The 58,977-nt window shown below is 47.8% G+C and overlaps 2 long non-coding RNA genes across 3 annotated transcripts; one reads left to right on the forward strand and one right to left on the reverse strand.

Moving 5' to 3' along the window:
* Positions 1–4,784: 4,784 nt before the first annotated feature.
* On the forward strand, positions 4,785–35,672 carry LOC104853566. Of its 2 annotated transcripts, none has more exons than XR_777821.2 (3): positions 4,785–10,133; positions 21,636–23,990; positions 33,032–35,672. It is a non-coding gene; the product is annotated as an uncharacterized LOC104853566 (long non-coding RNA). The 2 variants fall into 2 exon arrangements; XR_004517938.1 differs by lacking the exon at positions 33,032–35,672 and having other exon boundaries at positions 4,785–8,327; positions 10,023–10,133; positions 21,636–24,787.
* On the reverse strand, positions 10,410–13,682 carry LOC104853565. The gene is made up of 3 exons (XR_777820.3): positions 12,988–13,682; positions 12,343–12,458; positions 10,410–10,443 (listed from the first exon to the last, which is right to left on the reverse strand). It is a non-coding gene; the product is annotated as an uncharacterized LOC104853565 (long non-coding RNA).
* Positions 35,673–58,977: the final 23,305 nt, after the last annotated feature.

Below are 58,977 nucleotides of genomic sequence, written 5' to 3' on the forward strand. Positions count from 1 at the left end.
GGTTTTTTGAGACAGGGTTTCACTATGTAGTTGAGACTGACCTGGAACTCACTGTGAAGCCCAGGCTGGTCTCGAACTCACAGCGATCCTCCTGCCTCAGCCTCCTGAGTGCTGGAATTACAGGCATGCACCACCACGCCCAGCCACAATCTCTCTTTTCTTTCTCTCTGGAAATTTTGTTCCCTTGTTTCTGGTAGTTTTTCTTCATCTTCAGCATCATGATGTATCTGGTTATAGGTTGTTTCTCATCCACTCTACTTGACAGAAGTTCACACTATTTAATTTTTTTGTCTTCTTTTCTAATTTCTGACAAATTTTCTTAGACTGCTTCTTTGTTATTTTCCTTTTCTCTATTCTATCAACCATGTCCTCTGAAACTCCTTAAAGGAGTTTAGGTGGATGCTAAAATATATGGGTATTTTCTCCGTATCTCAACATTTTTCTTTCCATGTTTCCATCTCGTGATCCCTTTAGATCACATACTCAAAGAAAATTCCTATTTTGTCTTCCAGCTCACCAATTTGTTCCTCGGTTGCATCCTCTCTGTTAGCCCAGCCCATCTGTTGGTTTTAAATTTTTGCTGTGAACAACTTAGTTTCCAAGGTCTCTTTGTGGGTCTGATAACTATTATTTCAAAGTCCTATTTCAGTTGCATTCTTATTTCCTTTGGTATAAAATTTGTTTACTGAAATTAATATTCTTTCTCAATGTTGGTTCTCCATATATTTTTGGCACCTCATAGATGAATTCTTGTGTTTGCATTGGGAAATCTCTGCTAACCTGGCAATGGGGTGAAGGGGATAAAAAGAATGGGACGAATTCCAGTTGTTACTTCAGTCTGCTCAGCATAAACAACAACAAAAAAAATGGTGCCTGCTGTTGGTAGAGGAGACCAGTAGGGACTCTGGAAGAGAAACTCCTTCTTTTGGATTGTATTTGTTGCCTGAGCAGTGCTCTGCTCCTGTGACCCAAGCATCCAAACGTCTCTATTGCCCACTACGGTAGCTACCCCAAGAGGGTCAAAAGCATAGCATAGAGGAAGCCTCCTGCCTGCATCTCCTTCCTAGTGACCCCATCACTTGCCTGGTCATGCACTCTGGCCTCCCTGCTGTCACCTGTTGGCCTAGAACACCTTTCTCAGGAGTTCTTCTACAGGAGCATTTGAGGCAGTACTTCTCTGCCAATCTGGTTTCGCCAATTTTCCAGGTCTTAGGGATTTTTCGTGGTTCTGATACATCACAAACAACCTTTGTTTTCTTTTATCTATCATTATTTATATTTTAAGATAGATATATATATATATATATATATATCTTAAAGATTTAGGATGGAAGGTTGAGATTGCCAATTTTGCTTAGACCCTCATCTTGAGCCAAAAGATACATGTTCTCAATAAATATTTGTTGGATGAATGGATGGGTTCAATGTCTTTGTAACTTTTACTTTAAAATTTTTCACATTTGAAAAGTAGCTACTGACTGAGCTACTGACTTAGTGACTAAGTTCAAGATGCCTCCTCCACTATTTCAGGAGGATACAGCCCTTGGTGGGGTTTTAAGTGCTTAGCAGGCGAGTTTTCCTTGCTCCCCTCTGTTGTTCCAGATTTCCCCCGGATTGGTAACAAGAGAAAAGATCCCAGTATTTTTCACTTAAATGACCACATCAGCTAGCCCCTGTTAATGTCTCCTGATTTCAAATCCAATTTTGTAAATGTTCCAAAGTACTAGGAGAGTTCAGACTCTAAGGTGTGAAGTGGGCCTGTGCCAGCCCATGAAGGAGATGAAGCCAGTCTTTGTCCTTGCCTTTGAAGGACATGTAGAAGTGCAGTAATCTTGTGTCATCTGAATGAAAGCCAAGGTGCAGGTTTCTTTTCTGTCATTCCCTCTCTGTCACCATTCCCTCCTGGCCAGGAAGCAATCAGGGCAGCAGGTACATTATGGCTTCCTACAGAATGCTGAGAGGCCCAAGCCCAGGTTCTATAGAATGAAACCCTGAACGGGCTGGCAGGACAGATGATATGTTATTACATTTAACCCCACCGAGCACACGGGTACTCATACACACCCTCTCACGGAGATGCCATCTGCTTCTACTGGACAGTCCTCTCTCAATAGTGCGGCTGTTCTTCTCTCAGCCCACCAGGGACGCTCCTGTCCCCGAGGCCCAGTGAAGTTTTATTTCATGAAATCTTTTCTAGGTCCTCCCAGCCATGGGGACACTTTCTCTTCTTTAAACTCTCACAGCGTTAGACAGAGGTGTTCACTTTACCACCTCATTTTATAATTACATTCAACAACACAGAGTATGAGAAGGGGGAAACACTCTCAGGAAGGTAAGGAGACTCACATTACCCAGGTAACACCCAAACTTCAAACCACAGCTTATTAACCTGAAGTTAGGTATAAAGTTAAAAATGTCATTAAACAAAAGCAGTTCTCTGTTCCCTCAAGTTGATCCTGAGTTCTTAATGGCTGTACTCAGAGTACAGGAGCAATGTGAACGTTACACAATGAGAAATGACAGCCTGTGCTTTGGAAGAAGAAAGCACAAGCCACTAGAAAAAGTTGAGAAGAAGCCAAGGAAGGGTTGAGTTAGCACCACACCATAAGGAGAGAGGAAATTGTGTCCTGCAAGTTCTATTTTCTAGGGCAGAGGACAGCATCATTTGAAGGTCTTTGCTACAAGTACCAAATGAAATGTCTCAGAACTCGCAGGCTGGAAATCCAGGGCATCTCATGTGCAAATCAAGATAAATAAAGAGAAGTCAAATTACTTCCTTGCATGAGGACACAGCCATGTTTTCTACATCCTTTCTCTCTTGGTGCCTGGCCAAAGTGGTAAGGCCCTCTAGAAGGCATGTGCACAAGCAGTACCTACCTACACATATGTGCACACATGAATGGATGAACATGTCTCAATCTCTATTGCTTATCTTACCTTTGTAAGCCTGCTGCCTTTCTTTATTTAGAGAAATCTTGAGCTAGGAAGCACTGTAAACAAACCAGTTTTAAGAGCATCAATCTGAGGATACCACAGCCCTCACCACAGTCACAATCATCCCTGTGTGTAAGGGAATTCATTTTCACCGGGGTCAATCACATCCCAGGTACTTCCTGAACAAAACCACTCAGGGCAGTGATCTCTCATGCTGCTCGCTGTCTCCACCTGAGCCTTGGGGCTCTTGCCTGCCTTTCTCCCTCTATCACACACCCAGCAGATGGACTCCTGCTGATGCCTGGATGCTTCTGTCCAGACGCTTTGTGGGGCAGACTGGAGAAGGGGCTCCAGCCTCCCAGGAATGCAATCTTGGGAGAGGTTCTGCTGGAGAAGATGATGGTTTTTCGAGGACTCATCCAGTCTTCCTTGTCTTGTGATCTCCTTGCACAGCCCTGAACTAAACTCCTACCCCCAAGAGAGACAGCAAAGGGAGAGAGTGTCTGTGTGCTCATGGGGCAGGGAGAGAGAAGGTGCTTGTCCAAGGACCCTCGTGCATCTTCAACTTAAGTGAGGACAGTACACGGCACTTCCCTGATTCACTGTTTATGATCCTGCCAATAGCAAAGCAAATTCTAGCAGAAAATCAGCCTCCTTGATAGAAATGGTCTGGCTAAGATCAGTTGGCTCAGGCCCCCATCTCATGCAGGCCCAGACCTCCAGAGGGAAGGGCCCAGCCTTTCTTATTCCAAGTACCCCAACTCCCCTGCAAGAAATGCCAACATGTGCCTAACCTAGGATCATGCCCAGCAATAGCAAAGCCCTTTCCAGTGGCCTGGCTCCCTCTGGGGCTCGAAAATGTTTGAGTCTCTGCCCTGGACATTCAGCAGTGTTGGGACAGACAATAAAGCAATTTGTTTAAAGCCAGTCTTCCGACCAGTTACCCAAATGAGGTCTTCCCTCGAGATCCTAAGTGCTGCTGAGCATGCAGCCTGACCCCATTTCTTAGCAAATTGTAAGCAAGAACTTTAAAAGCTCTGACATGGAAAAGGATATCTAGAAAGGGAACATGGGACACAGAATTCATGACTTTTCTGCCCCTCACCCTGCATGAACCTCATATACCCACAGGATATGGGAGACAGAGAACAGAGCAAATGTTCCAGGGACACTTGGCCGGTGGCCTGCTGGCAGCCTCCCGGACAGCAGCCTTGCCTCACCATGCAGCTAAAGCTGCCCAGGCTCTTGCAGGACAACACACAGGGAAGACTGCCATCATCTTTGCTTCCCTTGAGACCCCCAGGGCAGAGGCTCGTGAGGAAGCTATGCACAGGAACCTCTCCACCAGCTCACACACAGGCTCGCTCATGCGCTGGTGGGTAAGGACACTCAGAGGCTCTGAAAACTGACTTAAAAACAAAATCTAAGCCCAGCCCTTGCCTGACAGTCCAGGGATAAATGTTCACAATCCTTCCAGTCAGCCCAAATACAAACTGTGTAGGCATCCTCCCTGCCCAATCTCCTCTGCTTCCTACCCTTAGTCCTTCTCCCTCCCGAGACCTGGACCCTCAGGCCCACAACCCCAGGACAGCTACAGACCCTTCACAGCCACTGGGTGGACCAGGAGCAAAGTCAGCTGTGGACTATGCTCTGTGTTAATTTGGCAGTCAGTGATAAAATATGAGTCCCAGCTCCACAGGGCATGCAGCTGCCAGGGGCCTTGGCAACCGGACGATTCTGGCCCCTGGAAGGAGCAAAGCAGGAAAGACGCATCATCAGAAATAATCTGAATGCCAGCTGGAGAGAATGCCTCGCTTGTGCTGGCTCACGCAGCACGTGTCTATCTGAGGTGCCATGCTAGGCTCTAAAGGCATAAACAAGTCATGACCCTTCCCCCAGAGTCCTTGCAAGGAAAAGAACACCAAGGGATTACAGGGCTGTGAAAGATGGCCGTGGACCATGTAGAAGCAGCAACCAGCCTTGTAGTGCTTAGGAGAAAGCTCCAGCCTGTGATTCCTAAAGATATTCTACTGCGCACAGGGAAAGCGGGTGCGGGTCTTCATTCTTAGATTTTCCCTCTGGCGGCTGTCCCGGGAGCGGGTGAGCCCAGGTAGAAGGAGCTGGTGGCCAGGTGGGGCAGGTGCAGAGCAAAACAGCAGAACGTGGAGAGAGGGCACAGGAGGCTGAAGAGGATCCAGTCCTGCAGACAGGAGGAAGTTGCCAGCGTGGCAATTGGGTGGGGCTGCAGACCGTGAGGGCTGATGCGGGTCAAAGTGCACCTGCTCCTGGGGAGGACCTGCCCCTGAGAGAGGCCCGATGGTGCACAGCAGGCAGCCAGGGAGGCAGGCATGTCGTCCTCATCATGCACATGAGAACACAGAGATGTGGGGGGGTGAGCGGCTGCTGCAGGCACTGCACTCCTCATGTGGGAGCCCCGGGTGATAGGAAGGACCACAGCCATCCCGCCAAGGAGCTGGTGCTTTCTTCTGAAGGCATCTGCGGAGCCCTAAGGTTGTGCAGCAAAGAAGGAGCAGACCTGTGTTCTTAGACTCACGATCTGACAGCTACCCAGGCAGCAGACAAGCTGATGCGAGAGAGGCAGAGCTCCACAGACAGCAAGAAGGGGACATTAGAGGGACCGGTGACAGGCTGGAGATGGGCACACAGGAGAAGCAGCCACCCAAGAAGGGAGGAGGAGCCAGAAACACCCAGCCAAGTCAACCAAGTGTTGGGTTCTCTGTATCAGTCGATTTGGCCAATGAGGTGGGTACAAGACAGAAAATAAAGAAGACAGATTTGGAGGTCAGGGGAGGGGTTCTGCTGTGGGGTGGCTGAGGCTGGCTCCCCAGGTGCCATGAACAGACCTGGCTCTCAAGATCACCACCTGGGCCTCCAGATTCCATTGAAGCTTGGAAGGGAGCCAGCTCCCCGGTCCCCATCCAAGGAGAAGGTGGGGCTTGGGATGGCAGAATGAGTCCCCCAAGGCCAGAAAGCTCCAGCCTGCAGTGGGGTGGACAGAGAGAGGGGGCGCTGGGAAGGAGTACACTGGGCCAGGCCTGCCAGAGGGGCACCAGGGAACCCAGGGCAGCACTGCCAGGGGAGTTGTGCCAGGAAATTGCCTCGAGGGTTGAGCAGGCAATGGGGCTCCCCAGAGAAGCCTTCCGGGTGCTGTGAGGTCTGAGAAGTAGGGTCCGTGGGTCAGATCCCAAGGGCAGCATGGTTAGGCCCTGCTCGTTTAAAGAGCAATCCTGAGGGAAGAAGGGAAGTGAAAAGAGGGGCATCACAGAGATAGGAAGACATTCAGGCACTCTTACTGCAAAGAGAAGCAATGACTGGCCACAGTTTCATAGGGACTGAGTGGGAGACAGAAATTTCTGGTGAGAGAGATGTCAAGAGGAAAGAGCTGGCAGTGAGATGAATATTTCAGATATGAATGGACAAGGCAGGGGCCCGGGCTCCCGGGGAGGGCGGGCTTTCTTCCCTATAGCCCACATGGGAGAAGAGGCCAGGAGGACCAGGTGAGCAAGCGAGAGAGCTCTGCCCCTGGGGGCTCGGCTTTGAGCGGAGGGAGAGGTTGCTGGGAGCTGCAGCTGGGGACGTGGTAGGAAGTAGGCTGAGGAGACCGTGGGTGTTGCCATCAGTACGAGAGGGAGGAGGATGTGGAGCTGGCCGGGCACTAAAGAAAGACTTTCAGGCAACCCTGGGGATGAAGAACGGTCAGCAGCCTCCTGAGCAGAGGCGGCACAGGACTAGGTTGGGTGCCCAGGTGCTGCCAACACAGCTCAGAGGAAGAGGAGTCAGGAGTCCTGTGTGGCCGTGGGAAGGGATACCCTACACCACAGACCAACCTCAAGGTGACTAAGCAGAGCACATAGGACAGGCAACAGGGACAGAAGAGGCTCAGCACAGCATTCCTCAGGAAAGAGGGCGACTGCCCCAGAGCTGGGGAGTCCTGGGACCACAGCCTGCAGCATGAGACAGTGACATTAGACAGGAGCCATGCAGGAGCTACTCTGGGCACCCTTGGCCTTACTACTCCCAGATCCCCTGCCAACAGCTTCGCTGACTCAGTGCGGAGCCTACTTGGCTGCAGGCTGCACGCTGTGGTCTCCAGAGCTGCATCTTAAAGACAGATGTGGTCAGGGCCACCAGGGTATAGTCACCCCCGGCCCCTCGCCTTGGCTTCTTTCTCCAGCGGCTCTGCAGTGGCCCCTTCTCACTCCCACTTCTTGCTCTTGGATCCTGCTAGCTCTTGGCTCCCCTGACCCATCCCGGCCTGACTGTCCAGTTTCACCCCAGTTGTACTCAGTGCTTCAATCTGAACATTGAGCCCCTGATGTCCCTGGGCTGTGATGAACAGACAGGCAGTTGTGGGGAGGAAGCCTGTCCTTTCCTTCCCTCTCTACAGCCACAGTGCAGTGTTGCCTGTCCTCTGCCCGTGCACCCACTTCCACAGGTAGGGCATGAGCAGTTCCTGCCCTCATGTACCCCCCCAGCTGACTCAGCGATGACAGCTATCACTGTGCCGGGCCCCAGGGAGGGAAATTCAGAGTCAATTGCAGGTGCCAACAAAATGTGAAGCGGGCATTATTTTCACCTTAGTCTCAGAAAGGAGGCTCAGAGAAGTCGAGCAACCTTTCTCTGTGTCACATAGCTTGCAAGTAGCAGGGCCGAGACTCAAGCCAGCCCTCTCTACTACCAAAGCCAAGCATCATGGCCTCTCGGGCTCCACCTAACTTGAAGGACTGAGGGTGTACTCACAATGCCATCCATCCACCATGGAAGCATTTACTAGACTCCCCATGCTGCTTCGAGCTGTAGAATGACTATATTTAGCATAAACAGGAAAAGGTTCAGATGAGCTGAGGCATTAGGCAGATGGGTTGCAATGGGACTCATTCTTATGCAATCTTCAGATTGCCTTCTACAGCTGGAAGGACCCCACGAACTTTGCCTATCTCCTTCTCTTGTTCTCCTTTATAGAAGCACAGAAAGGGTGGGGTACAACCCTTTTCTCATCTACCTACTGGCTGTGACCTAAAGAACAGTCCTAGGGGCTCCCTGTACTCAGCACCCTGCAGAGGCCTTCTGGACCTTTTCAAAGCATCTCCAAGAATGTTCTACTTCTTTCATTGCTGGGATAAAGATTCAGGTGGGCTGCATCTTGGGACACTTGCTGTGCCTTTGTTCTGCCTCAACGCCCACTGACCTTTATCACCATTGCCAGCCAGTCCCACCCACACAGGCGGCTGCCGGATTCCATCATGCTCTTGAACTGGTGGACACTGAGCCAGGGATAGAGGACCAGCAGGCAAACGACCACTGACATGGCCATGGTGTCATGAATCTCATTGAATCCTCTCGAGAAGTTTGTGTGAGAGCAAAGGCTGCTGGTGAGTATGAGTGGAAGGCAGCATGAGCAGAGGTGCCAAAGCTACCAAAAAAACTGAAGTGCAGGTCCTGGAGTGCTATTGCCCTGGTCACTAGAGCCTGGCTGGGTGATGGAGGGATGGGCTCCACCTTGCTGGCAGCCATGGGGAGGCCAGAACACTCTCAGCAGCTGCACAGCCAGGTCCTCCTCGGGCTCTGGAGGCCAATCTGCCCTCAGGATCTACAGTTTGGGGGCCCCTGTCCATACAATACATCTTCTCAGAGCGCTCTGGCCCCTCCATGGCTGCCAGCAAGGTGGAGGAAGTACAATGAGGCAGGGCCCTTTCACGGGTCAGGGCCTTCAGGGGGAGGGTGACAGGGACCCCAACTCACTACACCCCTAGCACTCTGGGATCTGCCCTTCTCTTTGCTGCCCAGCTGGGCAGGCCCCAGGCAAAGGCTGTCCACCAGTCCCTCGAAGCGTAATGGGGACAGCAGACCCCTACTCCGCCATGCTTTTCCATGGAGACACAGTCAGCCCTTCTGCTTCCCTGACTCCCACTCATTGTGACTGATCTCCCTTCACCATTTCTTCACTGGACCTGCCAAGTGGAAGCCCAGACTGGGAGTGGTCCCTCCAGGCTTGTCTTTACATGGCAAGGTTGGGGTGAAAATGGTCAAGATGGGGATTCCATCATGGTGGGCCACAGGAAGAGCATTCTTGTGAGCTCCAAGGCATTCACCCAGGTTAACAGTTGTAACAGATCAGGGAAAAGACTCTAGAGTCAGGAGAGCCCCACCATAGCTGGAAGCGGGATGGCCAGCAACTGGAGAGCCAGAAGCTGGGGAAGAGCACAGTTGGTGTGGTAACAGTTCCCTGGCAGTGAAAGGGCTAAAAGGCCCCTGTGAAAGCCAGCCTGGCCAGCAGGTGCTGAGTAGTCACAAGACAGCACAGTGAGCCAGAGAAAATATAAAGAGAGACCTTTCTCCCGGTGAGAAGGGGGCCTTCCATGAGGCCTAAGTAAATAACCTGGTCAAGCTTGCATCTTTGATTTAGGTACAAGGCAGGTGTTCCCAGAAGATTAACCAGGAACTGAGTTTTCAAGAAAGTGCATTCCTGAGTTATCTACACTGACAGAGACCCTTTCCCCTGTCTTCAATCCTTGTAAAAGCCCCCACCTTTTCTTATTCTAACATTAGTAATTCTTCCAACCATGCTAAGAACTCACTCTGTATGTTCAGGGTAATTGTCAGAGACCCTCAGATGCTTCTGATTATTTCCCCTCTGCCGGATGGAGCGTCCCCCAAAAGAAGATTCGGACACCTCCAGAAAAGGCAACTCAGAGTACTGTACTTGGGGGACTCCTTCATGCTTAATCTGAAAGCTATGATTTCCACACAGGCATTAACACAGGTGAAAAACGTAGCCCAGCTAACAGCATAAATAACACAACCGCTGTCGGAGGGACCCAGCAAATCAGTTTCCACTTTATTAGCCAGTCGGCCAATCATGGATGACCACACAGGGCATGATTTCTCCTCATCCTTAAACATAAAATTCTGTTACAGCAAGCATTTCTTGCTGTCTGCTTGTCAGTATCACAGGGCACATGTGTGAATCAATAAAAGCAAAAGCCACCTGGCCCTCCGAAGCAGATCCAGGTGGGCTCTGAGAGATGTTTTCATCCAAGTTTGATAATCTGGGTCTCTTGTTACAGGGACCAGAGAGCCTTTCCTCCCTTCAATTCTGATAATTGCCTGTGTTGCAGCTGGTTGATAGAAGCCTTCTGAGGTCTTAAAAGACCACGGCACAGCCATTCTCATGCCAGGTAAGTTAACATCTCCCCTGCCACAAGAGAGCCATGGAAGCTCCACACGGTGTGGCCCAGCTCCACACCAAATACTTCTGATCAGCACAGTTGTAGCAGTGGCCATGGGTAGACCACCAAAGAGCCATGTCCCAACTTTGACTCCCTTGGCCAAAAGCAGGGCTTCTGGCTGGAGGGGATTGACACATTCACGTGTTGTTTATTTTTTTATAAAAGGAAACGGAGGCTCAGAGTGTGACTTGCTCTAATTCTATCTGGTAGTCCACAGCAGGGCCAGGCCGGAATTTGGGTGGCAGATCTGGTCAAGGCTCTGAGCAAAAGAGAAGTGTGATATATTGTCTCTCTCACTGTCAGAGAAGGGAGGAGGAATGGGGAACACAGACCAGCCCTGATAGAGCATCTAGCAATCTCACTCAGGCCTGGAAGTCATATCTGGAGGCACCTGTAGACACCAGCCAACGTAACTCCTCAGTTTATAGATAAGGAGACTCCAGCTCACAGAAGAAAAATGAATTGTTCAAGTCATACAGCAAACTTGGGCTACAATTGCCAAAGCTTGGTGCAGCCCAACAACCCACCCATCCCTGACAGCAGATGTTCATCCTTGGTACAAGAGCATATTGTAGTTTTCTGTTTCAACATCCTTCCTTTGGCCTGGACAATGTAAGATTTCTTTCTGGGCATCTTAGTTACAAGGATCCAAATTTCTCAAGGGTCTGAGCCTCCTCTCGGGTGCATAGCTGTTCATGCTAAATGGAGTGAGTGCAGGGAGCAACACACATCACCAGGAGGGCAAGCCAAAACTGCCATTTCTGTTTGGAATCCTTGAGGCATCCTTAAATCCACTTGTTGAGTTTTCTTCCAAGTTCATTCTCAACTATGAGATGCCAAATTGCAGGATCTGTCAATAGCCCCTCACACTATTCTCCACCCAAAAGCTTTCTGCCCCTGTACTTCAGAATAGAATCACAGGTCCTTAGCCCATCATGGAGGCCACCTGTGATGTGGTGTTACTGCCCCTCTACTAGCACTGCCCATTATTTCCTTTGCAAGCATCCAACTAAGCCCAGAAGAGCAGATTTCCTAGAATAACTGGTCTTCTTTCTGGCCCCCAAAGCTGTTATCTCCCTCTTGACAAATCCCTGCCTACCCAAATACACACTAGGGTGTATGCCTTCTCTGCCCTTAAAGACAGAGTCTCTTTGGTTTATTTTTGTTGTCCCCACCTAGAAGAGCTCAGCACATGGTATCTCTGAATAAATAATGAGCAAATGAACAAATGTATGCATGGAAAAATTACACTCACCCTATCCTATTCCATGCCAGGGAAAAAAATCAACTACTACAGAAAAGAGAATAAATGGTATCTTGGGATGTTCTCAGCTGAGCACAAATGAGACAGCAAGTTGATGAAGGTGTGACACTGCTTTTGGGATTTTCCTTAAACACATTAAAGAACAAGAAACACATCACATTAAGAAAGAAAGGCATCAAGTATATCCTCATGGTTTATGTGCATTTTGTAACCAGGATTTTTGGCTGGGTAGATAAACAAACAAACAAACAACCTTCTTTGCTTATATAATTTTGTTCCTTTCAGTTAATGCTTTAAATAAGTGAGATGTGCTGTACATCTTTCCCTGCTAATGCTATTTGCTTTGTGTTCCTGCACAAAAATAACTCTCCGTTCATACTGCTCCCCAAAGTTGTGACAGATCCCTTCTCCCTTATTCATTCCAGTCATTCATAACTGAGAATTTTGGGGCTGCTCAGAGAGGCCTCCTCAGCCCCACAGGTCTAGCTATGTTAAGATCAGGCTGGTCAATCCCCAGTAACCTCTAGGAGAACCCCAGAAATGGAAGGATTATTTTGTGCCTACAATTTCTCTACACAAGAATGTGCAAAACTGGTCATCCTGGGGATAAAAAAAAAAATCATCACCATTACGAGGTGACAGCAGCTCTTTGCAATGTGCATATCTTGTTCCTGGCTGGTTTTCCTGTAACCACTAGGATGAGTCCTATGATACAGGTGCTGAAAGGTTAAGTGGCTTGTCCCAGAACACACCACCTGGCAGAGCAGAGGGACATTAAAGACCTGTGTTTTCCTTCAGTGCTGCAGGAACCCTCCACCAGAATGCTATGGACTTCTAACTTCTTGGCACTGTGGAGAAAAGGCTACTATAATCTTCCTTGATATTTTAATCTACCTGATCATCCATGGCCAGAGAAAATCTTCCAAAAGCCCAGGACAAATGGGTTCACAAGCTCATGTATATGTGCAGGCATTCCCCAGCACTCATACTCTTCAGCCTAGAGCCAGCAACTAGAAAGAAATTCTTGGGGTAGCGTCATTGTTGCAGACATGAATTCTCCCTTCCAGAGCTGCCCAGGATTTGGATTTATGGCTTTATTCTCCTAAATGGTTCTTATCCTAGGGCTTTTCTTCTGCTAATCTCACTATTTCTGTACACATTTCCCCAGACTTGCACCCTTCACTATCTTCCAAAATGGACACAAGGTCCCTAAGCCTGTGCAGTGAGTAATGCCTTCCATACCCTCTCCATCTGCCTGCAGATGGGAGGACAGGACTAGCAGGTCTGCCTAATAAACACATTTACTCCATTTAAACCTGCTTCTGCCACTTCCAGCCCAAAGTCACAGCACCCATCAGGATGCTGCTAACCTTCCAAAATACTATAATTTCCTTGCCCACCCTCTTGGCTTCTGCCTGCTCCTGACAGCTGGTCTTCAAAGAGTCAGTTCAGACACCTGGGTTGAAAAGCAGAGGCTTCCTGATGGGAATGTATAAACAGCCCGGGCTTCTACTCTGATGGATGCTTGGACTTCCTTACCCCAAGGTAGCAGGGAGGCTACTTCAGAAGAAAGGGCAGCATGTGTCTGTTAATGATTATTCTCTGTCCCGGGAGGTTAGAAGGGGCTGTTGGTAGCTTCTGTTAATTCCGTTGGGGCAGGCAAGCAGCACCTGGCAGTTGGTTCTGAGGTTAAGCCGAGGGCCCTGGGATGGACTTTTAAGTGGACGGTTGGCCCTTACATTATAAGTTAGTCACTTCCTTGTCACTGGAGCAAAATACCTGATACCCACAGTTTAATGAAGAAAGCCTTATTGTAGCTAACAGCTTTCAGAGATTTAGTCCATGGCTGGTTGGCTCCAAGGCAGAATGGCCTAGTGGAGGAACACTGCTCACCCCAAGGCAGCCAGGAAGCACAGAGAAGAGGGAGGAGCTGTGGACAAGAACGCAGCTCTCCAGGCCGCACCCAAGTGACTGCCTCCAGCAAGACCTCGTCTCCCAACAGCACATTGAGCTGCAAACACCCCCACGGCCTATCACCTTCCCATACAGTGCCTGAGCCTCTGGGGATATTTTAGATCTAAACCATAGCACATCACGAGCCTAAGTTAGTACCAAGGAAGTGGAATACTAAGGAGAAGAGATATTTGCAAAGAGAGCCAGGTCTGTTGTTAGTCTTTGGCTTCCATACACTTCACAAAAAATTAGCACAAATTCTAAGCAGCACAACTTTTTCCATCTCCTCCTCATTTCTACATCATAGTTCCCTGTTGGTAAAGTAATATATCTCAGAAGCAAGAAGGGAAAAGGATCACAGAAAGTGCCCTAGATCACCTACAGAAGCCTTTGTTGGAATTAGGTGGCGGATCTCTGAATCGAGCTGTGCTCACTGGGTCCCACTCTCGAGCTCCATCACTGACAGAGGCGTCTCTGCATGTTAGACGGACAAACACCTAAGTGCATCTGAGCTTGAAATCCTTTCGTCAGCACAAAAACAAAGCACCAGCAACTTCGGGCCATACCTGTTAGGAGAACCCCAGTCTCCAAACTGCAGTTAAAAATGGGCAAATAGCCCAAGTGCTGACCAAGACTGGGAATGTCCCTCCCCCGTTCCTCACGTTCTCTTCCACTGGGGTGCTGAAAACCCCAACAAGGCCAGTTGTGCAAACATTACCATAGAAGAGACTCTACCATATAGAAACTTCCTGGGAGCCTGGCTTTTTCCCATGCCTTTTCCTTGTGAGCCTGGAAGAGACAAACAGGCTGAAATCCAGAAGCCCCAAGTTTGAATCCTGAATCTTCTTATTAGTTGTAAGACTTTGGACAAATTACTTAACCTCTCTCTAAACCTCAATCTACCTAATCTATAAAATGGGGATAATAATGGGTAAAGTTCACAGCACAAATCCAGAATATACTTAGAGCTCAATATGTTTACCTCATTTGCCCCCATGCCCCATTCTGTCATTCTCTTCCTTCCTATAACCCTAACTGCAGCATTTCCTATCAAAAGCCAAAGGGTAGAGTGATTACAAAACCTAGGCAGGCAGTGCTGGACAGCCGAGTTTGTTTACCAGTCTAACCTACATAATTTCTCAGAAATGACAGGAGAGTTGGGGCATAGTTGCAGAGTGACTCTTGACCTATTTTGCTCCCTGGAGATCTCAAATGGGACCTGGACTGCAGGAGGTCTGCTGCCACCGACCCACTCTGCCAGAGAGGTGGCCTTGCCGACTGAGGCTCTGGTCTGCCAGCTGGACTGAGCGTTTCGCGGCATCTGGGCCACCTCATGGGTGGACTGAAGGCATCGAATGAATGGCCGCTTTTAAGACTAAGTCTGAGTGGTTCCCGATGGTCAAAGAGGGTCACGGAACAGTAAACTCACAATTAGCCTCACCGAGGGGTAATTAAAATGTTTAATCTGAAGTTCACCATAAAGTGGTGTGATCTTGTGTAAAGGTAATGGCAGGGGTAGTCAGAGGGACTGGGGAACTTCTCAAACTCACCCTCCGTACCTAGTGAGGCATCTGCGTGGTTCAGCTTGACCCTCATTCCAGCTCTGATGCTCTCTCCACAGTGTGGGAGGGACAGGGACCCCCACCCTCTCTCCCCTCTCTGACTACTTCCAAGCTGGACAGAGGGCAGAAGGAAGACCTGCTGGCCATCGCTCGCTACCACAGGCTCCACTAACCCTGCCCTTCTGTGCATCCTCTGCCTCAGCGTTCTCTGGTACCCACAGCTCTCTCCTGCTTACTGTCAGGAGCCTTGCGTTTCCTTTGCCAACTTCCCTCACAAATGTGTGTGTATTGTTTGCTTCAGTTTGCAAGTACAGTTCAAGAGGCCCAGACCCGATTGCAAAACAATCACAGTGACCGCATCTGCCCTTGGAGTGGCTTTCTGAGGCCTCATGGGGCTGGCCACGGTGTGCAGGGGCAGGGGCAGGAGCATGCTAGGCTGGATTGGCATCAGGAAGCCCCAGCCATTCCCTGCAGCCTTAGAAACATCTCTAATACACAGGCAAAGCCTTTCTGTCAGGGTAGAGTGAGGAAGTGGGGAGTGCAGGGTCCTCTCATCCATGCCTGAGGCAGATGGAACAGACTAACCCACATTTGGGGCTCTTCTGTCACTTTACCCGGAGTTCTTATTCTCCTAGTTAGTCTAAAACAAGGCTGAACCCAGAAAAGGTATCTGGCTGGAGGATAGAGTCAGCTCTCCAGCCACACTAACAGAAATAAACTACTGTGTCCATTGACTATGAATGCACTATTCAGGGGGAAGAAAAACTCCCAACTAGAAAAGCAAGTGTACTGGTTTTCATATTATCCTTTGTATACTGATGCTTCATAGTCTCGAAACTTTCGACGTGAGGCTATGACAGCATATGCTTTTACACATTTTCCTGATGCAGCAAAGATGAGAGAAGATCAGGGCGGCCACAGAGCCTGTGGTGTGAAGTCAGGATACTCTCCCAGCGGCAGAGCGGAGACCTGGAGGCCCCGTGCCAACCAGGTCCAGGGCTCCTTCGAGGGCACCTGCAACTGCCCCTGCTCTCCCCAGCTCCAGGCAGTTCATGGTGCTCGGGGACCCCAGGCTTGCCCCACAAAGTGCCCCAGGTCCTAGAGAACCGTTTCATCATCCAGGCCATCTCTGCAGAGAAAAGCACAGGGCCTCCATACTCCAGCACAGCCCCTCAGGCTTGGCTTGCTGAGGCAGGCGGGGTCAGCGAAGTCCAGCAGGAGCTTGCCACACTCACGACATGGAAACAGACTGTGATAGCAGACCCCACAGTTTCTGTTTCCATGTTCGTGCGTGTCCCTGCCACAGGGTTTTCTTTGTGTCTGAGAACCTCTGTTTTCTCCTCCATGGATGTGTAGTCAAGGAAGGAAGGAGAACGTGGTACTTCAGCCCCTTTTCGGCTGCTGCTTGCTGCCCCCCTGCAGCATCCCTCAGTGGTGGATCCAGAAGGTCACCCCTACCGTCTCAGCAGGGAGATGGGCTGTGGGTAGAAACAGCACAGCTCTGCACACCACTCCCAAGGCTTCCGTGTCCTGACGTCGCCTCTGCTAAAGGACTTCTGTGTGTGATTCAGTTTCTGGGTCTCCTGAAATTCTACAGAGAATGGGATGGTGGCAAATAACAGGGGTATTGACTTTCTCCGTGGGAAGCGGATGTCTGGCTTTTGTGAGATTCTCAGAGCCATCTGGGATCCAGAGCATTTCATCAAGTGGCTCTGTCTCCTGAGGCATCACTGCAGGACCTGTAGTCGGAGCTGCGGAGAACAGGGAGGTTAGAGGAAAGGCTACAGAGGCAAGTTGCTTTTCCCCTGGTGCTTCGTGCCATGGTGGCATTAACATTTGTGAGAGGGTCGGAGGGAAATGTGGCAATAAGGAAAGGCAGCTGTTCTGCTGAGCCCAGCTCATGCCAAGCACTGGGCTAAATGGCTCATGCACTTTCTCTGGCTTTGTCTTCACAGTTCCCTGTGCAATGGGTCTCATTGTCCCCAACTTACAGGGAGCAAACAGGCTCAGAGCAGCTGAGGTGCTGCTGGATGACACTTGGACAGCAAGAGACAGACCTGGGCTTAGGACCTTGTAGCCCTGCCTGGGTCTAATGTCACTGATGTGGGACAGTGGGACCTGTCACCTACCCTCCTGCAGATTTAAATTCTAGCACCTTCAAAGAGCAAACGCTGTGTGCTTTTTCCCCTCTACCTGTCTGGCGATTTGTCAGAGTAGGAATAGACAGGAGGACACAGGCCATCTTCAGATGAGTAGGCCCCATTCCACATCTTCCCAAGACCCTGTGGGGAGAGGGACTGGGTGTGTACTCAGATCAGAGCTGGGGGACAGGCAGCGTCATTTCCCCTGTGGAGCAGTGTAGAGGGTGGAAAAGGGTGGGCACAGCACAGGAGGAAAGCAGGACTCCCACCAAACAGCCCTCTCACAGCCAGGAGCTGGGCGGAGTGGTAAGGCAGAGGAGCAAGTCCGTGTGCCTGGGAGGAGGGGAGGCTGGAGAGGGCAGCGAGACCCCTGGGACCGGCTCTCAGGCTCTGCTCCTGTATCTGCCTGAGGCTACTCCAGGAGAAGGAGCCTTTCTCCTCACTCCCACTGCTCACATGCCAGCCTCCAGGCAAGTTCAAGGACCCCTGCTTTGGTACCAGACTATGGACAGAGCCCGAGCCCGGCCAGAGGCACCAGGGTTTCTGGGTTGCTGTCAGTGAAAGCAAGACTTTCTGTATGTAGAGATGATTGCATCAGCAGCAGCTTGGCACTAACTAGTTGTAGAACAACCCAGAGCTTTCCTCTGATGGAAAACACGGAAGCCCCGACAAGCTCATGATCTTATTTCTAGTGAGAGTCAAGTGACAGAATCTGTATTATTTTTTAAAACCGTGCAATGACATTTTGAGATGTATTGATTCAAATATTGTACTTTTGAAGCTTCAGTTCAAAGCTCCCTGTATTTTCATGCATCCTTTTAATGACTGTCAGAACTAAAGAACTTTCAAAGCCACAGTAGGTTCACCTCACAGACTATGTTGTTAACAAGAAGAAGTGCATATGTATTTATTTGCTTGTTTAATTTATTTGCAGTACTGGGGATTGAACCCAGGACCTTCCAACTGAGCTACATCCCCAACCCTATTTTATTTTCTATTTTGGGACAGGATCTCACTAAATTGCTAAGGTGCCCAAGTGGGCTAGAACTTGTGATCCTCCTGCCTCAGCCTTCAGGAATGCTTGAATTACAAACGTGAAACCTCATGCCAAGTTTGCCTTGCTGTTTTCTCATCCTTCATAATTGCTACTATCTTTAGCCCATACACTTCTTTGCAGGAAACTTTTAAGCCACGCCTCCATTTTTGAAGGCTCATTTGGTTCAAACAGATGTGACATTTTGCTGGAGCACAGCTGAACTGCAAACTTTTGCAATGTGCTGAAACCTAGTGAACTGGTCAGGAGCCACTGTCAGCACTTGTGCTAACAAAAGTGACTGCCTGACACTGTGCAGATCAATTCTTTCAAAGGTAAAATATCTACAAAAGGTCTAATACCCTGGCATCTATGTGCGCCCCACTGTATAGAGACCAACCTGTTTGTTGGCCACATGCAGAAGGATGAGGCCGGAGAAGAGGCAACTTACTCCAGGCCACACAAGCAGACATGCCGGCCAGGGACTGAACCTGCAGGGCCACACGCCCAGGGCTCTCTCACTTCAAGGACCCTCTGCCCATGTATTCTGATATTCATGGTATACTCAGGTCCCTGTCCTAACTGCCCACTGCTTGTCTGTCTCAGGCTCAGGGGAGCCTAGACACTCTGCTCTGTACCCACACTCCCCACTTCTGGCTCTGCCCCGGATTCTAGGGAGAAATGCGGGTGTTTCTAAGCAAGGGGAACAGTCTCACGTGACAGAGTGATCAGGTGGATGAAAGCAGATTTATCCAGCGACAAAGCAAAAGGGGAAGCCACTGTGCTTCGGGTCACTGCCAGGCAGTCACCCCATCTGAGTCCACAGGAGCCACTTCGAGTCAAGTGGCGACAGTGGTCTCTGCGATTGAAGCTTTAACACTGCGTTAGTGGCCATTGCGAAGTGAAAATTTTAATAGCAACTGTTGAGTATGAACATTAAAACCATGAGCTAACAATGGAATTTTATGCTAATGAGTGAACTGGAAAAGGGGACCAGGGATGGGAGGAGACCGGAAGGAGGGGAGGAGAAGAGAAAGGTCAGGATGCAATATGTATGTGTACCGATTACCCACGAAGAGCATTTTTATTATGTGTCACAAACACGCTAATTCTTTAAAAGGGAAGAAAGATGCTGGCATGTAAATTGTGAGAGAGCCAATCTAAGGTTCTAGAGAGACGAGAATGCTATTAGAAGATACATTAGCTTGGTTTGTTTTTAATGGATCACACAGCTGGGTGTGTCAGCAACAACCTTGAGTTTCCACAGGGTTTTCCACCAGTGAGACGTGTGCTAAAACCCCCATACCGAGGGGGAAGAGGGAAATGCTTCACCCAAGTGGTGCTAAGCACACATTTGAACTGCACAGAAAATAAGACTTTAAACATTTGGGGCTCCACCTAGGGCTGCTTCCTTCTAATCTGTCCAAGTAAGGACATAAAGATATGCAGGGAAGGAGATCCAACAAAGTTAAAGCTTCCTAAGGGTTAAGTGAAAACAAATCATACAAATTCTAGATAAGATTTAGAGTGCTGTTAGATTTATTTTTACTGCTTCTATTATGTAAAGAACCAAAAGAGAGTGCAAACAATGGAAAGTACATCAAAAAGCACACACGATTAAGTGTTATGTATGATATTTTTGCAAATATTTTCCTTAGGGGTTAATGTTTTTCAAATATAAAAATATCTTGCAAGTCAATATGAAAAGCATTAACATCTAGTGGAAATATGCACAGAGTTCTTGAGCCCAAAAAAATCACAGAAATTAACTTTAAAATATCAATAAAAATTAAATGCTTCCATTTGTAAAAGAAACCACCAACATTTTTAAAGGACACTTTAATGCCAAAAAGTAATCTCTGCATGTCTAAAGGTAAAGAAAAGCCCCATAAATTGAATGTGCTTAACTTTATGAAAACTAATCACCCTGTTCATATTTTCTCATTCCACCACGAACAAGCCCCTGAAACCAGTCTCTGGCCCACTATTTGGGTCACTTATTCAAAACATTCTGAGCACACGGATTAGCCTGTGCACATGGTTGCTGGGGTCTAATCTGCACAAGCACCCAGAAATGGTTGGACCAACAGAGGAGGCCTCCAAGGGGACACTTCTCCCATGGCCCCAGGCCTCCTGGGAGAAAAAGTGAGACTGTGGGAAAACCCACCATGCCCCCCGAACTTGGGGTGAAGATGCTGTACCAGATTACCATGGCGAGGCCTCGGCAGTGGGCAAAGGTGGCCCACGCAAGCGGGAGTGGTAAAAAGAATGCCCTGCTGGAGAGCAGCAGCTGGCAGGGGGCTGACAGCCAGACTCTGTGCTCTGCTCTCCTCAGCAGAGAGGGCTGACAGAGCAAGGCCGGGTCTCTGGTGCTTGAGAGTTGCCAAGAATCAAGGCAGCCGAGGTAGATGACAACAGCAGCCCCTACGAGAACTGCCAGAGGCTCTGGTACTCACACCAGCCATGTGATAAGCATGCCCGAGTCTGAAACCATGGCTAAGCAAGGTGTGCTCCTTGCATGGAGACCCACATAAGACCCCTCCCCGAAGCAGTCTCACTCCACTTCTCTGAACAGTGTTCCCTCCACAACAGGCAGGACCCCTCAGAGCGGGCTCCTCACAGACTGCCAAGTGGCTGGACACCGACCTGCCTAGGGCTGCATAGAACTCCCCAGCTCCGCCCTCCCAAGGAGCTGTGCCTGTGTCTGCAGGTACTGTAGACATGGGTCAGTGAGGCCTGCGTTTCTCAGATGGCTTCCTCCAAAGAGCCCCAGGTCCTGGAGGGGCAGCAGTGAGGATTCCGGCAAGCTGGAGGACAACTTGCAAACGCCAAGTCACTCTGTCTTAGGCATCTGGTGTACATCACTCCTTCAGTCCTCACTGTATCGCTGCCAGCCTGTGGCTATCCTTGTTTTACAGCCAAAGGCAGACACGAGAGGAGCTTAGAGAAGGTCTGTAAGGTGAAATTCAACTCCAGTTCTGTGTACTTCCAAAACCCATATTACAAGCTTACTCTCCTAGAAAGAGTAGCCGAGGCAGAAAAAATATCACCTAGAAATAACTTCGATGAACACCAGAAGTGTATTATGTATATTATATTGACAATATGTAATTAAATGCAGATATTAAAAAGGAAATGAGCCTGGTTTATAGGTTATGAACCTAGAAAAAAATTTTTTTAGTTTATTGAGACAGGTCTCACTATGCAGTTCAGTTTAGGCTGATCTCAAACTTGCCACAATCCTCCTGCCTCAGCCTCCCAAGTGCTGTGATTATAGGCGTGCACCACTACACCAGGCCAATGAACCTAGAAAATTTCATGTTATATGACTAGGGAGTAGAAGGAGAAGTTGGTCCTGCATCTGCGGATCTCTTTGTAGAAGTGCAGGACTCATTACCAGCACAACCTTGGATGCCTGTGGGGGTGGGGCTGAAGGAGGAGGAAGGTGACCTCCCACTCTGTCTCCAGACAAGCATGTTTCATGTTCCCAACTTACAGGGAAAGAGAAGACCCTTGTCCTGTGTGCTCTGCATAGACAGTAGGAGGTGAGTCCTCATTTGCGGAACTGAGTCAAAAAGAAGCCAGCAAGCCCTCCCCACCAGTGGAGGACAGCCCACCAGCAGACTGTCCAGAAGAGAGGTGCAAAGCCTGTGCTTCCAAAGACAACGGGTCCTCCTGCCTCCAAGAGGAGGGCACTGGAGACAAGAACAGGCAACGACTTTGTGCAGCGCACTCTACCATCACCCAGGCCTGGCAAGGGCAGGAGAAGCTGTCATCCATCACCTGGAAATCACTTCACCCTGATGCGAACTCACTCATGGCTGCTGGGCTTCCAGGCAGCCCGATCCTATTAGCAGCCCCTAACCCAGTTGTGGCTGTTCAGTCCCAGCCCAAACTTGTCCAGGCCAAAAGGGACAGCTGAGCCCAGTCAGCTGCATGACGACTGTCTCCTCTTAGAAAAATCACTGGCGACGTGAAATCTGTAGTCTATTAATAGAGAGCTCCCACACTCTGACAATAGCAGCTCACAAAAGGGAGAGAGACAGACAGAGAGAGGAAGCGACTACCAGGGCTCTGATGGATGAAGCTAGAATTGTATCACAGCTTACTTGGGGCCGCCAGCATTGAAAAGATGGAAAGCTTTTGCCTTTCAAAGGCACGAACTTGAGAGTTACTTGTGTTCCACAGCATTTGTGGGAAGGTGTTTAAAACTCGAGTGTCAAAGACAAATTGCACAAAGAGGTGTGGCAGGAAGAGTCAGGGGTCTCTTCGGGACTTTTAGGTTAAGTCAGTCCCAGGTGGATCCCAAACATCGCCACAGAATAACGGGACAGGGCGAGGACACGCAGGGGACTGTTCCTGGGTGTGGAGGAGGCCTGGAGGAGCCCAGGACCTTCACACAAAGTTACAGCCCCCTGGAGGCCACACCTGCATCGGCGCCCTGCGGGCTCTGCACCCTGGACCCTGACCTGACTCTCGCTCCCGAGGGAGGAGTAGTTCAGTAGCTGTCTGTTCTTGGTGACAGAGCCCGTCTGGGACCAGTCCCCTGGTGTCCATAGCAGAAGCAAGCGGCTGTCCACCCCAGGAGGTGGACGGAATGCACAAGCTGGGGCTCAGAGAAGGTGCAGCGGCAGAGACACGCTGTCCTTCTGCTCCGCCGCACAGCGCTGCAGGGGTGGGCAGCGCCCCTCCAGGCTGGGCTCCCTGAGCCTGGAGTATCCTCCCCTCCTTCCTGCTCTGGGCAGGCAGGGCTTGAAAGACCCATGGTGGGGACCGGCACAGCCAGCACTAGAAAGGCTTCTGTTCCCCGACAGGAGAGAGCAGAGTGACATGCGATCCTCCAGAGCGTCCACCCGCCCGGGCTCCTGCCTCTGCCCGCGGGTGAGGGCCTCCTGCAGCCGGACGCTGCCGCGTTTCAGGCTGGCTGTGTGGAAACCCTTGCCCCTCATGGCGTCTCAGCGGATGGCGGAGCCACCACACTCAGCACTCCAAGTCTCGCACACGCACACTCGCTGGACACCCGCTCCCATGCAGTCTGCCATCAGCCGCATCTTCTGAGCACTCCTGCTCCTGGCTACACTAGCCGCGCTGAGTGAGGAGGGGGAAAGACGCCTAGAAGCTGCGGGGCATCTGGAAGGAGAGCCGCTTTGTGGTGTGTGTTTAAATAGCTCTGCTCCCTAATTTTGTGCTGCTTAGGGTTATGTTAAAATTAGTATGTACAGGAAATAGCAGTGAAGAAAGATGGCCCAGAAACCATTTTTAGAATAGTAAGGAGAACACTGGCCTGCTTTTGATTCTGTGCATGGGGACAGACTTCAGAGAGATGGGAACTGGCAGCCTGGAGCTCAGCTGGCTCCAGTCTGCTCCCCGGGACTGCGTCAGGCTTCTCTGAGCTACCGGGCCTGGGGTCCTCCCGTGTCCCACGGGGTCGAAGGGAGGCGGCTTCCTGGGCCGTGCTGTCCACCCTGTGCCGCCTGACGTGGTTGCGCTCTCCCTTCCACCCGCTTCTCCACTCCACCTGCATGGACCCACTCCAGTGCCCTTGGAATGGCGTCCTGTCACTGTTTTGTGGGCAAGCGTGCTGTCATCACAGGAGAGTGTTACCAACTCCCCCGTGAATGCAACCTGTACAATAGACACGTGCCAATAAACAAATTTTAAAAAGAGATGAAAACTGAAAAAGATGGTATTGTGTTATGCCTCTCACTTTTTCATTCAACAATTCAAACTCTTGTAAATCTAGCACACAGTTTCTGACCACCCCAGAGCCCCTGCGGGAGATGCAACCAGAGGCGGAGCCCTAAAGGACTGTGATTTGTTACAGATGTGCAAACCGATGGTGAGATTTCACATGTAAGTTAGGAACCGCAGGAGAGTAACAGTAACTAATAGTGATGCAGAGTAACCATACCAATGGCCCACAAGGGAGGGATGTGAACCCGGCCTGTGACCCTGACCCCGTGAGCTGACGAGAGACTCTGCAGGGTCTGTGATGAGATGGGGCCGGGCCAGGGGCAGCAGCGCAGCACAGCACAGGCCACCACACAAGGGGCTTAAATGTGCATTGTGCCGCCGCCACAGTCACCGCCATAACCCAGATGGCCACCACGTGGCCCAGCGGCAGTGGACACAGTGCAGACAGTGGGCACAGAGGGACAACTGGCTTCCCAGAGTGACAGAGCAGACAGGACAGTTGTCATGGTGCTACTCACAGACTGGCAGTTCAAAACACATGCATTGTTTCTGGAACTTTCCACTAATATTCTCAGATTGCCATTGACCTTGAGGGACTGATACCACAAGAAAGAGAAACTGCAGATAGTACCCACCGCGTTCAACCTGTCGTGTCCCAGCTCTGCCACTCACTAGCTGTGTCAGCCTGGCCAACTACTTAATCACTCTGTGCCTCGGGCTAACACACAGTGAGAAATGCCCACTGCACGCCCCTCCATACCATCACAACTGCAGGTTGGTGTAGACACTGCTACTCAGGAGACTGGGGCAGGATGGTCGCAAGTCACAGGCCAATACTGTCTCGACCCCTAAAAAAACAGTATCGGGCTGGGCTGCAGCTCGATGGAGAGCTTCCCCAACATGCGGGAGGCCCTGGATTCAATGTTCAGTACCACAAAGAAAAACTAAAAAGTCACCCATCCCTCATTTGATCCTAAATAGTTTATTAAAAAGTGAATCTTAGTGTGATCATAGTCAGCAATTTTTTTCCTTTATAATCTGTGCGATTTGAGTACTTTTGTTAATCTTTCCCCCAAAATTCACATGTACACACACACACAATTTCTCTCAGTATTGTAGTTCTGCCTTTCCCATTTAGTTCTACATTTGCAGCTTATTTCTGTCTATAACAATAGCGATCTGAACGATTCGTTTTTCCACATCTCACCAATGTGTAAGCCGCCCTTCTCCCGCTGATGTGCACTTCCTCCCTCATTACAGACTGTGGGCGTGCTGCACGTGCCCGGCAGACAGGAGTTATTTTCTCCTACTTTTTTATTAGTATGTGCTTGCAATGCACAGGAACTGCACTCATCTTGGGGAGTTGGTGCTCATATGGCACCGTGAGCCTTTTTATCTTCCTTCCCCTTCCTCTGCCCCATCGCCTTCCTGACTCCAGATCCCCTTCCCATTTCCACAAAGTAACCTCCCTGTTTCCTACCATCTCTCCTTTATTTTTCTCTTTAAATTATTTATCTTTGGGGGTCTCTCACATAAGAGAAGCCACATAATAGTTAGCCTCCTGTGTTTGACTTATTTCACAGCACTGTGGTCTCCAGCTGCATGCAGTTCACGATGCATTTCATATTTATGCCCCATCTTCCTTATCCATTCGCTTGCTGATGGCACATAGGCGTGGTACCCAAGCACGGGCAGCTGCTCAGGAGCTGCCTCTGCAGTCCGAGTTAGCAGCCTGGCGGCTGGTCCTCCTGTAGTGCGCTCACAGCAGGTGGTAGGGTGAGCCTTCTGTTTCCTTTTCTGAAGCTGTCTTCGGAAGTGACAGACCTTTATTATCTCCCACGCATGTTAGGGCATGTGTTCTAGGCCAGGCCCCAAACTCTTCCATACATTCTTGCTGAAGAGTCACTGCACTTGTGGGTTAGTTAGAGAATTTGTACTTTAATATTAAGTTATAACATGGTTCACCTCCTCATTACCTGAACCCTATAATAACCTTTTAACGGTGTTCACAATTTTTGTCCTTAAAGGTGCTGCACATTATTTCTTAAGACCATAGATACTTCATGAGTATTGTTCCCTCTGGAAAGTGTCTTTTTTTTCTTCTATATTATAATTAGTTATAAAGATCACTATCAACTTTCCTAAGTTGCCTTTCCGTCCAACAATTTTGCTGGTATTTCTTATCAGCATGGTGATTTGTCTCTTGGTCCTATTATCTTAGTATTGTTCTCCACTCTTGTTCTTTATTTGTTTATTCCTTTTTCTTGAATTAGTACATTGACCAGGACTTCCGGTAGTGTAGTGAAAGGCAAGTGTTTTGCTGTCCCCTTCCTCTTTATTTTTATTTTATTTATTTATGTATGTATTTATGTATTTATCTATTTATTTATTGGTACTGGGAATTGAACTTGGGACCTTGTGCTCACAAGGCAGGCAGAGGCACCACTGAGCTAAATTCCTGGCCCTTTACTTTTCAAAGTAATTAGTAGTTTTCCTGCTGGTGTATATGTTCATGGTCAATTTTTAATATATAAGACTTTACCAAATTAAAAGTGCTATTCCCAGTTGTATAGCTATTTACCTTTATATGTTGTTTTATGATTTTGAGCCATCTTTGTGCCTAAATTTACTTCTGGAGTGAATATACTTGCCCATTATACACTTTTCAATACATTCATAAGTTCAGTGAGTTAATATTTAATTAGGACATCAAAAAAATAGACTGTAATATTCCATTTTCATCTGATCTTGGCTTTGAGGCTATACTATCATCATAAAAATAAGTCAGGTAGCTGGCACAGGGGCACACATCTGTAACCCCAGCTACTCAGGAGGCTGAGGAATGAGGATCACAAGGTCAAGGCCAGCCTGGGCAGCTAAATGAGGCCCTCGCCAAAATAAAGGTAAACAAGGGTATAGCTCAGTGGAGCAGCCTTCTCCAGTTTCAAATCCATCCTCATGCCATCCATCCCTGAAGTAAGGCGGTCGGCCCTCCCCTCCCCTCCCTCCTTCTCTCCCTCCCTTCCCCCTCCCCATCCTCTCCCTCTCTCTCCCCATTCTCCTCCCGTTTCCTGAAAGTTTGGTTCCTTTAACCTGTGGTGGGGTCTGCCTGTACAAGCGTGGGCTTGGCCCTTTTTCAAAGGTGGATAGGGAATAGTTTTAGTTAGTTTTAAATTGCATTGATGGCTATAGTTCTGCTCAAATTGGGTTACATGAGAACACATCCAGCTCAAAATTATATGTAGGTTTTCAAATCTTTTGCTTTCCATAATTCTAATAAACTGGGTAGGCTGTTATTTCCTCTTTTTTTCTTCTTCTTCTTTCTTTTTTTGGTACCAGTGATCAAAATCTGGCCCTTGTGCTTGCAAAGCCAGTGGCGAAACCACTGAGCTAAATCCCCAGCCCTGTTTCCTCTTTTTAGTACTTCTATTTTCTTGTATGTCATTCCTTCTTGGTCATTTTTGCCAGAGATTTGTTTTTCAGAAAAGATGCTTTTAGTTTGATAAATCATCTTTATCATTTTACTATTTTATTTTGCATTATTTACACCTATAATTCTGTGGGTCTTTTTCTAAATCTCTGGTGCTTGGGTCATTTGTTTTCAATCTTTTTTACTGGATACTGAATCTATTATTTAAAGTTATAAATTTTCCTCAAGGTGCCCGTTAGCAATGCCCTCCACACTTCAACTTGTAGAGCTTCTCTTGTTGTTTATTATATTTTTTATTTCCATATGTGTTCTTCTTTACACAGAGACTTTTCTGGAGAGATGAGAATTTTTGTAATCTCTGCTTCCTTGCAGTTTAGAGTTACTATGGTTGACCTCTTATTTTTGAAGCTCCTTTTAGAACTTTGAAATAGTTTTTTGTTTTCTTCTTTAACCAGTGTTCCTGTTGAGAAAGTGCATGTTAATTTGATTCTTGTTTTGCTTTTGTTTTTTCTGAGCCATCTGTCTTTTCTCACTGGAAGATTTATGTTCTTAAATTTCATTGTATGTGTGTCTAGTGGTTTTTTAAATTTTTGTATTTTCATCTACTTTGCCTATGACTCTTATAATTAGAAGTCTTGTATTTATCCTTAGTTCTGGAAAATCCCCGTGTATATGCATCCATTTCTCTTTCTTTTTTTCTCTTCTTCTGCAACATCTGCTGTGAACCTTGACATTGTCTCTTCTATGCCCCTCTCTTGGATTCCTCTCACTTGTCCTCTGTCTCCCTGAAGCCCATCTGCAGGCTCTTTGAGTCCCTTCTCGGGTATGGCCCCTCTCTTATCCACTCATGTGCTGAGTACTTTACATCAGCTCTTAGAATTTTGAAGCCCAGAATTCACAGGTGAACCCCTAACCACCCATTTCTGCTTCAAGCTTACGGCAGCCTGTCATACTTCCTGGAGGATAATTATATGTTTGTTTCAGATTCTTTTTCATCCGATATTCTGATTCTGCCCCACTCAGCACACTTTGTTCATCATGGCCACACAGGGAGAGATTCTGCCCTGTCTGAACGGTCCCTCTTTCCCTCAGCCTGCACCTAATTGATCCTCACCTACCTCTTTCCTACCTGCCATTTCCCACTTCTCCCTAGCTAATATCTAATTTCTTTGTCTACCCCCAAATTCGTGGGGCTCATCTGCTTCCTCCTGGACCCCCAGTCTGGCTTGGACACAGCAGCATTTCCGCTGGCTGACCATTTCTTCTGAAGTGGAACGATGCCTTCCACCTGTTGATTCAAACTTCTTGCTCTGTTTTTAATTTGCTTATTTTTAACATGTAAATACATGGAATTTTCTTCTTTTTTATTTGTACATGTTTGCAATACACAGTGATTACACTGATCTCAGGGAGTTAGTACAAGTACATAACGCATCTTAACTCTTCTTACTAACCCTTCCTTTCTCCTGTCCCCCCTCCAACTCTAGATCCCTATCCCATCTGCAAAATATTGTCTCCCTAATTCCTATCATAGATCTTTTATTTTGATCTTTAAATTATTTTTAGTTTGGGTTTCTCATACAAAAGAAATTGAATACTTAAGTTTGTGTGTCTGACTTATATAAGTTAGCATTCTTGTCTCTAGGTGTCTTTATTTCCCTATGAAAGACTCGTATTTATCCCCCTTTGTGGCAGAGTACTACCCCCATTGACTACAAATGCCACATTTTATTTGTCCAATCATTTTGGTGGACATATAGGGTTTAAGAATTATGAGACTTAGCTATTGTGAGTTGTGCGGCTATAAACATGGGCACGCATGTATCACTGTGATATGATGCTTTTGACATTTCTGGAGGTGTCTAGAAGGAAGTAGCTGGGTCAAGTGGAATTTCTACTTTTGGAACCTCCATGTTCATTGCCACAGTGGATGTACTAGCTTACATTCTCACCAAAAGCAGAGAGGGCTCCTTTTCCCCCCACAGCCTCAACAGCATTTCTTATTATTTGATTTCTTGATGATGGCCACTCTTGGGGAAGAAAGATGGAGTCTCAATGTTGTTTTAATTTGCATTTCTCTAGTGGCCAGAAATGGTGAATACTGTTTCATGTATTTATAGGCCACTTATGCATCTGAAAAGTGTCTATTTTCTTCAATAACCCATTTTTTGATTGGGTCTATTGGGGGGATGTAATTTTTTTCTTAGTTCTTTATAAATTTTAAACATAGGTCTTCTGCCCCATTCTGTGGCTTTTCTCTTCACTTTGTTTGTTTCTTTTACTGTGTAGAAGCTTTTAAATTTGATAGACTCCCATTTGTTGATTCTTGGTGTTATTTCTTGCATAATTAGTGTTTATTCAAAAAGTACTCTATGTGTTCCAGAGTTTTACATATTTCACCTTCTAACAGATTATTTCTGTTTTAGTATGCAAGTCTTTCATTCTATTTTATTCTAACACATGCTGATAGACATGGGTCTAGATTTAATCTTTTGCGTGTGTAACTAGTTTTCCCAACATTTGTTAAACAGTTTGTCTTTCCTGGAGCATACGTTTTTGGCCCTTTTGTCAAAGATCAGATGACAGTGTCCCTAGAGTCATTTCTGTATTCTCTGTTCTGTTCCATTGATCCTCACATCTGTTTTTCAGCCAGTGCCATGCCATTTTTATGACTGCAGCTTTGCAATATGACTTGAAATCTTGGGTTGTAATGCTTCCTACTTTAGGAGGCTTTGGCTATTCTGTGTCTCTTCTAGTTCCATATAAATTATGGGATTTTTTTTCTAGATCTGTGAGGCATGCTGTTGGTGTTCTGATCAGAAGAGATAGATAGATAGATAGATAGATAGATAGATAGATAGATAGATAGATAGATAGATAGATAGATAGATATTGGGGAGGAGTAGGGTCATTTTGACAATATTGGTCCTTCGCATCCAGGAACAAGGGACATCATTCTATTTTCTGATGTTTTCTTGGATCTCCTTTGCAGAGTGCAGTAGTTTTTGTTATAGAGATCTTTTAGTTCTTTCCTTAGGTTAATTCCTAGGTATTTAACTTTTCTTGATGCTATTGTTTTCCTGATTTCTTTCTCCATGGGTTCATTATTGGCGCAAAAGAATACTATTGATTTTTGTATAATGATTTTAATCCTGCTATGTTACTTAATTTGGTTATTGGCTCTAGGTGTCTTTTGGTGGAATATTTTAGATTTTCTATGTAAAGGATCATGCCCTGCAAATAAGGAGAGTTTGGCTTCTTTTTTTCCTAATTGTATCCCTTTTATTTCTTTTTCTTTCCTGATTGTTCTGGCTAATATTTCAAGTACTATTTAAATAGGAGTGGTGCTAATGGACATCCTTGTCTTGCTCCTAATTTAGAAGGAAATCTTCCAGCTTTTCCCCCATTGAATATAATGTTGACAGTAGGTTTGTCATAAGTGAGTTTTATCAGATTGAGATGGAGCCTTGAGCACCTATTTTCTTCAGGGGTTTTAAGGGCTTTCTCTTTAGCCCCCCCACCTGCTCGCCATACTTGCTTTCCTTTGCACACGTTTTGGAGAGTCCCTGCCTTGCTGTTCTCCCTAGTTGGCCATCACCAGTTTCCTCCTGCTCTGATTTCACCTTTCTGCATGCGTCTGCCATCTTGCTTCATGTGTCAAGTCCTAAGTAACTGCACCACTTTTTAAAAACATAAGCAGCATCCTTTCCTGGAGCTCAGTGATGAGCACCTGCAGCCTGCGGTCTTCTCCAAGCCCTTCTTCTTTTCTGTTGCTGTCTCTGACTGCACAGTCTCCTGCCAGTATCCTCTCACAGTCTACTAGTGGCAGAATCCCAGTCCCAGACAGGGCTGCAGCATGCTTACTGGGCCTTTTGACTTGCACTTTCTTCTAGACAATAAGGGAAACCAAGGGAGAGCCAGGAGCTCATTGTCAGCAAGGCAGGCAGTAAGAAGTCCTGTCAGATTGCAGCCCTCGCTCTGCCACCCTTCACCCCACTACGTCCAGCCTGGCCCAAAGCCCCCTCTGAGCTGGACCTCCTCTGAAACCCTGAAGGTGTTCAGTCCCCTCATAATCCTTCTAACGACACTATGTCCCACAGGCTATGAAAGAAGCATTGGCCTTCTTCAGACTGTACAGTCCAAGACCAACTCCTCTAGCTCCAAGAGGTTTCCATTTTTTCCTTTTCTTGTATTAATTCCATTCCCTTGATGAATGTCATTATAGTGTATACTTAAAAAGCACCAATAAAATTAATAATAAAAAAGAATCCCACCCCATTAGTGCCCCCACTTCCAGTTGAGAGTCTTCTTTCTGCTTCCTGTGATGTTGGTCACAAGCCCAGCGCACACCTGTGTCTCTGGGCCTCTACCCAAGTCAGGGCACACCTCCGCCCCAGCTAGATCCCAGCACTCTACTTCCACTTTCCCTCAAAAGACAAGGTACTTGGAAGAGGAGAAGGCACACTTGCCACTTGTTTGTCTCTTCGTCCCTCTCTCACTCACTGTCACTGCTGTGGACAAGGCCCCATGCTTTCAAACCCAAATCTCCCTGCAAGTACCCAGCTAGTCTCACTGTCTCCAGCTCACTTTCCCCATCCTTTCTCTGAAAGCAGGCAAGAGGATGCTTCTAGAACAAAAACTGATGTCACACTTTTGTTTAAGGCTCCCTGTTGAGTGCAGAATCAGGTGTAAATCCCTCAGTGTGGGATACACGTCCTTCCAGGATCTACGTGTCCTCCATCTCCACAGCCTGAGTCTCATGCCAGCTGCCTCCAGGGTGAACTCCCTGTGCTGCCCCTGGGCTCACTGCTTGGCACTGCTCCACTGCTGCGCTGACTTGTCACCCCACTAGGACAGAACCTCCTTTTTACCTTTTGTACTTTTCCATCTCCAGCAGCTATTGTGTAGTCCCTGGGCCTTGGCAGGGGCTTTATAATACTGAATGGATGAATGAATTTTCTACTTTGTGAGTCAAACCCTGCCTCAAATGTATGGTATTGTGCTTAGGTCCTCACTCCATATTGGAAAAGTTTAGATAATAATGCAACTAAATGACTTTAAAATGACATCACTTGACAAATTAGAAAGGGCAGAAGAATAGGGTAAGGAAAAGGAACCTACTGTTTGTTGAATAGCTATTTATGGCTCCTTAGAAAGCATTTTTTTTCTTTTTTCTTTTTTCTTTTCTTTTTTCTTTCTGGTACCGGGGATCGAATTTAGGAACTTGCACTTGCAAGGTAGGTGCGGTACCACTGAGCTATATCCCTGGCCCTTTAATAAGCATTTTTTAAAAAATGTTATCTGTGACATTTGATCTTGATTATTAACTTCATGGCATTGACAGATGCTGTGTTAGTCCCTTTGCAGTCACTGGACACAATACCAAACACCCACAAGCTAAAGGAGGAGAGGTTTATTTTGGCTTATACTTTTCAGAGGAGTCAGCCCATGGTTGGCTAGCTTCAAGGCAGAAATGACATGGTGTAAGGGACATGGTGGCAGAAAGGTGCTCAACCCATAACAGCCAGGGTGCAGAGAAAGAAATAAGGAGCCAGGGACAAAAATGCACCTTCTAGGCCAAGCCCCAGGGCCCCACCTCCACCAAGCCCCACCTCCTAGCAACACCCTCAGCTATGAATTTGTCAGTGGACAAATCCGCCGGTGAGCACAGTGCAGCACTCCCATCACCTTCCAGACACATGAGCCTTTGGAGATCTAAAGCCTGGCATGCCTGGGGCCTTAACAAAGCACACTTTGTGTGTTTCTGCAGGATGTTTCCAGACACGGCTGGCATACTAGCCAAAGAACTGAGGAGGGAAGACCAGCCCCGACTGTGAGCAACACCATCCAATAAACTTGCTGAGATGGAGCAAAAAGTGAAAGGAAGAGGGAACCTGCCTATGTGTGCAAAGCTGATCCTGCCTGAACAGGTACATCTTCTGCCACTACCTGGGTAGCCCAAACTCTTACTTCTATCCTTCAGCGCAGACTCACACCAGCGACTCCAGGAAGCTTGCAGGCTTTTTCCTCCTACTGCAGCTGTACTTGGGCCTCTTGTTCTGAAGTTTCCAGATCCTTAGACCGAGCAGCCACTGGAGCTCTGGCTCTCCAGTGTACAGACGGCCACTGTGGACTCTCGCTCTCTGATGCTAGAGAGCCCTGACCCGTACGTTGTCTCATCAAACCACCATGAATACACTCTGGGATCAATGTACTCTCCATTCTATAGACTGGAATTAAGGCATGAAAACATTAGCTTGACTGACACTACACAACTAAGTGGCAAAGCTCAAATGGAAGCACTGGTCCCCGCCAGATTCTAAGGCTATTTCCAGACCACTAGGCCAAAGGATTGTCCTGGTAACTGCCAAGAGGGAGTGTGGAGGAGGAGGAGGAGGCAGGCAGGCCAGTGTTAAGACAACTGAATGGGTCCCGGTGAGAGTCCAGAAATGTCACCAGATTAATGGCAGTGGGAAAGTGGAGAGACATGGCAACACCCAGCTCAGTGTCCAGTTGGATATGCAGGTGAGGAAAGAAGGGAACCCAGATGTTCAGAGGTGGCACTGAAGAAAGATTTGCCTCCCATGAATTCTAGAGAGATACAACAGTGCTCTGCTATCTGTGAAGAAGAACTCTGTGGCCAGGTGGAGGTGAGACAGCCCAGAGCACACAGCAGGGCACAAGGATTGGTGCGGTGGATGAATGAACCAACAACCTCAACCGGTGTGTCCCTCCTTCAAGCCCATGGTCTGAGTCACTCGAATGGCCGCTGAATGGGCAGAAAAACTAATGTGTGCTTTTTAGTTTCTCCACCAGGAGTACACAGGTGATAAGAATGAAAGCCTCAGTGCAGTATAAGGGGGCAATTTCCAAATGGAACTGACTGCCCCCCCACACCTCAGCATGGCCTCACTAACACCGCCACCAGGCTTGGATTGATTAGCTGTCTGCCTAGAAGAAAATGCCCAAGATTTCATACTGGTTCCTTGCCACCTATCTCCACAGCAAATGCTCCAGTCCCACCTTGGGCCCAAACCCCAGAACCCCAGAGCCTCAGAACCCAGAGCAATACCTCAGAGGCTTGTGGGAAATAGGCACCACCCCAAGGAAAGCCAGGGTTAAGGGTGAGCTCAGGAATCATCAGGTCTCCCCTCCTTCTCCAGATGCAGGAGGGACCACAGGCTGCTCCCTAACTCTGGTGGGCAGTGCCCCGCTCTGGTGGACCCCATCCCTGCAGGCTGCCCTCTGACTCACACTGTGGCTCAGAGACTCCCTGCAGAGGCAGAGGGACCCGCATCTCCTGCAGGGCCGCCGAGGCCTTGGTCCCTGGTTACTTCCCTTAATTCTCCACCAGACTAATGGCTCTGCTTTTACATCAGTCAGCAGCTTGTTCCTGCAAACAGTATTTTTGTAATGCTGGAATTAAATACCATGTCTTCAAAGTGCCCCTTTTCCAGAGACATAGTTCAGGGTAGGGGCCGGGATGGAGTTGGGTAGCAGTGCTTTCTGTCCCCAAGGGCCCTTTTCAGGCTTTTGAGCCAGGATGTCTTTGGAAGTTGCAGAAACCACAGGGCTTGGGCGAAGGGGTAGGAAAACACATCTAGTACAGGCAGCCCAGACCCAGTGATGTGAACGATTGACAGGGATGGCCTCACACTGGTCCTGGAACCTGCCCCATTATGGGGCTGAGGAGCCAAACAAGCAGGTGTGAGCTGCTGGACCCTCCCCGGGGCAGGTGGGCAGAGCTGGAGAGAACATCAGCCCCTGGCCCTTGGGAAGCCTTGAACCATGACCAAGAGAGTCTCTCTGTCCCTCTGGGCCCCTAGGCAGAGGTGCACAGGAGGCTTCCAGCCTTGTGTCCTATAACCGAGAGGCCTGGTTCCAAAACTAAATGCCACTCCTAGTATTAGCAGGCTACCGCAATGGACATGTGCCTTACCCCAGTTCTTTTGAAACAATTATGTTTTTAAGCTAAATTTAAGACATGGAGGAGGAGGTGTGGGAGGGCTCTCTATTGGTAAGATGGGGAGGGTGCCTTACATTTTCCTTGTCCTTTACAAAGCACATTCACAACAGCTCAGCCTCACAAAGGAATACCTTTGTGATGACAATTTGGCAAGACTGCTGACTTGGTCACTTTAACTAGTATCATTGCACCTTTTTGTTTAAACTTGTGTGTGGTAGGCTCTCTGATCCCAGTCCCCGGGTTTCATCCCCTAACTGCCCCAGGTGTAGTCCAACCTCACTGAAGATCTGACCCTCCTGCTGTCCCCACTGCCCTCTGAAGCCCATGAATATTTGGGCCAAGCCTCGGTTCCATCTCCTGGAACTAAGGCTGGACCATATAAGAGCACAAAAAGTAGGAGGAAAGCAGTGGCTTCCATAATTGACTGAGCACATAGAAGGAAGAAGCCAAGTTCCTGCTACAGGGAGTTTAATCTGGATGCCTAGTACCACTCCCCTTCCCGTGGTCACTGCTGTCCCCATCCCCTCTGCTGGAGTGAATCCAGCTAGGCCTGCATCTCTGCATGACCCAGATGCAAAGACCCTGGCCTGAGCAGCTCGCTCCTCACTGTGGGGCCAGCCACTGCTTCCTGGTGGGACACAGGGCCCTCTTCCCTGGAGGCTCACACAGCAGAGGTCCCCAGTTTAGGAAGAGGGCTCCTACACTGTGCCACTGAAACAAACAAACAGAAAGCCCTCCACAGCGCATAGGTAGGTAAGCTGCTCTCTCTTCTTCATAGATGAGGGGTGGAAAAGCTTAACAACCCCACTATATTAAGTGACCCACTCTGTGTCACCGGAGCCATAAGAAATGCTGCACATCAAAACCTGTGTTTCACTCCCCAAATCAGGACATGCTGCCTGGAAAAAGTAAGCTTTAAATCTGCAGGCTTGCTTTGATGGAAACCACCCTCCTCTGAGCTGGTGACATGTGTGCCAGGCAGAGAATACCCCAGACACCACCCCAAGAAGGGCTGCTTCCATGCAGACACACAGCCCTTCCCTCTGTCTCTCTGTCTCTCTCCCCCTCCTCATTTCAAGGATCTTTCCCTGGCTCCCCCAGCCCATCACCAAAGCACCGAGAGCGCAGTGAGGTCAGGGGATGAGCCTCCTTCAGGCTGGAGAATACTATGTGAGGCAGAGCAGTGGACAGGTGTGCAGAGGGAGCCTTATGATAAAATGTCTGGGCTTGGTCTAAACAAGGCAGGAAGATCCCTGGAAGGGATTCAGCGGGAGCCTGACCTGGTTAGATCTCAGGAAGTAGAAGAATGGACAGAGGGAAGGAAGAGGCTGTCCTGGCACACAGTCATCACAGTGGGTAAAAAGAACATGAGGGAGTCAGACCTTAGGCAGATGGGATTAAGGGCCTCACAGAGTGGGGAAGAGCAGGCACAGTGGAAATGTCAAGGTGTCTGGGCATCAGGAAGGTCAGCATGACAATCTCCAGAAGAGAGGACCCTGAGGTAAGTGGGAGGAAATAGGAGGCATCAGGGGCTGGGGGCTCAGGAAGGAGGTCTGGAAGCCTTCTATTACTGTACCAAAATACCTGAGATAATTAAAACAAAAAGTGGTTCTTTGGTTCACAATTTTGGAGGTTCTGGTCCGTGACCAATGGCACTCTGTGTCTGGTCCCAGGGTGAGAAGACACATTGTGGTGAGGGACACATGGCAGAGCAAAGCTGGTCCTCTCAGCTGGGGAACAGAAGTCAAGGCCACTCCCTCGTGACCCAAGATTCTCCCCTAGGCCCTGCCTCTTACAGGTACTTCCTCCTCCTCACAACTCCTGGGCTGGAGACTACCACACTGTCCACACATGGGCCTCAGATCCAAGCTCTAGCGGAAGCTGAAATGTCGAATTCCGGTCCTTGATGGGTCAAGGTGTGTCAGCCCCCATCTAATCCCTCTGCTCCTCAGGCCAAAACTGTGGCCAATCCACCCCAGGCTTCCTCCCAGGTATTTAAAGGAAAGTTAATGGAGCAAGGCAAAAGCTCCTCACAGGTTAACTGTGCAAAGTAAAGGACCTGGAGGCTCCTGCTGGGTCTGAAGCTGACTCTTTTGACCATGAGCAAATCTCCCTGGGTCTTGGCCTCCTGGCTGTCACTAACATTCCAGGGCTTCAAGGGCAAACATGTGAGGGGGCAAAGTGCTATATAAATGTTGACTGCTAATAACCAACCTTCCACAAGCATCTGTAACCCCCTGGGCAACCCAACAGCTTAAAGAAGTCATAAATGGCTCTTGTTCTTCTGATTTATCACATCACATTCTATGCATTTAACTTCCAGAACAAATTTAGCCCTCAAAATATCTTGGTACATTTTCTACCCACCCCTTAACATTTAAATCCCCCATCTTCCACTCCACTTCCTCGTCTCTGCATCACCTGCTTCCCCAGCACAGTCTCATCCTTTCTCTCCCCAAGCAGCCACCCAGGTCCAGAGACCAGAGATGCTGCCCTGCTGGGTCTGCTCCTGCCAGGGCCTGAGATGGAGGAGGAAAGGAGAAGGACTCAGGACAGGGCTAGAATCAGAGGTGACATTTTGGATGACCCCCCAGCTTCCGTTTCAAGCCGGGCTCATCACTGCCGGAGCCTTGGCATCTTCATAGTGGGCCAGTATCAGCCTGGAGTCCAATCTTCTATGCTCTTGATTCAAGATCTGCTGGAGCATTTGCCTCAGCCACTCTCAGCCCATTTCCACTCCTTTAAAAAAAAAAAGCAACTCCACCATTTTAAATACAGTGTTTAGGGTAGGCCACAGAGGCTGCTAAAGAAAAGGCCTTTCCCAGAGTCTGCAGAGGAGAAACAGGGAGCTCAAAAATGTTTGGTTCCTCCAGCTTCCTGAGCCACAGCTCCTGCATACTCAGCAGGGCTCATATGGGAAATTCTTCCAGCACAGCAGGTGTGCCCACCCTGAAAGCCAAGAAGACTGGCAGGAAACATTTATTGAATGCTCGCTATGTGTCAGGAATTGTTCCAAGTATTTTCACATGAATTAATTCATTTAATCCTCACAAGCACCCCAGCAAAGTAGAAAAGATTCTTTTTCTTCATTTTTCAAAGGGGAAATCCAAGTACAAAGTGGTTAAATAACTGCTCTCAAGTCCCCCAGGGTAGCTGGGATTTGAAAGTGGAGGATGACACAAACCAGGACCACTCTGAAGGTGCAGGGACCGGGGGCCCTCTTGGGACTCAAAAGCCAGGTGCATGGGACATATACCTCTGTGCCACCTCTCCCGGCCTGGGGGCTGGGCCGAGCTCCTTCCACAGTGGGCAGTTACCCTGTGAGCCTCGCTTCAGTGGAGCAGGAGTGACTGCCTGACAGTGAAACTGCAGAACCCAGGGCTCCTGAATGTGGGCTCTGTTGTAAATTGGGATCACATTTCTAACCCTTCAGATTACTTTGCATTCTGTCGATGATACATGGAGTTCAACCACCCTGGCTCCTCTTCCCCTCACCCTCCCCAATTGAAACACTTCACATGTCCTTTACAAACCACACCAAAGCCCGAAGGTTCCTTATTGTTTTGTAAATAGCGTTAGAGTTGATTTCTTCTTTTGTCCATGAATTCACTTATGCTGAGCGACTAGTTAATCTGAAAGTTAACCCTTTGGAATCTGGCCTCAGAGAATCTGCCCGAATCCCCACACAAACCCTGTGTTGCTGTCTGACATTCACTCGTTCCCATCAGCCACTTCTAATACAATATATTTCAAATCCTTTTCTACAAATAAACCTCAGTTCTGCCCGAAAGAGATCACCAGATCATGCAATGTGTGAGCTCCGAATCTCCTTCAAATGTCCTTGGTTTATAAATCTCAGCTTCCCCATCCAATTGTACGCCTCTGCTCATGTACCTAATGGAAGCCATCAAAAACCCCAAAGCTCTGGCTTCAGATCAATATAGCAGTTCCCTTGATAATAAGGTTCCTTGCTAAAGAACTGAAAGTGCCCTCTCGAACCCCTAAGCAACTGGCTTAGGACTATCATTTGCCCCCACAATCTCATGCTCTGTCTGTTCTCTGCCCAAGCCAAGTCCTGAGTATTTATTTCCAAGGCTGGGGCAGGAGAAACGTGAAGCTTTCTGGTCCCTCTAGGCAGTCTCAGTCTCCAGACCTGGGCCGCCATTGCGAGTTCCTCTTTGTATTGTCGGTACCCCAGGTGGCACTCTGCATCCTTCACCCTTCAGTGTCTGCTCCCCTGTCTTCTGACCAGGGAGTGTGGTGCAGTGAGGGAGAATTAATCCTGCCCTTCCCAGCCATGGATACTCCACTAGGAGACTGGACACTGCAGCCAAAGAAAATGCCAAGGCTGAGGAGCTTTACTGAAAGAGATGCAGACCAACAGGCTGAAGGAGTGGAGGGTTGGATTTGGACCTAAGGGTGGGGCAGATTTCTGGTAAGAGAAGAAACAAAAGGATGCTCTTGAGAGGAGGGTATGGGAGCAAAGGCAAATTTATCTGGAAAGCCCCTGGTTGGCAGGGACTGACCAGAATAGGGATGTGGGAGTTTAGAGGAACTGGAGAAGAAGCCCGACAGGTCTGCACAGTGGGGATACCTGGGCAGATTGAGGAGCCTCTGGCTGCTGAGCTAGCAAGGTATAGATAGTGGTAGTAGTAGATAGATAGGAGGTAGATAGCAGTAGATCGTAGGTAGTTAGTAGTAGGCAGTAGGCAAATAGTGCCATCCGCCTGGAAGCCAGTGTCTCACAACCAGATGAAAACAGAGCAAGGGGCAATGGCAGGGCCTCTCACCAGCAGCCACAGCCTGTGCCACTCCCCCAAACCAGGCTGAGTTTACTTTTCTGCCCTAGACCCACCCTGATCCTGGTCCTGTAGGAACCACTGTGACTCCATTGACCCAACAAGTTCTTCTGGAGAGAGTTTAAGCCCGAGAACTGGAAGGCCTGGCTCCAACTCCGCACTGCCACCATTAGAGAACGTGCCTGTCATTTTCTGGCAATTGTTTTTTTCAAAAATAGTGATTTTAAAATCTGAGCCCTCCCAGAGCCCCAGCCAAGCTTTACGTGGTATCACTTGCTTGGTGCGTTCAGGTGGCCATTCAAGGACTAGGTGACAGCCAGACCCCAGCCTAAGTCCTCCAGGGAACAGCAGCTCCTGGATGCTCAGGCTGTCTCCACAGCTGTCAGACTCATGCTTGTCTTTCCCAACCAGAATGGAATATCTATGGCAGGTGGAAGACCCATGGAGGGCAATGAGAGAGGCAAATAAGACACGGACGTCAGAGCCAATGGCATGGAGAGTTTGAGAGCCACCAAGAAAGACCTGAGGTTGGATTCTGGTGAAGAGCACTGCAGAAGGGGTCATCAGGAGCTCTGTGTGTGTGTGTGTGTGTGTGTGTGTGTGTGTGTGTGTGTGCACGCGCCTCCACTGGGATTGACTCAGGGCCTTCACTGAGCTACATCCTCAGCTTCGGGAGGGGGTCTTTTCTTTTTTAAAAAATTTTTGAGACAGAGTCTTGCAAAGTCTCTACATTGCCTAGGAGTGGAAGGTTGTGATCCTCCTAGCTTACCTCCCAGAGTTCTGGGATTGCAAGCAAGCACCAATACCCCTGCATCAGAGCCATTCTTCGGGGGCCTCCGGCAATTCTGTTAACAGGAAAAAGCTGAGAAAGCTTTGCCCCAGCTGTGGGCCCCCCAGAAGCCGGAGAGACACCCAGTACTTCAGCATCTCCTGAGGCTATGAGATGAAACTAGCAACCTGAGGTGTCTTGGGAATGAGGCCGACGTGGCGACCACCAGAGTTTGCAACTACAGGCAGGGAACAGATATCTGGCAGAAGATGCAGGGTGGGTTTGTGGTGCTGAGGAGTTAAGATTAAATTTTGCATGTGCCGGGGAGGCCCCTGAACATCTGAGGAGCAGTTGGAAATGCTGGTGTCGGTGGCCTGGCCTCAAGAGCCCAGCAGAGGCAGATGACCACAGCACAGTCACAACTCAACGAGCCCTGCGTGGGGACCCAGATGTCAGCTCCACTCCACCTGCCTCACAGCAGCTCGGGCAAAGCCTCCTCGGCCCACACTGAAGGCTGCAAAAGCTTATTGTTGTTCCAGAATCCAGTCCGAAGTTATAAAAATAGGCACCATACAACCAAAAACTATGGCCAAAAGCAAACTAAAGAAATAGAACTTCAGCCATCCAGACACTGTGATTACGTATTAGGGCCGTAAAATAGTGTATTATTTATATATTTAAAGAAAAAGAAGGAAAGATGGTGAAAAAAAAGGAAAAGATAAAGAATTTTAACTGAGAAGTGTAATCTATTTTTTAAAAGAATCAAACAGAAATCCTAGATCTGAAAAATAGATATGGATTCAATATCTGACATCAAGAGCTCAACTGAAAGCAAATGCCATAAAACAAAAAAACAAACAAGCTTTAAAAGGATTCAAAACAACAACACTAAGCCTACATCTGACTTTGCACAGAAATGATGAAAGTCACAGATGAGTTAAAATGAAATATTCTCCAACATAGAGACATATGTATACCAGATTAGTCCTCAAAAATGAAGGCAATATAAAGAGACTTTCAGAAAAAGAAAAACAGAGCATTTGGTACCACAAGGCCTACCCAGTGGCAAAAGAAAATGATCACAGTGGAAATACAGAAGTGTAAGAAGGAAAGAAAATAAGCAAAGATTCCAAGTTTTAGCTACTACAAACTGTGCCACTATAAACATGGGTGTGCATATATCACTCTGATATGATACTTTTAATTCTTTTGGAAAGATGCTCAGAAGAGGAATGGCTGGGTCAAATGGAACCTCTAGTCCCAGCTCTTTAAGGTATCTCCATATTGATTTCCATAGCGGTTGCACCAGTCTGCACTCCCACCAACAATGGAGAAGAGTTCCTTTCTCCCCACAACCCTGCCAACATTTGTTATTGGTTGACTCCTTGATAACAGCCATTCTTGGTGGGGTGGAGATTGCATAAAGGAGATGTGGTGTTTCTATAAAATGGAATACTACTCAGCGATAAAGAATGAGAAATTAGATTCATTCATAGGAAAATGGATACATATTGAGGATATATTCTTAAGTGAAATAAATAAATCACACATGTAAATACTGAATAGTTTCTCTGGTGTGAATAAACTGTAATAGTACATAAGATCCTAATGAGATAACTGACATTGTGAAATGGGAAGAAAAGGGCTGAAGGTGTAGGGAAAGTGGGAAGGGTAGGGGAAAGATAATAAGGGAAAAAAATGAGAAAATGAAAAAATGGAAATAAAGTGTTTGTAAATGGGGAGGGGAGGAGGGGGTGAAGGGAGGACAGGGACAAGGGGAAAAAATGAGAACCAAGACCTGTCATGTAGAAGTACAAGATCTCAATAATGAATGTAACTGTAATGTATACCTAAAATGTAGCAATAAACTCAATAAAAGAAAAGAAGCAAAGAATGGTAAAAACATGGGTAAATAACAATAAAAATGAAAATCGACTTTACCTGACAAAATAACATTACTGTATCATGGCATATATATAAAATTGAAGTTCATAGAGACAACAAATAAGTTTTAGAAGAAAAAATAAAGTTCAAATACTCAAATCAAATGTTATTAGGGAGGTGGCAAAAGCAATAATTTGTATTAGACCGTTAGTTGGCCAACGGTGCACATTTTCTCGAGTAATCACTAAAAACCAGTAAAAGAATATATATACCACAAAAGTCAATACAAGCAGAAAATAAGGAATCAAAATATCTGCTTACTCAAAAAGGCAATATGAAAGGAAAGAAAAAACATATATATATGTATATATATATATATATATATATAAAACAAGCAGTTTATAAATATCACAATAATTATAATAAATATAAATGGTCTAATACTAACTAGTTAAATGCAAATACTAGTTTTAGGCTATAAAAATGCATTTTGAAATCCCAAAGATATATACTCCTTACAAGAGGCAACTTTTAAATAAAAGGATTCAGAAAGACAAAAATCAGAGTGGAAAAGATATCCAAACACTAACCAAATGACTGAAGATAAAGGAGCTGTTTTATAAATTTAAAGTGATCAGTTCACCAGAAAGTTATCACAATACTAAATTTACATAAAGACAATCACAAAGCTTCTAAATATTTAAAGCAAAAACTGTGACAGAATTAGAAGAGGGAAAAATAAATCCACATTTACATTTGGAAAATTCAATGCACCTCTCCCAATGGCTGATAACAGACTCAATAAAATTTGTAAGAAAGGTGAACTGAGCAACATAGAAATGAATTGGGCCAGGGATTTAACTTAGTGGTTCCAGTGCCTACCTCAGAAGCACAAGGGCCTGAGTTCAATCCCAGGTACCAAAAAAAAAAAGAATATAAACATAGAAATGAATTAACTGATAAATATAAAGTACCATGTTATTCCCTTCATATAATGTTCAAAGCTAGGCAAAATAATGTTCTTAGGAATCACAACTGAGGGGGAATAAAAAAGCACAACTGTCGGAAATGAAGGATTTGGCCTGAGGGAAAATTTGGGGGGCATAAGTAATGTTAAACCATGTTCTATTTCTTGCTCTGGGTGATAATTCGATGGGTATATACGCCTAGAGGTGACTCCTTGAGTTGTGTTTATGTGATTAGGATGTGACATATAACAATAAAAACTTTATCTACATGTAGCAAAATGGGTAAATCTTGAAACTTGTGTTGGATGAAAAGAGTATTGCAGACAGTTCATTTTTTGAAAAATATAAAAACCATTATATATTTATATGAAGATGCTTGTATATGTATCTATGTGTATAGTAAAGTATAGCTTCCAAACATGAAATATAGGTGTCAACTTCAGAAAAATAGTCATCTCTGTGGAAGCAGGAAAAGGAGATGCACACAAGAGGCTTCAGCTGTATCTGGAAACTTTTATTTCTCAAAATGGTCTTATGTAAACATAGCAAAATGTCAACTCTTATTATGTCTGGCTGGAGGACATATAGGTATTTGATATATTTGCTATAATTTTGTACATAAAACATTTTATGATTTTTTTTAAGTTTTAAAAATTGCAAATATGTGCTTATATCACCAGGTGTTCTAAAATAGCAATTTTTAATGACTGTAGTTTTTTTACCATTGTAAATATTAGTAAGGTTTATTTTGTCTCACAGTTTCAGAGGCTTCAGTCCACTGATCATCTAGCTTCATTGCTTTAGGCCTGCAGAACAAACTTGACAAAAGGGTATAGGGAAGGAAAGCAGCTCACCTCATGGCAGCCAGGAAGCAAAGGAAGAGAGTTCAAAAGAGCCAAAGAAAGAATACACCCATTGTTGTGGGTTTTATCTAAAATGTCTCGCGTTCAGGGGAGGTGATGGGATCCCATGGGTGCTATGCTCATCAGTGGATGATCCACCAAGTTCAGAGCTGTCTGAGTTGTTAGGAGGTGAGGCCCAGCTGGAAGAGGCCGTTCATGCACAGTGTGACCAGAAAGAGTGCACCCTCCTCCCTAGCCCCTACCCTGTCTTGGCTTCCCACCCACGTGATGAGAGCAGTTCTCCTGTGACCATGTCATTTCTGCTTTTGAGCCTGCCAACCAAAGATGGAAACTTCTGAAACTCTGAGCAAAAATAAAACTCCTTAAATCATGTCAGGTATTGTGTCTCAGTAGGGAGAAAGTGACTAAAATACACTTCACATCCCTAGTGACCCGCTTCCCCCAAGGAGGCCCCTCTTCCTAATAGCCCATTTGTCTATGAACTCGTCAGTGGTTTATTCCTACTAAGGTTAGCTCTCTCACAATCCAGTCCCCTCTCCAGGCACCTCCAAGTCCAAACAACTGACAATCAAAATAAGCCAATACAATGTTCCTCATTAACCCTTAGAAGAGAGTGGAGACCAAATATCTCTTTCATCTGGCCCTGGAGTGAAGTCCGAGTCCCATGCCCATGCTAGCCTGTTAGCATCTTAGAGCCCTTGTGGCTAATTTTCAGAGTCTACTCCATGATGCAGTGGTAAAGAAACAAATGAGAAGGGCCAGATAGGCTTATCGGGGCTCCATCAGTAGGGAATCTCCCAGGAGGAGGCAGAAGGACTGCTGTGGTCATCCCTAACTTTAACATAAGAAAGCATGACTCCTCACCTTACATAACCAAGGACGTCATCCAGACACAGCTCTACTCCTCTGAGAGCTCTGTGTATGTGGAGGGTCACAAAGTCTGGCTCCCTTCCACCTTGTCCTTTTAGTAAATGATAATAAATGGCTTTCACACCCTAAACTCAGGTGAAAAGAAGCTGGAGTTACAGTTACAACTTTCTCCTTCTACTCCCCTAGTGGCTGGTTTCTTACTCAACCCAGGAAAGTCCAATACTGGGGTTTCTCCGAGCCATTCCTGTTCCCACCTCAGCTGCCCCGCTTCCCAGCCTGGAGAGCTATGCCCTCGTTTAAGGACTGCTCATCCTCATGTGCATGCCGTTGGTCCCGGAAGCCAGTGTGCTCTCCACTGACAGCAAAATCACACTGCCAAGCCATGATGAGCCTGCTGATTCTGAAGTAGAAGCATGGTGAGAAGCCCAGGAGCCATTGCAGTCCACTTAGACCAGGGACAAGCCCACTCCCTCCAAGGAATGGCTGACAGCTCCCAACCTGACAAGCCCGAAGGGCCTTCCACAGGCCACCCCAGGCCAGCACCCTGGCTGGCCACATATCCAGAACAGAATGGGCCAATGAGAGAGCTCTCAGTTGGCCACCTCTGCATTCTCCCTGCATGGCAGAAGTGTAAGCTTCCTAAAGTCCTGTGACCAATTCCTGGCTTCCAGACTGGGTAGTATGGAGCTCCAAGCCATGTGGGGCAGAGCAGGGCACATCCGCATTTCCACCAGCTTCCTTCAGCACACGAGAGAAGATGACAGTAAATCTCACGGCTGCTTGATTTTACATAAGGGCAGAGGGGCTGGCTGGGCAGCATAATGAAGCCACAGAGGAGCTGGACACAGGCACCTGAGCAAACTGCTAAATCCTTCTCTGTGCTGTGTCAGAGGAGAACCGCCAGCGGCTGCTGCAAGCACACAGGTAGCAGCGTCTCTGTCCACAGTAGGGTTTCTGGGCTTAGAGTCGACCCCATAGGAGGCACCACCTGCCCGTACCAAGCACTCTCTTGATGCTCCCTGCCACCTCACTGGCCACACACCAGGGCTGACTTAACAGCCACCCCCAGTAAACCCAATCCTGGACCCAGATATTCATGTGCACCCCTAAAGTCCTATGCTGGCTCCCCATTGCCTGTGGCTCTGTGGTGTAAAAGTCACAGCTGGGGCTGCCTGTCTAAGCCTGGCCTCCTCTCCCCTGTAGCCAGGGACGCATCTGTACTCAGCCCTCTGCATTTGCTCTGCATACCTGACTCCACATCTCTGCTCCTATTCTGTGTTCAGCTGAGTACACTTGTTCCTCTCTCTTGGTTGGACAAAATTTCTCATTCTTTCCAGCCTACATTGAAAGCCTCCTGCTCCATAACATGTCTGATTCTTCAATTCAGAATACCTCGGTCTTTCTCAGAGGCCCCATATGCACCCCAATTCAGCTGTTTCATCCTGGATTTGTGTCTTTCCTGTGCTTATTCATCCAGCAGGCCTGTGGGAGACAGGTACTATGTACCAGGACCAGACACAGCTCTGGTCCGGGCCTGCAGACCACAGTGTGGTGCGGGAGACCCACAGGCCCATAGCTGTGTTGCGGACAACACAGAAATAGGACTGTGCCCTCACCTGCCAAAACCCTCCTGTGGCTTCCTGCCTTGCTCAGTGCAGAAGCCCACAAGCCTCACGCAGGTCTTCTCTGAACCCTTCGTCGTCATGCTGCTTTCACACTCCAATCACCTCTGATCTTCACCCCCTTCTTCCCCTCCTTCACCATCCTGTGCACTTTTGCCCCAGGCATTTGCCTTGGTTGTTGCTGTGTCTAGAAAGCTCCACCCTGAAGGGTTTGTGCAGCTTCCCCCTACCTCATGTCTTTCTGGTCCTTTGTCAGTGTTGGGGCCAGGGTTGACGTGGTCTACCAAGGTTTTGCATGTTGAAAGATTGGTCCCAGGGTGGTGATTTTAAGAGGTGCTGAGATCTTTAAGAGGTAGGGGCCCAGTGAGAGTGAGAATCACCAGGCATGGCCTCAGGAGGGGTTTGTGTACTTCTCGTCAGACCCCAGTCCCTCTGACCTCCAGTCTTGCAGTAAGATCTCTCCCTCTTTTGTGCACCCCCACATTGGTGATGCCAACCACCAGGAGATCCTCACCAGCACCAGCAGCACCAAGCAGCACGAGGCTGCGTGGGCTTTCAGCCTCCAAAATTGTGGCCTGAGATCCTGGGCAGACAGGGGATTGGGCTGTATCATGTCCGTGCACCAACTCCTCGCCATGAATGTAATTACTATGTACTGCAAACACATACTCATAACAATTTAAAAAATAAAAACCTGTAAGCTAAATAAACCTCGTTTCCTTACAAGTTTCTCAGCCTTGGGCATTTCACTATGGTAACAGAAAACAGACTAAGACTTTACCAGTCACTTTCTCCCCAGCCCTTGTATTCTCCTTCCTAAGTGTGTATTCCACCCTATACATTGTATATTTTTCTTATCACTAACTGTTACTCCCATGGACTGCAAACTCCGTCAGAAGATGTTTTTATCATCTCATAGTGTTCTGCGTGGAACAGCATTTGCCATGTCCTAGGTGCTCGTTAAAGATCTGTCAAGTAAATAAATCACAGAATGGGTGCATTCCTTAGGAGATGAGAGCAGAGGCAAAGACAGGAACACAGCCATCTCCCAAAGCCCAGTCCCTGAGCCCAGGGAGCTTCCATGCCACAGAACACAGATCCAGAGTATGATTTATATTCACTGGCTCCTCCTGCTGGTGTGATGAGAAAAACACTGCACAGGGACACTGCCTGACCCATATCTGCTCCTTCAACCCAAACATGTACAAACCATCTGACTCATTCCAGGATGGTGGTGTCTCAGGGGCTCAGGGCGAGTGACACTGGCTGTTCACCACCCTTAGGGAGTTTATAATCTAATGAACACCAAAGTGAACACACAGCACGATTATAAACTCTAGCACATGCAGGAATCCTTCTGTGAATAAGAGGTGATTTTGCTTAGTGGGTGAGAGTGTGCTTTCAGAAATCACACTGCCCATTACTGAATTCTACTCCTTATTAGATGTGTGACTGGGCCAACAGCTTACCTCCTCTGAGCTTCTGTTTCTTGCTGTACAAAACAGGAGGTTTTTGTTGTTGTTGTTGTTTTTAGATAGTCTCACTGTGTTGCCCAGGTTGGATGCAAACTTGCAAACTCCTTGCCTCAGTCTCCTGAATGGCTGATGTCCAGGCATGCATCAACAAGTCCAGCTAAGACAGGAATCTTCATAGTACAGACTTAATTGTTGGGGTTACTGTGAGGATGAAGTAGAGAATCCATAAACAATCTGGCATGATAAAATGTCATTCAGTGGCCCACCACTGTTGGGAGAAGGGCTCGCCCAGGAGGTCCAGCACAGCCCGAGCCGTGCTGTATGAAGCCATTTCATCAGCTCACTGGTACGTGAGCAGATGTATCCTAATTGGTCTGAATTGTGTGATCAATCAGCAGCAGGAACAGCAGAACGCAGCCAGAACTTTTCATTGCCTAAGCCTTGTTCTAATCAGCACAGCATACTCTTTCCTAACAGCTTGCAATGTGATTATTCCCTTGTGCAGAATGAGACCTAGGCTTAGTTTAGATCCCATAATGAAGGCCGGTTATGTAGTGTGCTCAGCAGCAAGCAGGAAGATCAAGGGCCTCCTGTGGCTGGAGCTGCAATTAGTGCCCCAGGCAATCGTGTTCTGGCTTCTTGGTGTCCTCACTTGTTCCCCCAGCCTCCGCCCTGTCCACAGGCATGAAACGCTCCGAACACTGAGCAGCCTCAGACAAGGCCCTAGCTCTGTCTACACCAACAACCGAGCTGAGCTCTCAGCTGCCGCTGGCTGGTAATTCTTGCAGCCCACCCGTACCAACTTTCCACAGTCAGTGGCAGGGTAGGGTCCTGGGCCCTTTCCTCTGCTCCTGTAGTCTCCCTTCCTTTTCTTTCTGAGGCCCTCCCTCCCCAGCAAACTCCCAGTGCCCATACAACTTCCAGGAACCCTTCTTGCTTTGCATCTCAGGAATGCCAGATGAGCAACGTCTCCCCAGTACTCAGCAGTCTGTTGCACTGCTGGTTAGTTGATCCCTGAGTCCACAGGTTCAGCATTAGTGGACTCTACCAACCGTGAATCAAAAATGCTCAAGAAAATCAATTACATTTGTACTTCACACATTTGAGCTTCTTTCCTTGTCCTTATTCCTGAAACAGCGTGGTATAGCATTACACTGCATTATGTATTATAAATGTCATTAATTGTTTCTGGGAGAGTGATAAGTACCAAAAACAGAGAGTACCAAACAAACTATTCTGGTTGAAAAGGATAGCTTGTGCCTTGAGGACCAAATGAAGGACAAGTACCAGACAAAATTCTGAAGTCAAAGTGAACTAAGTACCAAAATTTGAAGAGTTACAAGCAGTTGAGTGCCAATCTGTACAAGATTAAAAGTGTATGGGAGGATGTGTTCATGGGTCAAATGCAAATACTGTGTCATTTTTATGTAAGATACTTGAATATCCAAGAGGGGCCTGTGTTATGGTTAGGATCAAAACTATCCCCCAGAAGGCTTATATGTTCAGAGGTGAGGCTTCTGGGAGGTAATTAGATGGGGGTGCTGGATGGGCTATTAGGAGATGGGGCTTAGCTGAAGGGAGGAGATCTTTGGGACATGCCTTTGAGGGGTATAACTTGTCTTGGGCTCTTTCCCCTTCTTTCTTCTTCCTGATCTCCATGAGGTAAGCAGCTTTCCTCTACCAAGTCCTTCACCATGAAGCTCCTGCCTCAGAGCCAGCCAGTCATGGATTGAAATCTCATGAAACCATGAGCCAAAACCTTTCCTACTTTAAGTTGTGAATGTCAGGCATTCTGTCCCAACAAAGGAGTGATGACTAACAGAGACTAGAAGGAATTTCTTGTGGACACTGAGGGATGACTATTGCTATGGCTTGTACCTAGATGTCCACACAAAGCTCATGTGCTCATAGGCGGGACTTTTGGGAGCTGGCAGGACTAAGACATATGATTCAGAGATTACATGTGTGTGGTACTAAATTAGTCCACTGATTGGATTAGCATAGTTCTGGGTGAGGGCAATGGAAAGGCCGGCCCTGGGTATGGGTAACACCACTCAAAAGGCTGTTATTGGGGTGGGATGAAAGAGGTAGGGAGGGCCACTGCTGCTGCTTATTGTCACCTGCCCGCTCTGCCATGGATGTTTCTCCTCTATGATGCCGCTCTGTCACACCATCCTGCCTTGGAGCCAAGCAGCTATGGACTGAAATCTCTACAAACTGTGAGCTGAAATAAACCTTTCCTCCCCTAACTTGAGCATCAGGTATGTTGTCCCAGCAATGAGAAAAGTAACTATTCCCTCCTGCCTAAACAGCACATCCTTAAAGACTGATACTGTTTCTGCTTGTTTTGGGCCCCCTGTGTCTACCACATGGTAGGATGATAATAAATTTTGGGTATAGTGAACATACCAGTGACAGAAAGAAGGAGGGGAGGAAAGGAAGGAGACAGGGAGGAAGGAGCCAGTGCCTTCAAGGGGCAAACTGAAGACAGGAAGGGGTGAACAGGGTGGCAGAAGGCCAAGGGCAGGTCGTTGAGCTTGGCCTGGTTGAGGGTTAGAAAAGAGCACAACTGGGGTGGTTCCACCACCACATAATCGGCTTGGAATCATGTCTGAATCCCTGGGTGACTAGCCATGACCCAGGACAGTCCACTTATCACACTAGGAGTCCCCTACAAAGGACAGGAACTGGGCTAGGCAAGCCCATCCAGGATTAATATGACAGTTTTTTAATCCAATTCTTGAGTAGCAAATTTAACACAAATAGAAAAACATAGTCCCTAAGCTCTAGGTCCCCCAAGTTCCCCTCTATGAAAAAACCCAGAAATGAGTTTACTGCAGTCATTCTGTAGATTCATGTGTCCTTCTCACACTCACAAGGCCCAGTGCTGAATATAATTGTGTCACCTACAATGGTCACCAGTAAGAGGTCTGGGCCCCCTGGGGTCAAATCCAAATGTGACCTAGGAAGGAGGGAGGAAGGAAGGGAGGAGGAAGTGGGGAGCAAAAGCATAATTTATTCGCCATGTTTCAGGTAATGGAGAAAAGTTAATTGAGAGGCATCAAGTTTCAGGGGGAAACAATGCTTAGAGAATAAGAAGGAATTGAGAGGTGAAGTAAATTGTCCCTTGTATGATCTGAATATCACCTTTTTCTGTCTTGCCTGTAGTGAAAGAAACAAGACACTCTCCCTCCAAAGAACACAGTGCGTGAGTAGTGAGAGTACATGCTTTAGAGGCAGTCAGCCCTGGTGGAAAGCCCAGGTCTGTCACTGGCTGGCAGTCTTTGTCTCTCTGAGACTCAGTTTCCTCTCAGTCAACAACGGAGCATGTGTATGGCGAAGTCCCATAGGATTATATCGCCTCATGACAGTGCTGCCCTCCTGCCTCGTGTGCATACTCTACGCCACACACACAGTGGTGACAGGGCCTAACAGTGCAGTTCTCAGAATGCGGCCCATGACTGTTCACGGGTCATTCCAGTAACTGCTTGATGGGGTCATTGGGAGAGTTTTATAAATACACAGTTCTCATCTGTGGCTGCTAAAACCACTGGATGAAGACGAGGAAGATGAGGGATGGCCACCACTCCACAAACTACTCATTCACTACCAGGGAAATCGTGAATCCACATTGCAGAATCCCGGCAAACACAACCTTAGCCAAGTGACATTAACATCACCAGTGAGGGTCACCCTGACATTCCGTGCCGATCATGGGGCACATCCACGTCCTTATCTTTCCAACAACACTTAACCTGAATCTCTCCGTGAGGAAGCAGTACACAGATCTGAGTGGAGGGCACTTTGCAAAACAACACCCTTCGACTTTTTGAAATGGCTGCTATCATAAAAGGAAAAAAAGTTCTGGTTAAAGGGGACTAAAGAAACCTGAAAAGTAAATCCAGTGTGTGATTCTTGATTAGATCCTGGATTGAAAGAAAGAACAGTAAGGACGGAAGAGAGGGAAGCAAGAGATGGAGCAAGAAAGAGAAGGACTTTTATTGATGATGGGGAAAAACTGAGTATGGCTTGGTGTGTCCTCCAGACTCCACGTGGGGGAAGCCACCCCAGACAGCTGTGTTGACAGGTGGGAGGGACCTTTCAGAGATGAAAGACTCTGCCCTCGTGAATGGTCTAGTGCCACTTCTCTGAAACGGGTGCCTGATGAATGGAGGAGTTTCCCCACCACCACCAACAACCTTCCCCACGGACAGACAGAGCAAGATGTCCTCCAGATGGCAGCTTGGTCTTGGGATTCCTGGCCCCCAGAAGGAGGAAAAGTAAATTTCTTTTCTTTATAAATTACTCTGTTGTACGCACATATATGTGTAAATGCACACACATGGTGAGGAGACAGCAAAAATGTGAAACTATAAAAAGCACTTTGTGAACTAGATGTTTCATTGTACATTCCCACAACTTTCTGCATGTTCTAAGTGTTTTTAAAATAAAGATACAGGGAAAGGATAATCTAGGTAAACTCTTGGTGTTTAATTAGGGGTCAATAAATAGTACACCATATACTGGTGAAAATGATATCTTGCTGTGATGGAAATTACAAAAATCTAAAATGTGCATCTCCTCTCGCATCTGTTTCTGACAGGCCCTGGGAGGTAGCTCAAGCCACCAGCCCATTCTGGTGCTTTTTTCCCACCTATATGCAAGAGACATATGGGAGCCATATGTGGAATACCATAGAGAAGAAGGTATTGAGAGCACCATAAAGATTATACATATGATGAGGGAATTAAATTATTCACAGGGTTTGGGATAAATCATCCACATTGCTATAACTGACATAGTGAAACCCTGCTGTGATTATTTGTATGAGCTCTACCTTGTTTGTTTTTCTCTTATTAATACTCTTTCCGACTGATGAAATTATTATCTTCTTGTGCTTTTTAGGTGTTCTATGAAGCTTTGGAGGGAGAATAATGCTATATTTAAAAGGATAAAAGAGAAGCCAGGCCCTGTAGATGGCAATACAATTCTGCAAACATTGAAGAAACAACTGTGCCACACACTTGGGATAACAAAAAAAAAAAAAGATATTTTCTAAGCATTCTGGAAGGGCTACCTATCAGGAATAAAAAGACACAGCCAAGAAACCAGACAAATCTGTGATCTCTTTGCTGAGCATTGTGTGCATGTAAAGCAATGTAAATCATAGAAAGAAGGTTCAGTCATTGTTAAGTGAAAGAAAAGCTGAGTGGATGGATGGATGGATGGATGGTTGTGTTACCATCCAACTGGTGGTTTCTTCTCTCAGCCCAAAAAGAATTACAAGGTAGAGAGAGAGTCAAAGGAGAACTGAGCGAAAGTATTTATTGTAAAGCAAAAACAGAAAGACTCCCAGGTAATTGGGGGGAGTGAGTTGCCAAAGGGACTCTTTTGTCCAGGAATTTTTATACATAAAAGTAACTACATCTCGACCAAGCTGAGATCAACCTGCGGGATTATAAGCAGGAAAGTTTGATGTAGAAGTGGGCATATAGGAGCTCAGGGTACACAGTGGGCAGACTTTTGTCAGGCATCGTTAACTAAAATTTTAAGCAAAACAAAGACATTCCTTACAGAAATATGAATATCTTATTTTGGGGCAAGAAAATCCTGCCAATCCAATGAGCCCTTTGTTTCCCCAGCCTCTAGTGCCCTGACCTTGGTCATCTACCATGTGTTCTTCACTGAATCTTCCCGACTCCCTCTTCAGCTTGGGCCTGCCCTGGCTGCCATCCTTTCTGTGGAATTTCCTCTGCCAGAACACTTCCCACACTCTCCTCCTCTCATGGACCAGTGCTGTCTCACCTCCCACAGGGCTCTGCTGGTCCTCGACATTTTCTAATATTCATCATATTTTACTGAAGTGATCAGATCACTGTTGGGAGTCTCTTGCTAGGTTAGGAAAATGACAGCCAAACCTTAGAGAATGGGACCTCAGCCCAACCACGCCAGCAGGGTGGGCTCGTGGTTCATTTTCCCAGGGTCTCTATGCCTCTGGGTCAGATGGATGAATGGATAGATGGATAAAAGAAAGGAGAAATTGGCTTTGAATTACTCTAAACACAGGCAAAATAGAAATTCCAAAAGAATCATTTCCTTAAGAATGTGTCTATACCAAACCAAGTGTGGTGGCACCCATCTGTAATCCCAGAGGGATTGCTGTGAGTTCAAGGCCAGCCTGGGCTACATAGCAAGACCTGTCTAAAAAAAAAAAAAGAAAAGAATGTGCCTACACCTAAACCTCCAGGGACTGGTTTTAGTTCCTGGAAGTCTTCATAGGCAAAAGAGCTTTGCAATGCCTGGAATCACTTAGAAAATATAAAAGAGCAAAGAAAGCCAAGGCTTAGATAAGGAGTAATTGAAAATAGTGCTTGAGGAAGACAACTTACACTCATTGCCATACTTTAATTTTGCCCTAATCATATCTTTTCTTAAGAATTGTAAAGCCTAGGTTATAATTAAGACATAGCCTAATAGTTAACTGTTGATCTAATAATGAGTTTTCTTTTTTAGAAAAAGCAAAATAATATGGCTGAATCATGCTTTTCATCTCTATTTCTTCTCAGTCATACAGAACTGGAGTAAATTTAGGCATTTTCCCTCTGATTCCTCCAGCTGGGGAGGCAAAGCTGAAATTGTAGTGATACTCTAGGAGGAATTATCTGGCCTGTGGAGAAGGCCTGCTATCACCCAGAATACATGATAGCAAAGACAATCAAAGCCTATTTTACTCTGCTGCCCTATACTAGTGTAGCAGCTACTCATTCTGATTCTGAAATCGCAGTGTGGGCAGCTGCCTTGGTCTTTATAACCCTCTGTATGATGGGGTGATAAGGGCATCTGTCTGATAAAGATGTTACATGAATTAAAATGGAAAAGAGAGCCAAGTAGCACAGAATGTCTCCTGGCACCCTCAAAATGGAGATAAGAATGAAGGGGTGGTGGAGGCTGTAGGGCAGCTTGGGGTGCCTAGAAGTCCACACCAGTTCGGGTGTGCACAGGAACCAGGTGGCAGGGTTCCCGGACATCCTGGAGGACCCTCACTGGAGAAGCTCAGGGACAGGGTCATGGACTTCCATCCTGGCCAGACAGAGGGACCTCTGTCCTCGGTTCCTGAGGGAAATGATCACTCAGCCTGGTGTGGCCAAGGCCAGCATGGCAGAGTCCAGGGAGAATGTGGCCTTGAGGACCGTCCCCCTAACCCCAGCCCCAAAGCTAATAGGACATGTGCTTCAAGGACAGTGAGGTGCTGCTGCAGATCGACAAAGACGTCTGGACACTGTGCCCAGACACACTATGCTTCCAGGGGGCTCTGTGTACCCCGCTTCCTCTGTGTACCCTGGAAGACCCTCTGTGGATGAGTTGAACGGATGGCACTGAAATCCCATCCGATGCCCTGGAACCAGAATGGAGCCACAAACATGAGGTCCCTGCACAAGAACTCCGTGCAGTAGAGCACATGATACTGCTGGCAGCCCATGGGAGGGAGAGATCCTGCCATCTACACCAAGCTCACCCCTGGCACCACTTATGTGCAGGGGAAGGAGGTGGAGGCTCCTCTGCTGCACCTCTGCCGTCGACCCCAGAGCGAGTAGGAAGAAAGAGCTGCAGGCAGACACCTTTCCTGCTTCACCACCCTCGTGAACAGCATTTCACTGCCAGCCTGGCTCCTGCAAGGTGACCCCGTCACAGGTATCTGCCAGACCCTACAGAAGGCTGAAGGACTCCAGAACTCAAAGTAGCCCAGCCGCAGAACCCAGCTTTGGAGTGCAGCCACCCACTGCCCCGCCCTGGCTCCTGGAGTGCACAGAGCCATCTGGTTGTGCTCTGGGCCTCTTGCCCTTCCACCACCCGGGCTGTAGCCACTGGGGGTGAAGGCGCCACGTGCCTTCCAGCCCCCAACCCCCACTGCCCCCACTGCTCCTGGCCTGGGGTCCTCTTCCCAGGCTGATACTTCCTGGTACTGGACTCCATTCTGGGCAGAGGACACCTGGTGAGGGTCCTCCCTGCTTTGCTCTGCTCTCCTGCCTCTCTCGTCTCTTCCGGCTTCCCATCTTCTCTTGGGTGCTGGCCCAGGGAAGCACTTGGCAAATGGTCCAGATATCACTTCTGAAGGTGGTGCTCAGGCTCCTCCATGAATTGACAGCAAAGGAGCTAAGTGGCCACCAGGCCCAGGTCCTGCTCCATTTTTCCACTGGGCATGTGTCTGTGGACCCTGAGTCACAGGGGTTGTGTGTTTTCCATGGTGTCACTTGCGGTGTGTGTACGGTGTGGGGTGAGGCTGTCTCAGATCCCTCTGGGTCCCCCATTTCCCCTTCTCTATCTCACTACCTCTGCCCTGTCTCTTCCACCTCTTTCCCAGGGTGGGCAGTTGGTATAGTTTATCTCTAGATGTCACCCCAAAGCCTCATGTGCTCATAGGTGGGGCTTTTCAGTGGTGGCTGGATTTAGGGTGCATGCGTGAATATAGGTTAAAGGTGTTTGATAACTAAATTAGCCCACTGACTGGTTTAGCACAGCTCTGGGTATGGATAACGGGAAACCCCCGTGGTGTGGGTGAAGCCACACCCATAGGCTTGTAGTCTGGATGGGATGAAAAAGGAAAGGGAAGTTGCTGCTTGCTGTTTCCTGCCTGCCCTTCCATGCCCCTCTGCCATGCTGCCCTACTTTGGAACCCGCTGATTGTTGACTGAAACCTCTACAAACTGAGCTAAATGAACCTTTCCTCCTTTAATTTGTGAGTGTCTGGTATCTTGGGCCAGCAGTGAGAAAGTAGCTAAGACAGGGTGTGCACCTCACTCTGTCTCCCCCTCCACTACTCTCCCTCTGCCTTTCTCTCTGGGTGCCTTAATCTGAGCCTCTTCCTGCCTGCTCCCCTCTACTCCCATGAAGCTGGGAGGCAGAATAAGGAGTGCAGTTCTGCAAGGCCCCAGAGGTCAGCCTTGGCCTGGGCACAGGTTCCATCCTGCAGCCCGTAGTGCCCAGAGACCCAGTGCCTCACTGGAGGGCCCTGGAAACCTTGGAAGCCAGAAGCTACTGAAGGACGATGGCTCAGAGCTGTGTGCTTCTTGCCCCTGTGTCCTGCCCAGAAAGGAAGGAAGGAGGAGAGCAGGCCCCCAGAGCTCCCTCCAGAGCTTCCCCCAGTGGGCTCTGATGGAAAAGCCTGTGCCAGGAATCTGTATCAGGGGCCTCAGGCAGTTGTCACCCCTGGTCTCCAGGTCCTAGCTGTGCACAAGTTCCCTGAGCCTCTTGCGCCTGGGTGGAGCAGAGCCCATGGTTTGTCAGTGTCCAGGGGTCCTGTGTGGGCTGTGGGGTGCCCTGCAGATGCTGGCCTCTGGTCACCCTCAGGCTCCAAAGGATTTAGGGAAGGACTTCTGACCAGAAGCCACCGACTGCTCCAGGTCCTTTGAGGGGGCAGAGGACTCAGGTCTGGAGGGCTAGGCACCTGAGCCTCACCTCAAATGGCCCACAGAGCCCCAGAGCTGCCTGGGCTAGGTGGGCAGGGCTTCCTTGGATGCAGCTGGGACTTTGTGCCCTGGCCTTTTTCCATCTTCTCTTCTGACACAGTATTTGGGGGTTCATTTATTCATCAATAGGCTTAGGCAAGAGGATTACCATGGGTTCAAGGCCAGCCTTGGCTACATAGTAAGTTCAAGGCCAGCCTGAACTACATAGCAAGACCCTGCCTCAAAAAAAAAAAAAACTATTTACTTAGACTGCTGTCTAATTATTGCAGACTGGCAAGTGTTTTGGGGGTGGAGAGATGGCAGGAAGTAGAGAGGAGTTGGAGGCACGGTCCTCTTGTTTCCCATGGTCAGCATGGACATCTTTTCCCCTAGGCTCTGGAAACTCCTGGTTCTCAGGTAGGGAGGGCTTCCAGCCCTGTGCTGGAACTGAGTGTAAGAGGGACAGAGAGCTGGTGTCCTCGCCAAACTGGAAGGTCCTTGCAATGGTGTGGAGTCACATTCCTGCCGGCTGGCCTCCCTCCCCCACAACGTGGGAGCTAGTGGCTCAGCCCCAGCTTTGACCCTTCACAGCCAAAGACTTGGGCCACCAACAGGACCCAGCAGACCCTGCCTGGCACCCCTGTTGCATGCGCTCTTGCCTGTCCCTGACTCCTTACTGGGACCGTACTACCTAAATCACCACATCTGATTTGCCTCAGAGGAAGATGCAAGTTCAGTGTGCTGTCCTTGGCCTTGAGATCAAGGTCAAAAGCACAGGGACCAAGACTCTGTTAGATGATCTTCCCCATGGGGCGCTGCCTGAGGCAAGGACCTGCCTGTGAGGATTCCTCCCCTGGTTCTCAAAGAGGTCCTCAGAGTCAGTTCCACTTGGGAAGCCTCCCCCAGGACTGGACACTACAGACAGAGCCGTGGGAACCAGCAGGTCCTAGTCCAGAGGGCAGAACATTAGTCCACTTTGGTTTTCTCATCTGCTTCATTCTTTGAATCAGTGATGTTGGCGACCAGTTGTCTTTACTAAATCATGGTTTTTGCA

This window comes from Fukomys damarensis, unplaced genomic scaffold (genome assembly GCF_012274545.1).
Source record: "Fukomys damarensis isolate Sample0158 unplaced genomic scaffold, DMR_v1.0_HiC HiC_scaffold_19, whole genome shotgun sequence".
NCBI classification, from domain to species: domain Eukaryota; kingdom Metazoa; phylum Chordata; class Mammalia; order Rodentia; family Bathyergidae; genus Fukomys; species Fukomys damarensis.